The sequence below is a fragment of the Nicotiana tabacum genome, chromosome 14, assembly GCF_000715075.1.
Source record: "Nicotiana tabacum cultivar K326 chromosome 14, ASM71507v2, whole genome shotgun sequence".
In the NCBI taxonomy this organism is placed as follows: Eukaryota; Viridiplantae; Streptophyta; class Magnoliopsida; order Solanales; family Solanaceae; genus Nicotiana; species Nicotiana tabacum.
In genome coordinates, this window is record NC_134093.1 from 28,252,374 (window position 1) to 28,324,462 (window position 72,089).

The 72,089-nt window shown below is 38.4% G+C and overlaps 3 protein-coding genes across 4 annotated transcripts; all 3 read right to left on the reverse strand.

The window, feature by feature from the left end:
- Positions 1 to 16,275: 16,275 nt before the first annotated feature.
- On the reverse strand, positions 16,276 to 25,143 carry LOC107789792 (uncharacterized). 2 transcript variants are annotated; one of them, XM_016611669.2, is made up of 3 exons: positions 24,875 to 25,030; positions 23,421 to 24,775; positions 16,276 to 16,708 (listed from the first exon to the last, which is right to left on the reverse strand). In XM_016611669.2, exons 2-3 carry the CDS (start codon positions 24,753 to 24,755, stop codon positions 16,535 to 16,537), a joined length of 1,509 nt encoding a protein of 502 aa, XP_016467155.2. In that variant the 5' UTR covers positions 24,756 to 24,775; positions 24,875 to 25,030; the 3' UTR covers positions 16,276 to 16,534. The 2 variants fall into 2 exon arrangements, with proteins under 2 accessions (XP_016467155.2, XP_016467148.2); XM_016611662.2 differs by having other exon boundaries at positions 23,421 to 25,143.
- Positions 25,144 to 27,822: 2,679 nt separating this feature from the next.
- LOC107789781 (multiple organellar RNA editing factor 3, mitochondrial-like) lies at positions 27,823 to 38,039 on the reverse strand. Its single transcript, XM_075229446.1, has 4 exons — positions 37,521 to 38,039; positions 29,499 to 29,596; positions 28,385 to 28,450; positions 27,823 to 28,276 (listed from the first exon to the last, which is right to left on the reverse strand). Exons 1-4 carry the CDS (start codon positions 37,874 to 37,876, stop codon positions 28,020 to 28,022), a joined length of 777 nt encoding a protein of 258 aa, XP_075085547.1. The 5' UTR covers positions 37,877 to 38,039; the 3' UTR covers positions 27,823 to 28,019.
- A 17,622-nt stretch (positions 38,040 to 55,661) lies between these two features.
- LOC107807428 (exopolygalacturonase-like) lies at positions 55,662 to 59,643 on the reverse strand. Its single transcript, XM_016631793.2, has 5 exons — positions 59,306 to 59,643; positions 58,130 to 58,444; positions 56,871 to 57,160; positions 56,513 to 56,729; positions 55,662 to 56,420 (listed from the first exon to the last, which is right to left on the reverse strand). The coding sequence occupies exons 1-5, from the start codon at positions 59,492 to 59,494 to the stop codon at positions 56,187 to 56,189; spliced, it is 1,245 nt and encodes a 414-aa protein (XP_016487279.1). The 5' UTR covers positions 59,495 to 59,643; the 3' UTR covers positions 55,662 to 56,186.
- Between the last annotated feature and the right edge of the window lie 12,446 nt (positions 59,644 to 72,089).

Here is a 72,089-nt window from a genome sequence, read left to right on the forward strand (position 1 = left end):
AAACTTTCGGCATTTCAAGCCTAATTCCTCTACGGACTTTCAAATAATATTCCGGACATACTCCTAAGCCCAAAATCACGATACGGAGCTATTGGAATCATCAAAATTCAAATCCGAGGTTGTTTACATATAGATCCATACCCGATCCACTTTTCTAACTTAAATTTTCTATTATGAGACTAAGTATCTCATTTCACTCCGAGTTCCTTCCGGACCTGAACCAACTAACCTGATAAGTCATAAATCAATTGCAAGACATAAATTGAGCAGTAAATGAGGGAACGGGGTTATAATATTCAAAACGACCGGCCGTATCGTTACATTATAGCAACCTCAAGACAGTTTCCGGGGTATGCTTTCCTCCACCCTTTTAGCTTGTAATTATGATCATTTTACTTTATTAGTCAGCCATTCAAATATTTAACTATATCTGAAATCAATCCTTTTTCCGAGCAGTTCATCTTACAAATCTTGTATTAATTTGAAGAAACAAAAAAAGATTTTTTTTTAAAGGATCTTGATTATTATGAAATGTTAATAGTGATTTTAGAATCCTAATCTGAGTATAAAATTTTAGTTGTGAAGTCTATAAAACGCTTTGTTTTTATTTTTATAAGATGCAATATATGGTATATATTTTATGTCATGTACAATATTTCAGTTCCTTAATTACCAGGATTACACATAACTGGGCGGTGCAGTGGTAATCTAATAGTCACATGAGAGAATTAGCTAACAGTAGCATTTCAGTTTGGATAAATTACAAGACATACTTTAAGGGTATTTATTCATATTAATTGCGTATTTTTATGAAGGTGAAATGATTCAAATATTACTACTATAAATAATATATATAAAGCCCTGCATAAGTTATGTGATTCTTATTTATATAGAACATAAAAATGGCTGCCAAACACGATTGGTAATATTTATGTCCTCTTTGTGAAACAAAATTTTCCATAACAAGAAAACAAGGACTGCTACAATTTTAACAAGGTTGATTCAGTGATCCGCAAAATCATATGTTTCTCTCTCTCTCTCTTTCTTTGTGTGTGCGCGCGCATCCGCATTACAACATTTTATTTTTGAGTTTTATATTTTAACAAGAGATACACGTGTAACGTACGTGTCCAGGACTAATGTGTGTGTGTGTATATATATATATATATATATATATATATATATATATACACACACACACACACACACACACATATAGTTTAGACGGTTGTCTGGTCGGCTATTTAGGTTAATTTTTCAAAGTTAAATTAACTAAATTTGATGTATGCATGCAAAAGTAAATTTTTTCTTTTTCTAGGAATGTGAAATTAGTTACATTTGATGTTCCTCATGACATCTATCTCTTTTTATTTTTATATTTATACATTTCTTAAACAAATTAATATTATCGATCATTCAATGTATTATCATCCCCTTTTCAACCTATATAGTATTGATTCTCAGATATCTTATCAGCTAGACTAAAGCAAGAAAGAATCATCAACAAGTAACACAGGAGAATTTGTCGCCTAAAATTTCAAATATTAGACAATATCTTCACTGTTAATATCATGCTCCATCCAATTCCAAATATTAATCATTTTAATAAACTGAATTTGTTTCAATATACTTGAAGTTGTAGAAAAACTTATTAGGAGTATTTTTTTCTTCTCCTTCTTCAAATTTACCCTTAATGCTCCAATTAGTGGGGTGTTTTTAAAGCAATACATATTACGAGTTCAATTTCATGTGCTTTGCCTATACCCTCTCCTAGGGGTGTACAAAGAAAACCGATAAACGGCACCAAATCGATAATCCGAGTCAAATCGAGAAAAAAAAAACCCGATGTAGTTTGGTTTGATTTGGTTTGGTATTGGAAAATAAAACCCGACCATAATTGGTTTGGTTTGGTTTTAACTAAAAAAAGTCAAACCGAAACCAAACCAACCCGATAGTATATTTTAAAAATATTTTATACATATAAATATTTATTGTAATGTAATTTATAAATATTTCTTTACTTTTTCACAGTTTTATCTTTTAACGTATTATTTCAAGTTTAAACTTAACATTCCTGAATGGTAAATAAAATTTATAGCTCATAAATATAGTAACTCAAACAAAGTTCAAGTCCATACTAATGCTAACAAAAGAAATTCAATTCAATAATAGGAATGACGATAGTGTTGGATAATTATTTTAGTTTTACATTGGTTTATAATGAAAATGCATAACTTAGTTTATCTTTTTCTTTAATACTTAGTTATGTAATTAATATTAGTAGTTATTAGCTATACTTATTTTAGCATGACCTATATTGTATTTTTAGATTATTTTAATTTTCATTATGGCTTATTAATTAGCAATATTTTTTTTGTGTAATTTTATTATTTTATCTTTGTTATTGAATATTTTAGTATAATTCTATGACTTATCTCATATTATTGTGTTAGTTTCTTGGAAAGCACATTATATAGTTGTATTTTACTAGGACTTAAGAAATATTCATAGCACAAGTTACATATGCTATGAAGACTTTACCGGAAAAAATTCGAAAATCCGAAAAATCCGAGAAAAATCGAGATTGAAAAACCTGACTTTGTTGGTTTGGTTTGGTTTATAAATTCAAAAACCAGACACCATTGGTTTGGTTTGATAATTGAAAAATTCCAACCAACCCAACATATGTACGCCCTTACCCTCTCCCATGTTAATTATGTGAAAAATAAAAATCTCAAGCTTTTCACTCTCTTGCATTTAGAATTCAAGTAGATAGTTTTATGAAACATTTCAAGATCTCACCAAAATGGCAACTTAAAGTATTAGATTTAGCGAAAGTAGTAGGGTCAACCACCGATGATTGTGGTGGAATGGATAAAATTTTGTCACCATTAACCAGAGATCTCGGGTTCGAATATTGAGAAAGGAAAAAATCCTGGTAGGAAGCTGTGATGACCCAAAAGGTCATCTTATGTTTTAGAACTCGAATTTGCGCTTTTAAGCTTTAAATACCTCATTTTTACCTTTCTCGATTTGCGTGAGCAGTCCGGGCAGGTTTCCGGAAAGCTTTTATCTTAAAAACTAATAAAAATAAGAATTTTTGCCTTAAAAGTTAATTTTAGTAGATTTCAGTCAATATTTTTGCTAAAGGGGCCCGGATCCATGCTTTGACGGTCCCGGTAGGTCCGTATCGAATTATGGGACCTGGGCATATGCCCGGAATTGAATTCGGAGGTCCCTAGCTTGAGTTATGAATTTTTGATGAAAATTAAAAGTCTGAAAATTATTTATTTTTAAGAATTGATTGATATTTGGCATTTGTTAGTATCGGATCCGTATTTTGATTACGGAGTCCGGTACAGGTTCATTATGATATTTAAGACTTGTCTCTAAAATTTGGTGAGAAACGGAGTTGATTTGACGTGATTCAGACGTCTAGTTGAGAAGATATGAATTTTAAAGTATTCTTGAGAATTTCATTTGATATGGTGCTAAATTCATAGTTTTAGGTGTTATTTTGGCGATTTGATCTCGCGAGCAAGTTCGTATGATATTTTTAGACTTGTGTGCATGTTTGGTTTGGAGCCACGAGGGCTCGAGTGAGTTTCGGATAGGCCACAGGATGTTTTGAACTTAAAATTTTTTTCTGGTATAACTGAACCTGTTGCAGGCCTCTGATCTCGCAATTACGGGATCAGGCATCACAAATGCGAACATAACAGGGTCTGCAATTGCAAGGCTTTCATCGCAATTGCGATAAGAAGCCTGGGCCAGCAGTTCTCGCATTTGCGAGGTTACCTTCGCAATTGCGAAGGGAGTCTGAGAAGGGCAGGTTCGCAAATGCGAACATTTACTCGCATTTGCGAGGTTCAGTGGTCGCAAATGCGACACTTTTCTCGCATTTTCGAAGGCAGCGGGACTGTGAAGGGCATCGCAATTGCGAGTGTTCCTTCACATTTGCGAAGCTCAGGTCGCAATTGCGATACCTGCAGCTGAGTAAAAGGGACTTAGACATGATTTTTCATCCATTATTCATATTTTCAAAACCCTAAACCTTAAGAGGCGATTTTCCAAAGACCAAATCTTCCCCAAATCACAGGTAAGTGATTCCTAACTCTTTTCTTTCAATCTTTTACATCTTATAACAAGATTTCAACCTAGAATCTAGAATTGTTATGGTGAAATTAGGATTTTTGGGTAGAACTTAGGAATTTTGAAATTTGAGGATTTAGACCTCAATTTGAGGTCGGATTCTAAAACTAATTACATATTCGGGCTCGGGGATGAATAGGTAAAAGAATTTTGGTCCGAACTTCGGTTTTGACCAAGCGGGCCCGAGATCGATTTTTCGACTTCTTGGAGAAAAATTTGGGAAAATGTAATTTATATAATATAATTGATTTTAAGCAATATTTGATATTATTGAGTCATTTTTGAATATATTATAGTGGTTTGGAGGTGAATTTCAAAGGAAAAGCTGTGATTGAGAATTAAATGGCCTTTGGAGCGAGGTATGTATTGTGTCTAACCCTGACTTGAAGGAATTAGGAACCTTAAATTACTTGCTAAGTGAAATTCATGTGAGCGGCGTATATGTGAGAGTACTAATGCACCGCCAATTTATCTGTTTTCCATGTTTCTCAGTTTTTCTTATATTGTCTCATTCCTATGCCTAATTGCGATGTGTTATACTAGTATTGTTTAATTTATCGTTCTTATCATGTTTACGGATTTTCTGGTAATAATTGAGTTTTTATTTCAAAGTTGAGATTGATGTTATGGAACCAAATGTTGAAGTAAGGTTTGTACTTGTTATTCTATCTCTCTGTTGATATTCATGCATTGCATTATGGTAAGGGACAGTGTTAATGCACGGAGGGTGATGCCGTGCCATATTGTGAGTGTTAATGCACGAAAGATGATGCTGTTCCATGATATGAGAGTTAATGCACGAAGGGTGATGGCGTGTCATTTTTATTTATTTTATGGTGAGATTGAGAGTAAAAGCACGAAGGGTGATGCCGTGTATTTTCCTTATTGTATTCACTATTCCTGTTGATTCATGGTATATTGACTGCTCCGGTGATTATTTTGTTGTAGTTCTTTATCTTGTATTCCCCTCAGTATGTTCCCCTCCCGACATTTCCTGTTTAGTTCTTCATTTCTGTTATTTGTATATACACTGTAAAATTGTACATGTTGATTTGTAGGTGCCTTGCCTTAACCTCATCACTACTTCGTCGAGGTTAGGCTCGACACTTACCAGTACATGGGGTCAGTTGTACTGATGCTACACTCTGTATTTTCTGTGCAGATTTTGATACCGGCTCAGGTTGATCGAGATTTTTGCTATTGGTCCGCTGTCCGAAGACTCAAGGTAGATTTGTCGGCGTTCACAGACGTTGAAGTCCCCTTCTATCTTTTCTGTTCTACTATTTTTTTCATTTAGACAGTTATATTTCTTCAGACTATTACTTGTAGTAAATTCTAGAATGCTCGTGAATTGTGACTCCAGATCCGGGTGGTAGTAATTAATACAGTTTTATAATATTCCGTACTTATTATATTTCATCTTAGTTAATTATTATTATTTACTGAATGGAAATAAGGAATTGGTTTAATAATTTTCTAACGTTGGCTTGCCTAGCAAGTGAAATGTTAGGCGGCATCACGGTCCTGTCGGTGGGAAATTTTAGGTCGTGACTGTTGGTATCAAAGCACTAGGTTGCCTAGGTCTCACGATTCACGAGCAAGCTTAGTAGAGTCTGGAGGATCGGTATGGAGACGTCTGTTCTTATCTTCCAGAGGCTATGAAGTTTTGGAACAAGTTTCACTTATATTCTTCTCTGTCGTGCGATTTTGCTTTCCCAATACTGATTTAACTCTTCTACTCTTATTCTCTCGCAGATGGTGAGAACACGTACCGCTTCCTCAGCTGAGCAGCAACCAGAGCCTCCAGTGACAGCTCCAATGCGGGGCAGAGGTCGAGGCCGAGGCCATGCCAAAGGCCGAGGTAGGGGCAGGGCTCAGTCTAGGGCCCGAGCAGCAGCCCCATCAGTGGAGCCTCAGATAGAGCTTGACGAGGAGGTTCCAGCCCAGACTGTTCCTGCCGGACCAGCTCAGGTTCCTGACGGGTTCATTGCTACCCAGTACTTCAGGACGCTTTGGTCCGTTTGATGGGCCTTATGGAGAGTGTGGCCTAGACTAGCGCATTTCCCATGGCACCAACAGTCTCTCAGGCTGGGGAAGGAGCCCAGACTCCTACCACTCCCGCTCCGGAGTAGATAGTTCCCCAGTATCAGACTCCAGCAGCTCTGCCAGTCGGATTAGTTCAGCCGGTTATTGCGGCACAGGTCGTAGATGGGCCAGCTATGTCTTCTGAGGCTTTATGGAGATTGGACAGGTACCAAGCTCTTTTCTGTTCACTTCAGTGGTGCTCCTTCAGAGGATCCCCAGGAGTATCTTGACAGTTGTCACGAGGTTTTACGGAACATGGGTATAGTGGAGACCAATGGGGTCGATTTTGCTGCATTTCAAATGACTGGTTCCGCCAAGAAATGGTGGAGAGATTACTTGTTGACCAGACCAGCTGGGTCGCCTACTCTTAATTGGGACCAGTTCTCTCAGCTCTTCATAGAGAAGTTTCTACCTATCACATTGAGAGAGGAGTGTCGCCGTCAGTTTGAGTGTCTCCAGCAGGGCAGTATGACTGTTACTCAGTATGAGACCCATTTTGTGGATTTGGCCTATCATGCCATTCTTCTGCTTCCCACCGAGAGAGAGAGGGTGAGGAGGTTTATTGATGGACTTGCTCAGCCTATCAGATTGCAGATGGCTAAGGAGACTGGGAGTGAGATTTCTTTTCAGGCGACTGCTAATATCACCAGACGAGTCAAAATGGTTCTTACTCAGGGAGGTCAGGGGTCTAACAAGAGACCTCATCATTCCGGTGAGTTCAGTGGTGCCTCATCTAGAGGCAGGAGTACTTTTGGTAGAGGCCATCCTCCCAGGCCATTTCATTCAGCACTTCAGGCATCCCACGGTGCCTCAGGTGGTCGCGGCCCTTAGATGCATTATTCCGACCAGCTAGCCTACAGTGCACCACCATCTCCTATTAGTGCACCTCCACTCTAGAGTTATCAGGGTGGTTATTCAGGCCGACAGGGTCAGCTTCAGGTTCAGCAGTCACAGCAGCCGAAGTTATGTTATACTTGTGGTGATCCGAGACACATTGCTAGATTTTGCCTTCGAGCAACGGGCTCACAGCATCAGAGTTCGCATGCCATGGTCCCGACACCAGTTACTGCACCACCTGCTCAACCAGCCAGAGGCAGGGGTCATGCATCCAGAGGTAGAGGCCAGACTGTTAGAGGTAGAGGTCAGGCCGTTAGAGGTGGAGACCAGCCAGTTAGAGGCCGTCCTAGGGACGTAGTTCAGGGTGATGGGCCCCAACCACGGTGTTATGCTTTCCCAGCCAGGCCTGAGGCTGAGTCATCTGACGTTGTTATCACAAGTACTGTTTCAGTTTGCAGTAGAGATGCTTCAATTCTGTTTAATCCGGGATCTACTTACTCCTATGTGTCATCCTATTTTGCTTCCTATTTGGTTATTCCCCGTGATTATTTGATTGCTCCTGTGTATGTGTCCACACCACTGGGAGATGCTATTGTTGTAAATCGTATTTATCGTTCGTGTGTGGTCACCATTGGGAGTCTTGAGACTCATGTAGATCTTCTACTTCTCGACATGGTTGATTTTGATGTCATACTGGGTATGGATTGGCTGTCACCTTATCATGCTATATAAGATTGTCACGCCAAGACGGTGACCTTAGCCTTGCAGGGGTTGCCTCGATTAGAATGGAGAGGGAATTTTGGCCATTCTGCCAGCAGTGTTATCTCTTATGTGAAGGCTCGACATATGGTCGAGAAGGGGTGTCTATCTTATTTGGCTTATGTCCGTGATTCTAGTGCGGAGGTTCCTTCCATAGATTCGGTGTCGGTTGTTCGTGAGTTTCCAGAGGTATTTCCTGCAGATCTGCCGGGGATGCCACCCGACAGGGATATTGATTTCTGCATTGATTTGGCTCAGGGCACTCAACCTATTTCCATTCCGCCATATCGCATGGCCCCGCCAGAGTTGAAAGAGTTGAAGGAGCAGTTGCAAGATTTACTTGATAAGGGTTCATAAGACCTAGTGTCTAGCCATGGGGTGCACCTGTGTTGTTTGTGAAGAAGAAAGATGGATCGATGAGGATGTGTATAGATTATCGGCAGTTGAACAAAGTCACCATCAAGAACAAGTATCCATTGCCAAGGATTGATGACTTATTTGATCAGCTTCAGGGTGCCAAGGTGTTTTCAAAGATTGATTTGAGATCTGGCTACCATTAGTTGAGGATTAGGGCATCCGATATTCCTAAGACAACTTTTTGGACTCGGTATGGGCATTATGAATTTCTAGTGATATCATTTGCGCTGACAAATGCCCCAACAGCATTCATGGATTTGATGAACCGGGTGTTCAAACCCTACTTGGATTGCTTTGTGGTTGTGTTTATTGATGATATCTTGATCTACTCCCACAGTCGAGAGGAGCATGAGCAGCACCTTCGGATCGTTCTTCAGACTCTGAAAGACATCCAGTTATATGCTAAGTTCTCAAAATACGAGTTTTGTTTGAGTTCAGTTGCTTTCTTGGGTCATGTTGTATCAGCAAAGGGTATTCAAGTAGATCCTAAGAAGATTGAGGCAGTCCAGAACTGCCCTAGACCCACATCAGCTAAAAAGATCCGTAGTTTCCTGGGTTTGGCGGGCTATTACTGTCGATTTGTGGAGGGGTTTTCATCCATAGCAGCCCCGTTGACCAGATTGACCCGGAAGGGTGCCCCGTTCAGGTGGTCGGACGAGTGTGAAGCAAGCTTTCAGAAGCTCAAGACTGCTTTGACTACGGCACCGGTATTGGTGTTACCCACAGGTTCAGGATCTTATACAGTATATTGTGACGCATCCCGTATTGGTCTGGGTGCGGTATTGATGCAGAGTGGCAAGGTTATTACATATGCTTCGCGGGAGCTGAAGGTTCACGAGAAGAATTACCCTATTCATGATCTAGAGCTGGCAGCCATTGTTCACGCGCTAAAGATTTGGAGGCACTATCTTTACGGCGTGCCATGTGAGGTATTCAATAATCATCGGAGCTTGCAGTATTTGTTCAAGCAGAAGGAACTCAATTTGAGGCAGAGGAGGTAGCTGGAGCTATTGAAAGACTATGATATCACCATATTGTATCATCCTGGGAAGGCCAATGTGGTGGCCGTTGCTTTGAGTAGAAAGCCAGTCAGTATGGGTAGCCTTGCATATATCCCAATTGGTGAGAGACCACTTGCATTGGATGTTCAGGCCTTGGCCAACCAATTCGTGAGATTAGATGTTTCTAAGCCCAGCCGTGTTCTAGCTTGTACAGTTGCTCGGTCTTCTTTGTTTGAGCGCATCAGAGATTGGCAGGATGACGATCCTCATTTACTTGTCCTTAGAGACACAGTGCGGCACGATGATGGCAAGCAGTTTATTGTTGGAGATGACGGAGTTTTAAGGATGCAGGGTCGTATTTGTGTGCGTAATGTGGATGGACTTCGTGAGTTGATCCTTGAGGAGTCCCGCAGTTCCCGGTATTCTATTCATCCGGGCGCGGCCAAGATGTATCAGGACTTGAGGCAGCATTATTGGTGGAGGCGAATGAATACGGACATAGTTGCCTATGTAGCTCGGTGCCTAAATTGTCAGCAGTTAAAGTGTGAGCATCAGAGACCTGGCGGCTTACTTCAGAGGTTAGATATTCCTGAGTGGAAGTGGGAGCGTATCACTATGGATTTTGTTGTTGGACTCCCACGGACTCAAAGAAAGTTCGATGCAGTTTGGGTTATTGTGGACAGGATGACTAAGTCAGCGCACTTCATTCCTGTGACAGTTACCTATTCTTCGAAACAGTTAGCAGAGATTTATATTCGTGAGATCGTCCGTCTTCACGGTGTGCCCGTGTCTATCATTTATGATCGAGGTATGAAGTTTACCTCGAAATTCTGGAGGTCAGTACAACATGAGTTCGGTATGCAGGTTGAGTTGATCACAACATTCCATCCTCAGACGGAAGGACAATCAGAGCGCACCAGACATATATTGGAAGATATGCTTCGCGCTTGTGTTATAAACTTTGGAGGTTCTTGGGATCAGTTCTTGCCACTTGCGGAGTTTTCTTATAATAATAGCTACCAGTCGAGCATTCAGATGGCTCTATATGAGGCATTATACGAAAGGCGATGTCGTTCGCCAGTTGGCTAGTTTGAACCGGGATAGGCTCGGTTATTGGGCACCTATTTGGTACAAGATGCCTTGGGTAAGGTCAAGATTATTCATGATCGACTTCGCACAGCTTAGTCTAGGCAAAAGAGTTATGCCGACCGTAAAGTTCGTGATATTGCATTCATGGTTGGAGAAAGAATATTGCTTCGGGTATCGCCCATGAAGGTTGTTATAAGATTTGGGAATAAGGGAAAGTTGAGCCCTAGTTGGGGGAGGTAGCTTATAGACTTGCATTGCCTCCGGGGTTATCCTCAGTTCATCTGGTATTCCATGTGTCTATGCTTCAAAAATATCATGGTGACACGTCCCACGTGTTAGATTTCAGCTCTGTCCAGTTGGATAAGGATTTGATTTACGAGGAGGAGCCGGTGGCAATTCTAGCCTGGCAAGTACGCCAGTTGAGATCAAAGAGTTACCTTTCAGTTCGAGTACAGTGGAGAGGTCAGCCTATTAAGGCAGCTACTTGGGAGTCCGAGTCTGATATGCAGAGTAGATATCCCCACCTTTTCACCAGCCCAGGTACTTTTCTATGTCTGTTCGAGGACGAATGATTATTTTAGAGGTGGAGAATGTGATGACCCAAAAGGTCATCTTATATTTTAGAACTCAAATCTGCGCTCTTAAGCCTTGAAAAACTTATTTTTACCCTCCTCTATTTGCGTACGCAGCCCGGGTAGGTTTCCGGAAAGCTTTTATGTTAAAAACTAATGAAAATAAGAATTTTTACCTTAAAAGTTGATTTTAGTTGATTTCGATCAATATTTTTGGTAAATGGGCCCGGATCCATACTTTGATGGTCCCGGTAGGTCCGTATCAAATTATGGGAGCTCGGCGTATGCCCGGAATTGAATTCGGAGGTCCCTAGCTTGAGTTATGAATTTTTGATGAAAATTAAAAGTTTGGAAATTATTTGTTTTTAAGAATTGATTGATATTTGGCATTTGTTAGTATCGGGTCCGTATTTTGGTTCCGGAGCCTGGTACAGGTTCATTATGATATTTAAGACTTGTCTGTAAAATTTGGTGAGAAACGGAGTTGATTTGACGTGATTCAGACGTCTAGTTAAGAAGATATGAATTTTAAAGTATTCTTGAGAATTTCGTTTGATTTGGTGCTAAATTCGTAGTTCTAGGTGTTATTTTGGTGATTTGATCGCGCGAGCAAGTTCGTATGATATTTTTAGACTTGTGTGCATGTTTGGTTTGGAGCCCCGAGGGCTCGGGTGAGTTTCGGATAGGCCACTGGATATTTTGAACTTAAAATTTTTTTCTGGTATAACTGAACCTGTTGCAGGCCTCTGATCTCGCAATTGCGAGATCAGGCATCGCAAATGCGAACATAACAGGGTCCACAACTGTGAGGCTTTCATTACAATTGCGATCAGAAGCCTGGGCCAGCAATTCTCGCATTTGCGAGGTTACCTTCGCAATTGCGAAGGAAGTCTGGGAAGGGCAAGTTCGCAAATGCGAACATTTACTCGTATTGGCGAGGTTCAGTGGTCGCAAATGCGACACTTTCCTCGCATTTGTGAAGGCAGCAGGACTATGAAGGGCATCGCAATTGCGAGTGTTCCTTCGCATTTGCGAAGCTCAGGTCGCAATTGCGACACCTGCAACTGAGTAAAAGGGATTTAGACAGGATTTTTCATCCATTTTTCATATTTTCAAAACCCTAAACCTTAAGAAGCGATTTTCCAAAGACCAAATCTTCCCCAAATCATAGGTAAGTGATTCCTAACTCTTTTCTTTCAATCTTTTACATCTTATAACAAGATTTCAACCTAAAATCTAGAATTTTTATGGTGAAATTAGGATTTTTGGGTAGAACTTAGGAATTTTGAAATTTGAGGATTTAGACCTCAATTTGAGGTCGGATTCTAAAACTAATTACATATTCGTGCTCGGGGGTGAATGGGTAAAAGGATTTTTGTCCGAACCTCGGCTTTGACCAAGCGGGCCCGGGGTTAATTTTTCGACTTCTTGGAGAAACATTTGGGAAAATGTAATTTATGTAATATAATTGATTCTTAAGCAATATTTGATATTATTGAGTCATTTTTGAATAGATAAGAGTGGTTTGGAGGTGAATTTCAAAGGAAAAGCTATGATTGAGAATTAAGTGGCCTTCGGAGCGAGGTAAGTGTTGTGTCTAACCCTGACTTGAGGGAATTAGGAACCTTAGATTACTTGCTAAGTGAAATTCATGTGAGCGGCATATATGTGAGGTGACGAGTACTTATGCGCCGCCAATTTACTTGTTTTCTATGTTTCTCAGTTTTTCTTATATTGTCTCATTCCTATGCCTAATTGCGATGTGTTATACTAGTGTTGTTCAATTTATCGTTCTTATCATATTTACAGATTTTCTGGTGATAATTGAGTTTTTATTTCAAAGTTGAGATTGATGTTATGGAACCAAATGATGAAGTAAGGTTTGTACTTGTTATTCTATTTCCATGTTGATATTTATGCATTGCATTATGGTAAGGGAGAGTGTTAATGCACGAAGGGTGATGTCGTGCCATATTGTGAGTGTTAATGCACGAAGGATGATGCCGTGTCATATTGTGAGTGTTAATACACGAAGGATGATGTCGTGCCATGATTTGAGAGTTAATGTACGAAGGGTGATGCCGTGCATTTTCCTTACTGTATTCACTATTCCTGTTGATTCATGGTATATTGACTGCTCCGATGATTATTTTGTTGTAGTTCTTTATCTTGTATCCCCCTCAGTATGTTTCCCTCCCGGCATTTCCTGTTTAGTTCTTCATTTCTGTTATTTGTATATACACTGTTAAATTGTACAGGTTGATTTGTAGGTGTCTTGCCTTAGCCTCGTCACTATTTCGTCGAGGTTAGGCTCGACACTTACCAGTATATGGGGTCGGTTGTACTGATATTGCATTCTGCACTTTCTGTGCAGATTTTGATACCGGCTCAGGTTGATCGAGATTTTTGCTATTGGTCCGTTGTCCGGAGACTCAAGGTAGATCTGTCGGCGTTCACAAACCTTGAAGTCCCCGTCTATCTTTTCTGTTCTACTATTTCTTTCATTCAGACTATTGTATTTCTTGAGACCATTACTTGTAGTAAATTCTAGAATGCTCGTGAATTGTGATTCCAGATCCGGGTGGTAGTAATTAATACAGTTTTACAATATTTCGTACTTATTATATTTTATTTTAGTTAATTATTGTTATTTACTAAATAGAAATAAGGAATTGGTTTAATAATTTTTTAACGTTGGCTTGCCTAGCAAGTGAAATGTTATGCGCCATTACGATCCCGTCGGTAGAAAATTTCAGATCGTAACAGAAGCGCTTTCTCCTTTAATTGGCTTTACATAGTGCGACTTCAAATTAATCGGTGCTCCAAATTAGGTACGGGACAATATGTGGAAAAAACAAAAAAGGAAGTAGAAGTGAAGAGAGGAGAGAGACTGTGGCTACTAATATCACAAGTTGAAAATGTGATTGGAGAAAGAAGAAAGGGGATGATGAATCAGTTGAAGAAAAGAAACGTAACTGAAAAGAGTGAATGTGCCAAAAGAGGACAGAAAGCTGAGAATAATAAAAGGCGTCACTCAGAAGAAGTGACCAAACAAACAGCAAGAGCACAGAGCCACTCTCTGTTGGGAAGCAAAAATTTAGGGCTAAAAAGTAAGTAGCTTACTGCTTCTTGCTGAGAAACAGGCCAAAACTCAATTATCTTTCTCTCACAAAACGTGACTTTGCTTCCCTCATCTATGTTGTCTTCATTTGATGGAGGTTTCTCAATCTTGTTCTTTTCTATAACTAAAATGCCTATCATATTTCATTCCCCCAGTGTTCACTATTTAACTCCCCAAAAATGACTACCAAAGGATGTGGTGTAACGGATGGAGCTGCTTTTTCCTTAACTAGAAATTTCGAGTTCGAGCCCTGAGTATAAAAAAATTCCTTGGTATGGAGCGCTTCCCCCGAATGAGGCCCTATGCGGTACGAATTTGGATATAGTCGGACTCCAATACGGGTACCGAATACCGGATGAGAAACTCAAAAAAAAAAAGGAGACTACGCAAAAAATGGTAGCCGCTTGTGTATTTGCTGACCCTCAAAACAAAGTTGAAAGTTGTATTACACTTATATACTTCTTCCGTTTCAATTTATGTGAACCTATTTAACTAGACACGGAGTTTAAAAAAAGAGGAAAGACTTTTGAATTTGTGGTGCAAAATGAGGCACATATAGTTTGTGTAGCTATAAATCATTGCATAAAGGTAAATTGTTTTCAAATAAGGAAAGAGTTCATTCTTTTTTGTAAGTACTAAAAAAAAAAATAGGTTAACATAAATTGAAACGGAGGAGTATGAGTTTACGAAGAGATGTAAGGCTTAAACTAGCCTCTATTGACTATCCCATACAAAAGAATTCACTTGTGCAGAATTGTTGCTTCCTTTGTTTATTACGATACCCTATACTTTTTAAAATGATCTAAGAATACCCCTTATTATATTATTGTGTTATCTATACCCCTGTAGTCATACTTTGGGTTCAAATATACCCCTCATTTAAACAGAGGGACACGTGTCATCGTCCTGTTGGCCAATTCTAATTATCTCCTAATTAATTAAAAAGACTCATTACCCATACCCGAAAAGTAATTTTCTAAAACAATTATTTTTTTGTTAAAAATGGAAAAAACTCAAAAAAACATTTACTAAAAATTGAAAAAAAACGAAAAATATTTTTTTTCCATTTTGTACAAAAAACCTGCTTTAAAAAAAACTCAAAAATATGTTCTAAAACAATGTTTTTGTAAAAACTAAAAAAAATTAAAAAGTAATTTTCTAAAGCAATTAAAAACTGAAAAAAACTGAATGTTTTTTTCCTAAAAACTGAAAAAACCGAAAATATTTTTTTCCAATTTTTTTAAAAAAACTGAAAAATAATTTCTAAAGCAATTTATTTTTGTAAAAACTAAAACAAAACTGAAAAGCAATTTTCTAAAGCAATATTTTTGTAAAAACTGAAAAAATAAATATTATTTTTTCAGTTTTCAGTTAAAAAAATTTCAGTTTTTTCCAGTTTTTAATTGCTTTAGAAAATTATTTTTTATTTTTTTTTCCAGTTTTTACAAAAACATTGTTTTAGAAAATATATTTTATTTTTTTTAAAGCAGTTTTCTGTAAAAACTGGAAAAAAAACATTTTCGTTATTTTTTAGTTTTTAGTAAAAAATATTTCTGTTTTTTCTAGTTTTTACACACAAAAAAAATTGCTTTAGAAAATTACTTTTCGAGTATGGGTAATGAGTCTTTTAAATTAATTAGGAGATATTTGGAATTGGCTAACAGGGCGATGACACGTGTCTCTCCGTTTAAATGAGAGGTATATTTGAACCCAAAGTATGACTGAAGGGGTATAGATAATCCAATAGTATAACGAGGGGTATTCTTAGATCATTTTCAAAAGTACATGGTATATTTAGACCTTCACCGTTACGAGAATGTTCCACAAGTATTAAACTTTTTTACCACTATAAAATCGTTGGCTCTTTTGCTGAAGTTTGATTAGATTAAGATATTAATGACCTTTAATAATAGAAGAGAGTGGCATTAAATAACAGTAATATATAGTGAAGAATAAGAATAATTGAAGATAGGATCTTTTTCTTTCTGCTAATGACAACTCCAGCAAAGCATGATTTTAACCATTATAACAATAACCTGTCACCTGCTTGCGTTTCTAATATTTAAACCAAGTTACAACGACCAGACAAAGAAAATCAGTTTTCGTCATTACACAACTGTATTGACCTATTCCATTTTTGGCTTTGCTTACAGTTAAAATATTTTCCAACCATAATTAAGCCCAAATCTTAACACCTTCCAAACACATCAATCATTCAACTAAGCCTTAATCTCAAGACTAATTGACCAAACACATGAGAACACATCAAACAATAATATGCTGTATTTCAGATTCCAGTACAAAGCAATTTTCAAGATATTAAAATGACAGTTCACAGTGGCAAACAATATTATGATTAAAATACATAGGTAACAAACCAAGAACCAGAAAAAGATGAAAGAATTTATACGTAAAAGTTCCCAAGGATTGGTATGACGGGGAGTAGTTTTCAAATCATCTTGCTCGCAAAAGCTGAGGAGAAACCAATGTGGCAAAACCTCTTAGCTGGCCATCTTATTCAAGCGATGTATGGTACTTCTTGCCACCCTATTACCAGGATCAATATTCATAACAGTTCTAAGGTCTTCCGCCCCGAGCTTGTACTTCTCCATACTCTCATACAACAGAGCACGCTGCACAAGGACGGAAACATTCTTGCCATCTTGTTCTAGAACCTGCACCACAAAATGCAGCAAATAAGTCTTTATTCTCATGATAACACATTCAATGAAGTCACAAGAGTTTGGCTAGCCATAATCCGGCAAAACATAAGTCTTTGCATCTAATCAGCCAGAGCATCCTACATACAGGTTGCGAAAAAGGGTTCGGTGCATCAGTTAGGAGAAACATAAGTACTTTCATCTTTTTTATGATTTTATTTTCCCGAGACTTTCTCGGGTTACTTTTCCTGAATTCTCTTTTTGTAATATTATAAAATGCTTTGACTGTAAAATTATCAAACAATAATATTATACACACCTTATTAGCAAGCAGTAAGCTGCAGGGAAAATGTTCCATTTCCGTTAAGTTTAGAACAGTATAAGTAACATAAAACAACATCATTATGACTACCATTGCTCTAACACTATTTAGAGACAATTTTGAAATGCATACTGATTAGCAATAACTGAGAAAGAGCAAGTTGCTGATCAATGTAGCAACTCACAGGAAGCATAAAGTGCGTTAAACCTAAAATGTAGATTGTAATTAAACACAGTCACATTCCACTTAGCACGGATCGCTTTTGTGATAAAAAGGCAATATGTGGGGGGGTTTTGGGGGGAGGGGGCGTCGAATGTAGCCTCTCGCTGCCATTATAGGGAGTCCAACAGGACCAAACAGTCCTATATTTGATTGCCTAATATCACATCCTGGGGTTTAGGATTGGAAGAAACCATTTTACTCAGATCCCCCCCTTCCTTTTATGTTAAGATTTTTTTATGGCTGCTCGTTTTCTGAATTCATTCTGCTACATATATGTTGATCACATGTATGATAATCTCACTAATTTTTCTCAATCGTTAGGACTAGCCATCTAGGTACTTATAATCCGCTGTTAATCATTTCTTTTATCACCTAGAAATCCCAGGGTCACTGGGGAAAGGTTCGAATCTCTATGAATAATGGTCCCATCCCTCTATCCTTCTCCACTTAAATAACAGGCTTTTAATGCAGTATGGTTTGAATCCGCGCACCTAACCCACACATGCTGCGCTATTACCAGTAGAGCAAAGCCCTAGCGGCATCGGTGCTACTCAGTTTCAGTAAAAACAAATTGATGTTTCTATAAATGACATGGTCTAAATATGGAACATTATATATGCCAAGGTCATCGACCTGAATTATTAGTTCAAAACCATCTTTTCACTGGATCGCTACAACGGTACTACATCGCTACAACGGTACTACAGGAAAGGTTTTACAAAGACACCAGCCCTGTCAAGCCACAGTCCTGTCAAAAATACCCTAAACCACGGTCTTTCCCATGACTCTTTCAACCCCCACCCGGCTAACACGAGCTTACAAGGACCACCGGTTATGTTGCCATAACCAGGGTTTACTGTCTGGACTGTTAAACTGCCTGGACTCCACAGTTTCAACCTTAGAACCGTTGGTTGATACATAATAAAACTAGCAACAAAACATGTCAAAAGTAGCTTAGTGTGCCTAAGCTCAACATAACACTATTTAGCCTATCATTTAGGTTGAATGAATATTCATAAAATAATTAATATAAAAAATAAATACCCGAGACTGCCGAGGTTGTGGCCAATCGACCTTGTTGGTATTTTATTTCAAAAGAAATATATATACAAGATAGTTTTTACAGAGGAATTCTAAAGAGACTAAAAACTTAGGAATGAAAATATTGGCTGAAGCCTACCTCTAACTATGAACTCGAATCCTTGTATAATGGATCCTTAACAAAACTGACAAAATAAAATGGCCGACAATGTGGCCAACAAGATAAAAAGCTAAAAAGAATTCTACTTTTACAAAGCATATAAAAACAAACTACTTTATAAAAGTTATTCCCTCCATTATTAGTAAGGGGTGTCCTTCTGTGATATTATTGAGTTGTTGGGACCGGCTGCTACGACCTTTAATCTATATTATTGAGGTTGCTGGGGTCCTTTGTTACTTTATAATTGTTTTTCCTTTATCGTTTTTTGGTGTAGAAATTCTTCTACTCCTTCCTTGAATTTTTTCAGAAATTCTTCAATCCTATCTAAATTAACCTGTTCTTGTTGGCTTCCTTGGGCCTCTCCTGCCATACATGTTTTTTCATCTGTGGTATTACCTATTGATGCCATTGACACGTCATCTGACATTTCAACTTCAAAATTTCTTACCAAATCACTTTCTATTTCTTCAAAATAAGAAGCAATAATTTCCTTCTTAGAAATAACTCCTTTTTTCATTTGAAGCCTTCTAGTAACTTGCTGAAATGGACTTAATTCTTCCACTTCGACATTTGTCATTTCCTGTTTGCTATAAGCTTCAATCTTCTTCTCGATATCCTCAATGATTTCTTGACTATAAATTTTTCCTTGCTGGTCTTTTTGGAGTAATTTACTCCAGAATTTTGTATAAAAAATTTTGTTTACACATAGTTATCAATTATAAGCCCCTTAATAAGGTTTTAAAGTGGATTAGATATCCAATTCGCAATAAAAAGGATTTATTAGATAGATTGCATGATGCTATTATATTTTCAAATTTTGATTTGAAATCTGGTTATTGGCAGATACAAATTTCTGAAAATTGATAAATACATAACTGCTTTTAATGTTCCAATGGGACAATATGAATGGAATGTTGTGCCATTTGGTTTGGAAAATGCTCCTTCTGAATTTCAAAAAATCATGAATGATATTTTCACACCATTTACTAATTTTATAATAGTTTATATTGATGATATCTTGGTATTTTCAAAAAAATTGGATATGCATTTTAAACATTTAGAATTATTTAAAAAGATTGTCATACAAAATGGTTTAGTAATATCTAAACCTAAGATGCTTCTTTGTTAGACTAAGGTAAAATTTGTTGGTCATTTTATTGAAAAAGGAAAAATTATCCCTATTCAAAAAAGTATTGAGTTTGCATCTAAATTTCCTGATGTTATTACAGATAAGACTCAGCTTCAAAAAATTTTAGGAAGCTTAAATTATATTTCTCCTTTTATAAAGGATTTGGCTAAGGATACTTCAATTCTTTATGATAGATTAAAGAAGAATCCTAAAGCATAGACTAATGATCATAGTAATTCAGTGAAACGCATTAAGCAGAAGGTTAATAACCTTCCGTGTCTTACACTTGCTAATCCAAGTTGGGCAAAAGTAGTTGAAACTGATGCCTCAGATATTGGATTTGGTGGAATATTAAAACAATGTTCTCCAACTGACGAACAAGAATATCTTGTTCAATTCTATTTGGGAAAATAGAATAATTCCCAAAGAAATTATGCTACTGTAGCTAAGGAAATCCTTGCTATAGTAAAATGTGTATTGAAATTCCAGACCGATTTATATAATAAGAAGTTTTAATAAAAACCTATTGCCAAGCAACAAGATTTATCTTTAATAAAGATTGCAAGCATGATGTTTCTAAACAGATGTTTGCAAGATGGCAAGCTTTATTAGTACCATTTGATTTTGAAATAATTTATAAAAAAGGGTCTGACAATAGTCTCCCTGATTTTCTTACTAGAGAATTCTTGAGTTAATAATCTCTCTATTTTTGTAATAACAGGATATGAAACCAGCTAGGAAGGAAATCAGAACCTTCCTATGGCAGAGGAAATATCCTAGCCCAAATAGGAAATCAGCAGCTAATAACTGCCAATATAACAGGAACATCTGGTCTTAATACAGACCACCCGATGTACAAAGAATTTTTAGATTTGACATAGATAACAATCCTCCATCATATTCTTCAGCTTTGACAGATGATAGTCATGATAACATTAAGGTTTATAACCAGAAAGAAAGAAAAGAGTAAATAATTCTCTCGGAACAATCCGACCTAAAATGGAAGGATAACCCCAGGCAAATCATGACCAGGTATTTTGATACAACATCATATGCTACTACTGCATACAAATACATAATGAATTATAAGTTAATTCTCTCATCTACTGGTTCAGCTGAAATTCAGCATTTTTATCCAGCAAATACAAAGAATTTATAATTTCTTTAAAATCATTATAAAAAAGGTATTAGTCTCAGATGAATGGGGAATTAGTACGCTAAAGGAGAGGGAATATACTCATCCAGAACAGAAAGTCTCGGTAAAATTCAATTACTGGGATTATAGTGAAAGTTTTAATAAAACTATACTATATGAGAACCCTAATAGGAAACACTCTTAGTTCATAAAATTATGTTTCAGCTTGTTTGAACAACAGATCCCAAATTGGTTCTGCAAATGGTGGATATCATATTGTCCATCTTTGAAAATACTTCCACCACTTTTTAAAAGTTTATATACTCAATGGGTAGATATATCTCCCAAGATTATTACCTTGCAAAAGGATAATGTCTTTGTCGATGGTATAGCAACAATGTATTTCTTTATAGAATTCTCCATCCCGTGGATTATGAAATGGGATGTAGAGGTAAATCAAACCATGGAAAGATTCTCATGCTTAAACAGAATTTTTTATACAAAATTTTGGAGTAAATTACTCCAAAAAGACTAGCAAGGAAAAATTTATGGTCAAGAAATCATTAAAGATATCGACAAGAAGATTGAAGCTTATAGCAAACAGGAAATGACAAATGTCAAAGTGGAAGAATTAAGCCCATTTCAGCAGGTTACTAGAAGGCTTCAAATGAAAAAAAGGAGTTGTTTCTAAGAAGGAAATTATTGCTTCTTATTTTGAAGAAATAAAAAGGGATTTGGTAAGAAATTTTGAAGTTGAAATGTCAGATGACGTGTCAATGACATCAACAAGTAATACCACAGATGAAGAAACCTATATGGCAGGACAGGCCCAAGGAAGCCAATAAGAACAGGTTAATTTAGATGAGATTGACGAATTTCTGAAAAAATTCAAGGAAGGAGTAGAAGAATCTTCTACACCAAAAAACGATAAAGGAAAAACAATTATGAAGTAACAAAGGACCCCAGCAACCTCAATAATATAGATCAGAGGTCATAGCAGCCGGTCCCAACAACTAAATAATGTCACAGAAGGACCCCCTCACTAATAATGAAGGGAATAACTTTTATAAAGTAGTCTGTTTTTATATGCTTTGTAAAAGTAAAATTCTTTTTAGCTTTTTATCTTGTTGGCCACATTGTCGGCCATTTTATTTTGTCAGTTTTGTTAAGGATCCATTATATAAGGATGTGAATTCATAGTTAGAGGTAGGCTTCAGCCAATATTTTCATTCCTAAATTTTGTCTCTAGAATCCCTCTGTAAAAACTATCTTGTATATATATTTCTTTTGAAATAAAATATCAAAAATGTCGATTGGCCACAACATCGGCAGTCTTAGGTATTTATTTTTTATATTAATTATTTTATGAATATTCATTCAGCCTAAATGATAGGCTAAATAGTGTTGTGTTGAGCTTAGGCACACTAAACTACTTTTAACATGCTTTGTTACTAGTTTTATACTGTATCAACTAACGGTTCTAAGGCTGAGACTGTAGAGCCCAGGCAGTTTAACAGTCCAGGCAGTAAACCCTGGCTATGGCAACATAACCGGTGGTCCTTGTAAGACTCGTGTTAGCCGGGTGGGCGTTGAAAGAGTCATGGGAAGGACCGTGGTTTAGGGTATACTTGACAGGGCTGGTGTCTTTGTAAAACCTTTCCTGTAGTACCGTTGTAGCGATCCGGTGAAAAGATGGTATCAGAGCCTGGCTAGAAATAGAAATAGGTGCTAAGTTCAACACATTTTCTCTAATGAATATCATTAGGAAACAACCTACTGTAAAAAACAGTAGGAAAGAAGAATATGATATGCCCCAACAATTAGATTTACTTAATAAATGGACGATTCCTAGAATCCAACATAATTAATATATACCAATTAGGTACCTTTTGAGAAATTAGGTTTAAAACAAGTAGTTGAAACTACTGAAGAGACTATCACAGTAGATAGTGATCATGCTACATTTAGATTATTATCTGAAAATGATTTAGCATTTATTAAGTAAATCTAATTGTTGGGGTATATCATATTCTTCTTTCCTACTGTCTTTAACAATAGTTTGTTTTCTAATGATATTCATTAAAGAAAATGTATTGAACTTAGCACCTATTTCTACTCCTAGCCAGGCTCGGTAAGGAACTTTGTGTCGCGGCTGCTCCACTCTGCTGCGTTGCGGTCTCATGAACTGAACTTTGTTGCCTTCCCTGACATGAAGCACGTCTACATAATGGCTGTAACTTTATTAGTGTCATAAGATGTCATGTGCGACGCAGATACCCGACGAGCCAAGATTATATCACAAAAGATCAAAAGAGCGTGTGAAATGTACAAAATAGGAATGGAGCATTGTTTATGTCAGTTTGTCACCTTTTCTTTCATTGAAATTCAGTCAAGTTGTACACAGCTTTACAAAAGAAAATATGGGGCATGTACCTACTGATGAGTACTTTTAGTATATACCACTTTCCCCTACATGTTAAATTGAGTAAATGAGCCACTACTCTTCTGGAACTAGGATTACAGGGAACCTTATTTTTTATAGCTTCCAGTGCAAGCAGAAGTCTGTAAATACTTTTCTAAGTAGTATTATAAAAAATGAGGTGCAAAAACTTCCAAAAAATACCATCAACAGCGCATTAAAATAAATGACCATAAATTAACATCTAAAAGAACATAAAGGTCTTAGCTCCACTAAAAAAGCATAGTTAATGATCATACCTTCGTACAGTCAGCCACAGCCTTCTTGTATTCTCCTACTTCTTTGTAACATGAAGCCCTACTTGATAGAACCTCCATTGCACCAGACCCATCGCCAGCTTTCTCAAGAAGAATGACTGCCCATGACAACCATTTTATGGCATCAGCATATTGTCCCTGCTTGTGATTATCCATTCCCTTGTTCTTGGCCGCGGAAGCACTGACACCAGCAGGTGGTGGTGGAAGTCCTTCAAGTTCAGTTGTCCCACTGCTATCATCAGCACCCACAAACTCCGATTCAAACCCCCAATCATCACCCCCTGTAAACTGCTGGTTCCCACTCCCCCCTCCAGTGGCTCCCCCGGATGAAGCAGTAGTTGATGAGAACAATGAATCAAAATCACCAACACCCGAAGACTGAGTAGCAGATGGTTGACTCTGAGTATTAGTGAATCCAAAATCACCAACACCTGAAGACTGAGTAGCAGACGGTTGACTCTGAGTATTAGTGAATCCAAAATCATCGACTTTGGAATAAGCGCCACTTGAATTCGACCCTGTTGAAGCATTAACATTATTTGTTGGAAACGGGTCCGATTGAAATCCTGACCCACCTGTTTTCTTAGCATTCTGGAAATCCCCAAACACATCATCCCCTGAACTATTCTTATTAGTTTCTTTACTACCCGACTTCATATTAGAACCGCCGGGCTTAGACGAAAAATCAACCAACGAACCAAATGGGTCCTTACTAACACCCATCCCTCCACCAACTCCACTTCCGCCCATATTTTTCAAAGACGGACCTCCAAGATTAGGGCTTTTACTATTACCACCACTCAAATTCACACTGCCACTATAACTATTAGCATTATAACCACCAGCATTACCCCAGCTACTACCAGTTTTCGCGGAATTGCCACTCTTCGGCAAATTATCAGCCATACCACCCATCGAGAACGTGCTCTTATTAGCAGTTGGGGCAGCACTTTTCAGAGGGACATTGCTATTACTCTTATTTCCTCCTCCTAATGCTGAGCTCACCAAATCACCAAACAAATTAGGGTTTTTGTTAGCAATCCCAATAGTTGGGGTTACATTGCTAGTGCTTGAAGGAGCAGCAGAAGATGATCCCCAACTCTTCCCAAATATGTCACCGACCATTGAATTTGGGCCGGATAATGACCCGACTGGTTGGTGAGTCCATGTTGATTTGTTGGGCTGAGTCCATGAAGATCCAGAATTTGGTTTTGATGAATATGTATAGGATGATGATGATGATGATGACGAATACGACGACGTTTTATTCTTCTGATCGTTCAGACTAGATCGAGACCGACCCGAGTTCAAACCCATATCAAAATCGAAACTATTACCTGATTTCCCATAATTTGAATTCATATTTTTTTACTCTACAGATCGGGAACTATGATAATGAAAAAGAATGAGATCTGAATTTAACTTTTGAAACGTACCTGATAATGATAACGAAATTACAAATAAGATAAACAATGATAATTCAGCTGTATGCTAACGTGAAGCTCCGGCGATATGATAATCGGAGCTCAGATCGGAGAATGAACCGACACGGTGGAGATGGAAGAAGAGGAAATGCCCGATAATGTTGGGTAATTAAGGGAACACAGAATTTAATTATTTTATATTGCCCGGAGAGTTATTTTAGATTTTGTTTTAAAATTTTTTATTTTCATAATAAACAAGTCGAAGGATCAAGTTTTTGTAGGAGTAATACTTTTTCAAATTGTGACCTATTAACCATTTGACTGTCTCCTCAAAATTGGTTTCGTTTCAAATGAAGAGTTTAATATTAGAAATATGAGAAATTCAAAAGATATTTTTTGATATATTATTTTGTTTGATTGAGAAATTATATGATAATCTTATTTATTTATTTGAGTAATTTGATAATTAATTTTTTTTTGTTATACGTACATTATTTCGGGAAATGATCCTACTCAAAGTCATTAGCAGTTGTATTATTATTATTATTATTATTATTATTAATAATAATAATAATAATAATAATAATAATAATAATAATAATAATAATAATAATAAGTTTGTGCTTTCTTCGATCATTTTACCATCTATTTTTATTTTTCTCACAATCTACTTGCATCTTTCATCAATACAAATACAAATAACTCTTTGTTCACTGTTTCATTCGTTTCAATTTGTTTGTCTGTGTGATCTTAAATGAGCCATAACATTGTATGGCTATAAATCTTTTTAAACTTGTAATTTTAAATCTGTCAATTTATTTATTGATTATAAATACTTCTCATTAAGGAAATATAGGAATGTGATAATACTTTTGGAACGAATTAATAAAAAATAGTGTCAAACAAAGTGAAACGGATGGATTATAATTTAACCTGATAGAACTTGCTTGGACTATGAACCCCTTTTTTGTTTAGATAAATGATCATTAGATGATTGTTTATTAGTTTATTGGATTATTTTCTGCAATACAAATTTGTTATGAAATAATTAATAAATTGTTAATAAATTAGGTAAAATAATGGTGCTTCTTTTCCATTTTTATATTTTTTTTTCTGCTCCATCATCTTTGATCTTAGATCCAACAGGACGCCATAAGTCTCATAGTCGTCTCATTAATCAATCATTATTCATTAATTAGAACATTTTTGCTGTCATGAATTGTCAAAACTAGTTGGCAAAAAACAACAAAAATAAAAGAAAAAGCAAAAAACCACCCCCAAAGTATTTTAACCAACCAGAACTTTCAAGATATCTTACAACCAAATTATTAGTCACCAGAAAATAAGAGTAAACCAGTTACTAAAAAACAAGCGGCCTAATTTGTAGGATTGTATCCATAGTACTTAACTACATAAATTTTATTTTCTAATAATCTGTGAAATTGATGTCCGAATTGAGACGAAAATTAAATATTTTTACCCTCTTATTCTAAACACAATTACGGATTGTTCTTTTTCTGAGTCGGATTGCTTTTATAGAGAGCCTCAAAGAGTCAGTTTGAGAATATTTTTATTTAGGTATTATTGTCATTTATTGTAGCTTGTCAGTAGTTAACAATATATAACTTTTTTATAAATAGAAAAATTAATGTCTGAATTCACAATAAGTTTTAAATACCTTGATTTTTATGCCTGTGACACTACCTTGCACAGTCAAAACTCTTGACAAGGACAACATGGGAGAAAAAAAATATAATCTCATGTTTCTTGCTCAATAATAAAAGTAAGAAGATGAGATGCCCCTCGACAAGCCAAGAGGAGGAGGTGCGTGCGCACATTTCAGCTACTTGTACCTTTTTCTATAAAATATATTCTAATAATATAATTTCTCATAAGCTTAGCCAAACAAGATAATATAGCACTTGCGTGCCTCTAATAACACAATATGATGGTGGCGTTCGTCCTTCGATAATATAATCAGGTACCTATTACGTCTTATCGGTACATGTATTGAGTAACTTAATCCATTAATACTTAGGTAGATGAACAGTACCGGGCTTAGGGTAAGACAAGTAAAGCAAAGGCTTTAGGCTCCATAATTTTGCAGGTCTTATTTTTTGCTAGTAGTAGGTTAATGAATTATTATTTTTTTCAAAAAATTAAGTATTTTAAAGTAAAAAAGTATATTTTTTAATAAAATGAAAAGAAACTTTTAATTATTTGAATAATTCGAAGCATATGAAAATAATTTTGATTTTCTATTTAGGGGTCAAAATATTGCGAGAACCTCGTGAGTTCCTTAAAACATAATAGTCAATTGATATTGACGATTTAGACTTATTTTTCAAATTAAAACTGTTAAGAAAAATAGTATAGTTAGAAGATAATACTCTAAATGATAATTCGATACTTAATCATATAAGAGGACTTGATTCCTTTTCAAATACATATATTGCTTATAGAATAATATTAACAGTTTTTATACTAGTTGCATATACGAAAAGAATTTTAAAAAAAATTAGAATTGATAAAATCTTACTTAAGATCAACAATGTCTCAAGATAAATTATCTATACATATTATTAATTGAAAAATTTTATTAGAAGAAAATGATTATATACAAAATTATTACTTAACTTTACATTTCAAAAAGCTAGATAAATAAACTTCAAATAAAAAAATATACGAAGTTTTTGTTCAAAAACAATTTAAGGCCTATAATCAAGGCTTGGCTTTAAAACACTAATTTTGTTGAACCACTTGTGCAGATGAGAAATAATCACCTCACCTATTTACCTCCGCTGGAATTAAACTTGATAGTTCTCCTACTTCAATCACCACTAGGCTACATCTTAAAACCCAAATTACCACTGCACAGAAGTAAGGGATTTCCGGATTGATAACGTTTTGAATTACTACTTTACAACACTAAAATCTGCAAACACTTGTCCAAAGCCAAATTAGAGAAGAAGATTCATCTCCTACTATATTAATGCTCTTCATGTGAACAGGGAAAATATTCACATTACAATCATTTGGAAAATTTGCCCTTACGCTAAGTTCAGAACAACACAGTGCAGAACTCATGAAACGAACAATTTATGAGGCCTAGTCCCATTACTACAGATTTTAGCGTTTAACAATTGGCATAGAAGCTTCAACCACTGTTTCCCTGAGATCCTGCTGGACCTCCTCCAGTTCCATGAGAGAAATTCTGGCCTTCGATTGACACTGGTTGTGCAGGAGGTTGCTGATTGGGTGTCCAGGCTCCTCTTTGTATCGGTTCTCTTCTTTCTACTTGCATCGTCTCCCGGCGCCTGTCATAACGAGGTCGAGGCCTGGGTCTAGAACCTTGATTTTGATTAAATCTATATTGTGGCCTATGGATGACTTTTCCGTCTACGAACAGATCCCCTAAACATCAATGAGTGGAAACAGTAAACAAGTGATGAGTTAACAAGCATGCTACAAGTGACAGAAGAATCAGAATGGCACAAAAACCCAGGTTTCCAGCAAACAAACCTCCATAATCCTTGTTGGGGACATCCAGATATGAATCTGGCAAGACCCACAAAACACCAGGTAGACCTACATAATATAATAAGAAACCAATCAGGCTGAAATCAAATGGAGTAACACAATTCTGAGAATAACCATAAATCCGCTTACTAACAGGGAGACCAAACTTAAGTGCGTACATGCCAACATTAGGAAAGGCTAATAGCTACATGAAACAAGGGTTTCCTCTCTCAGTAAATGCTTTCATACAAAAGGTTTAAGCCAATCCTACAGTTTAATCAATAAACTAGCAGTGTTATCAACGTGATAAATGAAAGGAAGAACATAAAGGTATAATGGAGCTTCAAGCAAAGCGTAAAAAGTGCAGTGGTTTTAATGAAGTGAAGCACAAAAGAGAATAGTAAAATATACATGTAATACTAGAAGAATAATTACAAACACAAACAACAATTTTATGGACAAAATTGAAAAAATACATCTAAGAGCTCATGTGCAATGAGGTGCATGACATATATCAGTGGCCCATGCACTGAAACACTGCCTATATGAGACAAAGGGTTCATCCTGTGTTATACCTAATTTAGGCTTAAGCGCCTACTAGGCGAGCCTTTAACAACAATGTGAAGGACTTAGGTCGACCCCAAAATAGTTTCAGTTGACCATAAGAATCCTCTTTTTCCATTCCGCCTCATTCTAGTCCAAAGCCAATCTTAAATTTGATATTTCTTTTTTTTTTTTTTTAAGAAAGAAGGCACCAATAAGCACTTGTGATGTGACTCTAGACGACTACACCAAAGGCATGTTTTTTCCTACTCTAAGATTAGTGTGGAAGGGAGAGAAATGTGAATGCTCATCTTTCCTTCTTCGGTAATCATAGCACAAAATTTGCAAGGTTACTTTAGCACTTCAAGATTATCCCCATTAAGTTTGTATCCTGAAATAAACTCAGAAGTATCTGTCCCTACTTAACCTGATAATAGAAAAGTACCACTTCTCAACCTTCTATAATGACAAGGCTTTTAGGATGGAGAGCATAAAATTTCAGATAGCAAGTAACTCAAGGAAAGCATATGAAAGAGCAAGACACTTTAAATGACAAGCAAAGAAAACCATATACCTTTAACTTTGTAGGAAAGCTCTTCAGAAATCAAAGCACCAAACCCTGTGTATGTGGTTGTACAAACAGAGTAAATCTTCTTTTTTGCTTCTTCCTCACTGCATACCAAACAAGCAGCTATGAAATACCACTACATAGACCAAAGAACCTAGGCCTAACAATACACAAAAAAGTTTACCAGCCAAGGAAGTGAGATAACACTGTTCATTTTAAAATTCTAATACAGTATGTTCTACTACAAAAAATAAAGTTTTTGATGTAGAAAAGTCAAACCAACAAAATTAAACATATATGTGTATTCAAGCACATAACGGGTCATATATGCATTGATATAGTTACTCTGCAACATAGGCACACTTCATAACTGGGTAAACATTTTGCAGAAGATAATAGAACCAATATAGGGTAGGCTGTCTACATTATACACCCCTAGGGGTGCGGCCCTTCCCCGGACTAGGGGTGTTCAAAACTGAACCGAAACCAAAAACCGAACCGAAACCGAAGCTTAATGGCTTATTGGTATCGGGTTAACGGACGGGGAACGGATTGAATTTTTTTTATTAACGGCTTATCGGTTTGGGGGAGGATTATTCAATTTTCTTAACGGATAATCCGTTAACCCGTTAAGAATATATATATATATATATATATATATATATTAAATTTTTATCCATATATATATTAAATATAAAAAATCCTTCCACTTCTTCCAGTACTCTATCTCTAAGTTCTAACGCTTAATTCCTAAATAATCAGAACCCTTACGTACTACGCATCAAAAGATCCCAGGCTTGGCTTAGCTTAGCTTATTCTCCCACCCTACAACAAGATTGTTTAAGCTGCTGTCTATGGTTCACCTCTGCTTTTGTTTTTTTAAACTAATGCCTGATGTCTATGTTTAATAGAAGAACAACAGTGCTGTGCCACAACTTTTTTCACTCTACAACACATGACACACTACATCATTCTTATGTAGGCGTTAACAAACATGTATGTCTGGACTCAATGTGTAATTTCTTATTCTGAATTTGTATGCTAGGCGGTCATCAAATAATTAATGCACGCAATATAGATTGAATTAGGCCGATAAACCGCCCGATAAGAGCTAAACCGATACCAATCCGCCCGATATCTTATCGGGTGGCTAGCGTATTAATACATTTCAAAGCCAATAACCGTTAAGAGTAATTAACCGCCCAATCCGCCCGATAAGCAGCCCTACCCCGGACCCTGCACGAATGCGGGATGCTTTGTGCACCGGGTTGCCCTTATAATAGAACCAATGTATTAACAAAGTTATAAAATATTTGTTGAAAGAATAAATAAACAAAGCTATGAACTGTAAAGAATTCTTCAAAAAAGACTAGAACAGAACAAATCAACGAAAAAAGCAAATATATTGACAGATACGAAGAGCAAGCCACAGACATACATAAATACAACATAATGTTTCCCCGATTCTCCAATCCCCAGTGAACTGCATCATGTCGTTCTAGACCAATTTGGAATCTTAACTTCTGCAAAACAAATTGTTATCCTTCTCTTTACAATTTATTGCCAATTTTGTCTCTAAATCAAATTAAACTTGAATAAAATGTGATTCGGATAACTTTTTCTTCGAAGAGAAACTAACTACATGTAAGTCTTAATACAACGGTATTTCGATTTTCCAATCCCTTAATGAACTGCATCATGTCATTCCAGAAACAACACAGTAGCATACTGGAAACTTCAAATTTGCAAAGCAAATAGTTATTCTTCACTTGTATCACATTTTAACTACTTTTATCTCTAAATACAATTGAAGGTTAAAAAGATGTGATTCCTGTAAGGATCAATAGCCAGGATATTGCGGAATTTACCAAAATAATCATTTAATAATGATAACAAGGACAATAAGGAGACAACGAAGTCACATGGTTCAGTCAATTTGACCTACGTTCATGAACAACGGAGCAAATTCACTATATCAAATGTGTGTAAAATAGAGTAAAAACTTTAATTATCCCAGACTATCCAAGAGAAATAGAGAAAACCCCAACAATGATCACTCTAATAGCCTCTTTAGCCAAGCTTCTCAAGAGGCCAAAAGTGCTTTTTTTCTCAAAAGCACTTTTTTCCCTAACTTGAGGTGTTTGGCCAAGCTTTTTTTTTGGGAAAAAAGTGCTTTTGGGAAGAAGCAGAAGCAATTTCTGAGAAGCAGAAAAAAGTAGCTTCCTCCCAAAAGCAGAAGCAGAAACAGTTTTGACTTTTCTTTTTACCAAAAATACCCTTAACAAAATATAGTATATACCAAAATAACCGTTAAACCTAATACTTAGGATATTAATGTATAAATATTTCTTATTATTTTTAGGATAGCTTTCTAATATATAGTGACTTTAGGGGTGAATGCTTTTATATTTGTTGAATGATTTTTAATATATTTAACTTATATTAAAAGAATTAAGTATTTTTAAATTTTATTTTCATATTTTAGTTAAATAATTTTTATTATTGCCTGTAATAATAATTTTTTAAGATTATTTATTTACTTATAATATTAACTATTAAGTAAATCTATTCATGTCCTTATTCGTAATTTGATACTTAAAAGCACTTTCTGAAAAGCTTGGCCAAACACAAATTATTGCTCAAAAGTGCTTTTCAGAGTGATTAGCCAAACACAAACTGCTTCTCTCCAAAAGTACTTTTTTCAAAGCACTTTTGAAAAAAACACTTCTCAAAATAAACTGATTTCTCCACCTTGGCCAAACAGGCTATAAAAGAGATTCACTAGAAGTGCTCCGACATGGCAGTTTAGGTGCCACACCCGTGTCGATACGACACTAGTATGGGTGTGGTTATGGGATCCGTACCGGATCTGGTCAAACAATTTTGGGATACAATTTGATTCCCGGAAATCACAACCAAACTAGGGTCTTATATAGGAAATCAATCTTTTACTTATCTACAATTTGAGAATAAAAAAGAAATCCACACTTTACAAGCAATACGTAAGTATTCCACAAAATTTCTCATAATTTAGAATTTTTATTATTGCCTGTAATAATAATTTTTTAAGATTATTTATTTACTTATAATATTAACTATTAAGTAAATCTATTCATGTCCTTATTCGTAATTTGATACTTAAAAGCACTTTCTGAAAAGCTTGGCCAAACACAAATTATTGCTCAAAAGTGTTTTTCAGAGTGATTAGCCAAACACAAACTGCTTCTCTCCAAAAGTACTTTTTTCAAAGCACTTTTGAAAAAAACACTTCTCAAAATAAACTGATTTCTCCACCTTGGCCAAACAGGCTATAAAAGAGATTCACTAGAAGTGCTCCGACATGGCAGTTTAGGTGCCACACCCGTGTCGATACGACACTAGTATGGGTGTGGTTATGGGATCCGTACCGGATCTGGTCAAACAATTTTGGGATACAATTTGATTCCCGAAATCACAACCAAACTAGGGTCTTATATAGGAAATCAATCTTTTACTTATCTACAATTTGAGAATAAAAAAGAAATCCACACTTTACAAGCAATACGTAAGTATTCCACAAAATTTCTCATAATTTAGAATTTTTATTATTGCCTGTAATAATAATTTTTTAAGATTATTTATTTACTTATAATATTAACTATTAAGTAAATCTATTCATGTCCTTATTCGTAATTTGATACTTAAAAGCACTTTCTGAAAAGCTTGGCCAAACACAAATTATTGCTCAAAAGTGCTTTTCAGAGTGATTAGCCAAACACAAACTGCTTCTCTCCAAAAGTACTTTTTTCAAAGCACTTTTGAAAAAAACACTTCTCAAAATAAACTGATTTCTCCACCTTGGCCAAACAGGCTATAAAAGAGATTCACTAGAAGTGCTCCGACATGGCAGTTTAGGTGCCACACCCGTGTCGATACGACACTAGTATGGGTGTGGTTATGGGATCCGTACCGGATCTGGTCAAACAATTTTGGGATACAATTTGATTCCCGAAATCACAACCAAACTAGGGTCTTATATAGGAAATCAATCTTTTACTTATCTACAATTTGAGAATAAAAAAGAAATCCACACTTTACAAGCAATACGTAAGTATTCCACAAAATTTCTCATAATTTAGAATTTTTTTTATTTTTTTGAATTATTTTTAGCCGGATCCACCCGTATCTATATCCCCGAATCTCAGAATTTATGTTTCGAAGCATTCGATCTCTAGATCGGCACCCATGTTGGACACCTGCACTCGTGTCGGAGCAACTTAGCAGAATAACGCTAAGGGTCATATGATTATGACCTTTCAATAATGTCAATGGATGTGACTTTAGTAATGAGTTGGTGACAAGGGTCAGAAAATAATGTCAAGCGCAGCGATCTTTCGGAAATTGAATGGCCAATATCGACCAGTTCTGTCTGACAAATCTCCACATCAGCCTAGATTTGGCTGATATAGTGTATCTGCAGAAAATGATTTAGCAATCACCAATACCAATCAAGTCCGAAGAGCGCTTGAACGAGACAATTGGTCGGAGCTCTATAAGCATTTCAGTAGGATTGTCTCCAGTATTCACATTTTTTTATAATGGTAACATTGGTCTCTAGTATTGACATTCCGAACTTAGACCTACCCCTCAAGAATGATTTCCCGAATGAAATGATACTTCATATAAATATACTTTGCCCCCTCATAATACATCTGATCAGTAGTCAAGTGAATAACACTTTGATTATCACAGCAAATGATAATACCACCTTGAAGCAGTGTTATTAAAAGCGCACGCTTCTCACTTAAAGCGCAGAAGCGAGGCGAGGGATCTGCGCCTTTCTGCCCTATAGCGCGACATTGGTAAATAAGCGCACGCTTCACCCTAAAAAGCGAGAAGCGAGGTGATGAAAAAAGCGCATAAAATCTCGCTTAAGCGAGGTCCAGCGGCTGCCTAGAGTTTTCTTAAAAATAAATTGCAAATACACTTGCGCACACTTCTTCCAAACATCTGCTTCTCTGCTGCAAGCGACGATTGCAAACTTCGACTTTTTCTCTTCTGCTCTTCTGGTAAGTTTCTCTTCATCTCTTCTGCTCTTCTTCTCCTTCAGTTCTTTCTTCTCTTCTCTTCCTCTTCTGATTTTCTCTGCTTCATTGTTCGACTCCTCTCCTCTTTTCTCTTCTTCTCTTTCTCTTCTTCTTTTCTATTTTTTTCAGTTCTTATTTATCTGTTCTGCACTGTTTTATGCTTGTGCTCTGTTTTTCTTTTTAATTTTTGTTGTTCACTCACTTCATTGTTCGACTTCTCTCCTCTGTTCTTTTCTTCTTTTCTATTTTTTTCAGTTCTTATTTCTCTATTCACCCTTGTTTTCTAATTTATGCTTGTGCTCTGTTTTTTTTTTAATTTCTGTTGTTCACTGTTCACTGCTATGTGTTCTGTTGTTCACTGTTATGCCATGTTTTAACAATTCCTTTTGTGATTTGGTTTTGCATTTGCTTAATATGTTATGACTTTTGAGGATTATTGACTATCTAGTTTTAGTATCTGTTATTTACTTCTTAATTAAAGAATTGAAACATTTGCTTAATATGTTATTTTTATTGAGTTCTTGGTCATTTATCTATGCCTATTTAATTTTTTTTTATTTATGTGTTATATTGCGCTTCACATGAAAAAAGTGCGCGCTTCGCTTCACGCGCTTCACCGAAGTGAGGCCTCCTCGCTTTTTTCCGCTTCTCGCTCCCCAAAACACTGCCTTGAAGTAGCTTGAAGTAGACTACATTCAATAAACAAAACCATCAACCATAAGGTTTCTTTGATTGCCTTTGGTCACCAACATGTGTTTTGCTTCGGGACAAAGCTACAATATTATGACCTAACTTTCCAAATAACAGCACAACTTTCCAATGTAGCCTGTAAGCGCTCTTCTGTCAAGATCACTTGCATAATCTAAGTCTATAAAAGCAACCAAAGTGTCATACTCTTTCCAAAATCCAAACATGAGTGGGTTGCTCTAGTGGTGAGCACCCTCCACTTCCAACCAAGAGGTTGTGAGTTCGAGTCACCCCAATAGCAAGGTGGGGAGTTCTTGGAAGGAGGGAGTCAAGGGTCTATCGGAAACAGCCTCTCTACCCTAGGGTAGAGATAAGGTTTGCGTACTAATTACCCTCCTCAGACCCCACTAGTGGGATTACACTGGGTTGTTGTTGTTGTTGTTGTTGTTGTACGTGTAGTACCTTGCAAGTATTTGAAAATCTATTTCGCAACTTGTCAATATGCCTCATCAAGAAAGTTATACACTGCTTACTACACTTACTACTTGAGAAATGACTCGATGTGTACATACCATTGCAGACACTATATTATTGACTCACTAAAATAAGGAACCTGTCCCATCCTCTTTTCTTCCTCCAACTGCAATGCCTTGGAACCTGTCCCATCCTCTTTTCTTCCTCCAACTGCAATGCCTGAGCAAGTGTTAACTTAAAATGTGCAGGAATCGAAGTATTTATTAGTTTAGCAGCATCCGTGCCAAACTTCTCCAAGACTTTCTCTGATTCTTCGGGTTCAGGAACAAATTTTTTGAGCTATTTGTTAGATAGAGGTGGCCTAAATGGCCATTCAATTATTGAAATACCTTGACATTTGACATTATTGAAAGGCCATGGCCATTGACATTATAAAAAGGTCATGATCATTGACATTATTGAAGGTCGTGACCTTTTTGAAATAAAGAGCCAAATTGGCTTGTCGTTCTTCATAAAAGGCAAATCCTTTACCTATAAATAGAAAATCATTTTGCTTATTCTAAGCATCTCAATCGAAGCAAGTCTTCTGAATTCTCTCATCTTTGTTTATTTTGATCTTGTAGTAGATCGAACGTTTTGAATATTCCATAAAGATAGTGTGAGGAAAAATGTTGAATGAATCTCTTCTAGTTCCCTTTTAACTTAGCCAATAATATTTTGACAATCAAGGTTTCTTGACCTACCTACTTTTACAAGAATTAAGTTTAATAGTAATAACTTAGTGTAAACTTTTTCCCGCATCACAAACTCAAGTACATGTATTAGGTGCCTAATCAATCAACTATAGCTTAATCCCGATAAAATGTATGAATCGTCATTGTCCACTCCACTCCATTAAGTTGTATGGCCTGTCTAGGCGGACACGTGTTACATTCCAGATTTTACGGGGACATATTGTTCGCTTGGTCCCAACAGACTTTAAGAATTTGTCTCTTGGGCTAAGCTACTTCGAGCCCAAAAGTGATCCTACTAAGTGAACTTGTTCTATGTCATATAAAGTCTAGGATTTTTTCTCCTGTGTCACATGAACTCTTTCTCCGGAAGCCTAGAAGCCTGACAGTCTCTCACTTGTCTTCATAGACATCATATACACCCCCCTTCTTAGGAACTTATTAGCATCCTAACTGAGGATTGTTCCACTCTCCCATCGTACTAAGGGAATCATACTTTGATACCATATTAGTCAAAGTGCAAGGTCCACGGCACATAATGTCCGCTTTGGCCCAACACACTTCATAGCTTTATCCTTAGGCTATGTCAAATCGAACCCAAAAGCATGAGTACTAAGTTGTTCTTTGTCATATAGATCCTAGGGCCCCCCCACCCTCCCCACCAGTTCCGATATGAGATTCACCTTAAGTATTGTGTGCACCCATTGTTCAAAAATCTACCAACCTAAAAGCCTATCTTTACCCATCCTCATCAGCTCCCTCTCTAACGTCACAACACGTCATGAGGAATTCAATATTTGCATAATTTATCATCCTAACTATTAGGTGACTAATACATTGGTTAAACACCCATGACCCAGGAATTGTATGTCAACAAGGAACCAGAAAGAACTGGTTATTATTCGGAAACTTCCAATGAACTCATAATCCATGATTCAGGTATAGTATGTCTATGAGGAACTAGAAAAACAAGTTTTTCCAAAGTAACTTCCTATGTATTCGTAACAACACAAATGACCTAGGTATAATATGGCAACAAGGAACAAAAAAAGGGGTGTTTACCAACGTACCTTCCGACAACGGCAGCAAGGGTCTTGACATATGCATTAATCATTTCTTCCTCCGAGGGTTTAGGGTCAGGAAACTCTAACACAATCAGCCAATGCTCATAGTCACATCCATCCAAAAGTATCGTCTCCTTCGGCGGCCGGTTGCTCCAGTTCGGTGAAGGATCATTGAGGGGCGAGTAACCCGACCCGGATGACTTGGGACGAGTGGGAACGAATTGCTCTGATGATGGGAAGTACTGGGGATTGAAGAAAAGGGGAAGAGTAAAACGAAATCGAGATAATGATGATGAAGGGGGTGAAGAGAGTGCACGGTAAATGCTGGAAGCTAATATGCGCCTGGTGGCTAACAGCGCCATTGGATTTGGGGGTCTCTTAAAATGAGTAGAAACTCTCAAATTGAGTTGGAGAAGTTTATCGAGGATTTAAACTTTAAAGTCTCTGGCTTCACTACGACATCGGTTCAACCTAGAACTTTCTGCATTAAATTAGGTACTCAGACATTTTCTTCTTTTTTCTTTCTTTTCATTTTTTAAACGGAAAAGTGCCTAAAGTACGCTGAAGTATTATTGAATTTGGTACAATAAAGCCCTCCTTACACCTTTTTGAATAAAAAAGCACTTACTATTTATTTTTTAGATCAACTATGCCCTTATTTCTAATGGCCTTCTATTAAATAATAAAAAAAATAATTTTAATCCATGTGTTATATTTCCATTGGCCCAACTTAAAATCCAGCCCTAATCTCCCGCCATACCCGTAACCTGCCCCATTACTGACCCGCTCGCCCCACGAATTCATTAAACCCAAACTAAATAACACCCGACCACATTCAGACAAAAAATATTTAACCCTATTGTCTAAGAGCGAAAATGGTTGGCGATTAAAGAGGGTGAAATCTGATTCAAGTTTTGGGATTCTCTACAAGAAAATACTTTACACTTGAAGATTTTTACTCTTCTACTCTTTCAAGTAAGTTTAAACTATTATTTTGGTGAATAATTTAGAGTTTAGGGTTTTTTTGAAATTTGCATTTTGTGTTGCTTCTCATGTATTTTCATATTTCTTCCATGCTTTTGATGTCTTTTTTGTAGTCAATTTTGGGTTGCATGTGGTCCCTTTTCGTTTTTTCTTGTACGAAGTTAGGGTTTTATTGTTGGTTGTGGCTGGTTAAATTATTGGTATGTGGTCCTACTTTTTGTCGATTCCATTTATTTAATTTTAGTTTGTCGATTCCAGACTATACTTTATACGGTCTGTGGAACGTGTCATTGTTGCGTTGCTTTTTATGAGTTTTCATGTGTTTTTTAGCTTCTTTGTTTTCTTCCATGCATCTAATGTCATTTTTATAGTTAAATTTTGGTTGCATGTGGTCCATATTCGTTTGTCCTATGCAGAAGTTATGGTATACATTGTGGTTGGTGGCTAGTTTAATTATTGGGATGTGGGTCCTATTTTTTGTCCATTTCAGTTATTTAATTATGTATGCTTTTGTTTTTATCTGTACTTTATTGGTATGGGGTTCCTTTATTCTTATTGAAACTTTAATTTTTTATTTTAATATGTCTAATGGATCCCTTTTCCCTTTCTTTTAAGGCTTGCATTTATTTTTTTGAAGAATGAATCACAAGTGGACTTGGTATTTAACTATGGGGGCAAGTGGATTTTGAAACCTCAAATTTTATATATTAAAAAACTGAGTCATGTACTGCAAGCCTATGCTATGGATTTACTGTCTTATATAGACATATGTTCAGAATACATTAAAAATTGTGGGTTTAGTAAGGTGGAACAACTGATAGTCATTGGACCTTCTGATAGGTACTTCATAGTTGAAGGTGACTCAGGAATTAGGACAATACAGTCTTTACTATCAAATAACTTTTGTGTGCTTCAACTATTTGCTATTAATGAGGGTGAGATACATGTCACAGTTCCTAGCATCATTCACTATAATGAACCCTATAATGTCTCTGTAGATATTGGTACTAATTGTGAGCCTTCTGAAGATGATGAACCTTATGCGTATATGATTAACTCTAGTGATTATGATACTGATGAGTTAGATCTATTTAGAAAGGAAAGGACTAGGGAAGTCAAAGACAAATTGGACAAGTATAAGGAGTTGGAGATGGGTATGAGCTTTAAAGATTTAGCTGAAGCTAAAAGAGTGGTTGGCTACTATGCTATTGTTAATAATAAGGGACTTAGAGTTGAGAAGAGTGACACTGGTAGAATTAGATATAGTTGTGATGTTGGATGTCCTTTTGTGTGCTTGATATCAAGGGATAATAGATCTGGACGCACATTTTTGAAAGGGAAGTGCAGGGGAATTCTAATGGTTGCTATGACCCAAGATTCAGTGAAATATTTTTACCCACTTGCTTGGGCAGTGGTGGATAGAGAAACATCTAGAACATGGAAGTGGTTTATGGAGCTATTGAGATCTTCATTAGAGCTGGGAGATGGTGAAGGAGTGACATTTATGTCAGATATGCAGAAGGTACTTCTAATTTTTATTATTCATTTCCAATGTTAGGTTTACATTATGTATTAATAAATTTTCTTTAATATTGCAGGGTTTGCTGGATGTTGTGTCTATTGTGGTACCTAAATCACATCATAGATAGTGTGTTAGGCATCTTTAAGCTAATTGGAGCAAGAATTGGAGGGGTGTAGAGATAAAAAATTGCTATGGTGGTATGCTTGGAGCACTTATGAAGAAGAATTCAAAGATCATTTGAAGACAATGGGTGATATTAATAAAAATGCTGCTAAAGATCTCATATGGTACCCACCCCAAAACTGGTGTAGGGCTTACTTTGATACCACATGCAAGAACTACATGGTTGATAACAACTTTATAGAATCATTCAACAAATAGATTCTTGAGGCTAGACAAAAGCCTATTATCAAGATGTTGGAAGATATTAGAGTGAAGGTAAATTTCTGAGAGCCTTTTACTTCATTGTTTCTAAAGCAGAATCATTTCCTTTTTTTCCTAATGTGGTACCACTGTTTGACAATGATTTTTTCTTGTTTGAAAGGTCATGACTATGTTGAAAGATCGTGAAGAGGAATGTAGAACTTGAAGAGGAGAATTTAGTCTTTATGCCATGGAGTTGCTGAATGATTTCACACAGAATGTACAAGGGTGTGAAGTTATTTTTAATGGAGACAATATATATATGAAGTTGTTGAAGGTAAAGACAGGCATACAATCAATCTTCTACTTAAGAAGTGTACATGTAGGACATGGGACTTGTCAGGAATACCATGTTCTCATGCCATCAAAGCTTTAGATAATAACAAAGAAGATCCATTGAGTGAAGTGCATTAGTGGTATTCAAAGAAAGCCTACATGTTGGTGTACATGCATAAACTACAACCAGTAAGAGGTGATAAATTCTGAAAATTTGAGCCAACACATGCAATGGATCCACCAGAAGTACATAGAATGGTTGGTAGGCCAAAAGTAAAGAGAAAGAGAGAAAAAGATTAGGCAAGAAAGAGAGAAGGAGTTTGGTCAGCTTCAAAAAAGGGGCTTGTGATGACATGTGGGCACTGTGGCAATAGAGGTCACAACATCAGAAAATGTCCTTTGGTAAGTACAATATTCTTCTTAAATGTCTTAACAATCTTTTTATTGCTATACTCTCCCTGTCCTAACAGTCTTCTTACTGCTATTGTAGGTTGGGGAATGTTCTCAAGATGTGCCTCAGACAGCACCTCAGGACAGTCAAAATTCATAGTATGCATTTATGCCTACTCCTGGACTGAGGGTGTTTACTAGTCCAGTCCATGAAGTAACTCAAGCATCATCCTCTGTTTTACCAGAAAACAAGCAGACAAAAAAATCTGTTGCACCTAAAATCTGCTATCAACAGTTTGATGTATCCCAAGGAATACTTCAACAGTCTGTTACATCGCAAGGCATACTTCAACAGTTTGCTCCATGTTCAGATATTGTTGATGATGAAAGTGAATATGAAAATGGAGATGAAGACAATGAAGAGCCAATTCTGAGGCCTAAAGTGATATCTGAAGCTAAGACTAGGCTTCAACAAAAGAAGTTGTTGCAAAAACCAACTGGAATTAGAAAGATCAACTTCAAAGGAGATGAGACTGGTGTGAATATACCTACTAACTTGCCATATTCTCCAAAGAAAGTTACTTGGAAAGGAAATGCAGCAATGACCTCTAACCAGTTGGTGGAAAAAAATGAAAACAGAGTTGGTAAACTGAAGGCTAAGAAGGCCAAGTGTTAGGGAAAATTACAATGACTGACTGTTTTTTTTTGTAATGACTGATTCAAGTACTAGTATTTTACTTTTTTTTTTTGGTGAATCAGTTGGGAAAATTGCTGTATTGATTCACCCGAAAAAATCTTTTGTTATGCTTAATGTAGGGCGAAACACTATGTTGACAGTTTAGTTATATTTATGGTTTGATATTTAGTTATCTTTTGGTGGTATTTATGACAGAGCAGTTTTAGTTATGTTTATGATTCAAGAAGTAGTGCAGGCATTCATTTATGGTTTGGTGTTTATGGTTTGGTATTCAAGAGTATGAACAGATTTGTTTGGATGAAGTGGTGAACAATCACAGTGCTATTCATATCTTTGTCGTCTCTCATTTTGAGCAATAAAACGACTCGTTAGTCCAAACAGTTTTATGATAGAGGGATTATTGTGTTACCTTCAACACTAACAGTTAACAAACCACTTCATGTTACATAAAAACTACAGGACCATAAATTAACAAACAATTAACCAACACTACATGTTACATTAAAACTACATATTACATTAACCACTTCAACACTAACAGTTAAAACTCCAACTATTATGGAGTACATTACATAAAAATTGCATATTACATTAAACAATGTTAGCACTAATCTGCAAACTACTTAGAAACACTAATCTGCAAATTACCTATTAACCAGCGTTAATAACCAACGCAACAACAGCTACTTGACATAAAGTAAAGTAGAAAGACACAGAATCTTCAAATACTTCTCAATCCATCATCTTCACCGCGACAAAAAACACAAAAGCAACCCATGACCATAGCAGTACTCTTCTCAATTGATTAACTTTTAATTCTAAATTGGAACCTTTCTCATCCAAGGCAGATACTTTGTTCAAATTTGCAGCTTTGCTATGAACCATATCAGCCACAGTCTGCTTTAACTTATTCCTTTCTTGACAAAGGGCATCTAATAAATTTTTTTGATTATGGATAAACATTGACACATGAGGTGAAAATTATTCATCGCGCCATTCCCAATAACAACAACCGTTCTTCTAAGAACGACAACATTTTGTAGAATGTATGACCACCATTCATAGGTGTCATAGCAGTAAAATGGTTGGCAATTAATCCGCAATAACATATACGGGAATCACCTTGGTCAAGAGAAGAAGCAGAAGAAGATTCAGACATTTTAACCAACAGGAAGAATAGTTATGAATGTAAATTCAAAAAGAAGAAACAAACTTGGGAGGTAGGAGATGAGAGATGGAGAATTTGAAGAACCCTAATGAAAAGAGGAAGAAGAAGACGCTGCTGAGTCTTCAAAGATTTGTTTAGTTTGGGTTTAATGAATTTGTGGGGACGGGTGGGTCAATATTGGGGCGGGTTACGGGTGGGGCGGGAGATTAGGGCTGGATTTTAAGTTGGGCAAATGGAAATATAACACGTGGATTATTTTTTTTATATATTTATTTAATAGAAGGTTGTTAGAAATAAGGGCATAGTTGATCCAGAAAATAAACGGTAAGTGCTTTTTTATTCAAAAAGGTGGAAGGAGGACTTTATTATACCAAATTTTATACTTGAGGGGTACTTTAGGCCCTTTTTCGTTTTTTACATAATGGGCTATCTTTTTGGTAATCTAGTCACTCGCCAACCTTTTTACTGTGTGTAGATGAAAGTTTTTTTTTTTTTTTTTTTTGAGAATATGGAAACATCATATTAATACTACACTGGTTCCACGATGTAAACTTTCTATATTTTACTTTATGTGATATTGTTAATTATTTAAAAAATAATAAAGAATCAAATTTTAAAAAGACACTGTCGAATTTAAATTTGATAGGTTATAACTCTTACATTATTATTAAGACTAAACATATAACTTGCATGCTACATCCACCACTGAAAGATCCAAGTTGGATAAAAGCCTTTATGTCTCTTGCTATGATGTTTTTCACTTTACTTATAACTGCTCTACGGAGTTTCAAATTTACGTAAATTGTCCAAAATAGATTGACATATTGTATACGGTCGAGATCGATTTTGCCTACGACATGAAAGGATAAGTTCGGAACATGATGATGCAAGATTGAAGATCGGCTCCAAGTCACACCGGGCTAGAACCCGGGGTCAGAACACCTGCCTTCGAGAACATTGAGTCCGAGACCCCGGAGTCGACCCTAGCCCCGAACTAGCTCGGAGAAACATTGTTAGCATAACCAACGGAAGACCGAAATATTCGTAACCGGGTATATGTTGCGGTGAAAATCTCGGCGCATATCAGTAAGGAACCCGCAATCAACAAATCAAGGGATTTTACCTTTTATAGAATTGTACTAAAGTAGGACTCCTCTACTATATAAAGGGGGGTCTGATAATTCATTAAGGACATTGTAACACGCATTCCAAAGCAATACATTATTATATTTTCTCTTTAAGCTTTTGTTCTTCCATGTCCTAACACCGTTCAAAGTGTACCTGGCTCGAGGGTGATTAACCTTTCAAGGCTAAGACTGTTCCATTCGTGTGGTTTGTATTTATTTTACCATTATTTATTTTAATTGCAACCTAATTTTTCGTTTTGTGTCAAGTTATTCCACGTATCCTTAAAACCACTTATAAATTCAATTGTTATCTGATTTTCAGGGTAAACAGTTTGGCGCCCACCATGGGGCTAAGGATAATAGTGGTTATTTGATACAAATCTCCATAACACACACTATTTTTCACTTGTTCTTTGAAGTGTCTCTAATTGCAGGTTAAAACTCAAAATGTCGAACTCTCAATCAGCACCCCTACATGTTGACAATGAGTCTGGTCATCATGGTGAAAATAACAACGTAGTGCCCGGTGACGAGGTACCGCCCGTCGATCCCATCGGAATTCCACTAGCGGATCCAATTAACGCTACTTCACATATGGTTATCTACACAAACCTGCCTACCGACCCCGAGAATAGCGTCTGTGGTGGAGCCCGATCGGCAACTCAAAATACACAAAATATTGGAGGATACGGGATCAGTTTACGGGTGATCTTCGAAATGTTGCAGGCTCAATAGGCAGTGATAGCTCAGTTACAGAACCAAAGTCGTGCACCGAGCAGAGTTGATTCCGATCCACCCCGGGAAGTCACCCGCAGGGATGAACCGGTTGCAGAAAGGTCAAATGAAAACGAATCAGGGGCTAACCCCGAGATCATAAAGATGCTCAAAGAACTGACAAAACGGGTAGAATCAGGGGAGAAGAAAATCGAAGCTAATGACAAAAAAGTGGAAACCTACAATTCCAGGGTAGACCAAATTCCAGGAGCACCGCTGATATTGAAAGGCCTGGATTCCAAGAAGTTCGTGCAAAAACCTTTTCCTTCGAGCGCGGCTCTAAACCAGATCCCTAAGAAATTCCGCATGCACGAGATTGCTAAGTATAACAGAACGACCTATCCAAATGAGCATGTAACCTCTTACACATGTGCCATCAAGGGGAACGACTTGGAGGATGATGAGATCGAGTCTGTCCTGTTGAAGAAGTTCGGAGAGACCTTGTCAAAGGAGCTATGATATGGTATCACAACTTACCTCCTAATTCTATTGACTCATTTGCTATGCTTCCGGATTCTTTAATGAAAGCACACGCCGGGTCCATCAAGGTCGAGACCAGGAAATCAGACCTTTTCAAAGTGAAATAGAAGGATAACGAGATGCTCAAAGAGTTCGTGTCTAGGTATCAAATAGAACGAATGGACCTGCCACCGGTCGCCTATGATTGGGTCGTTCAGGCTTTCACCCAAAGGCTCAATGTTCAAAGCTCGGTGGCTTCACAGTAGTTGAAACAAAAATTGATAGAATATGTGGTCGTTACTTGGGCCGGCGTTCATAACCGGTATCAGTCGAAAATCAAAGTCAAAGATGATCAACTCGGGGTCCCTTTGGGGTCTGTTTATCCCGTCAAAACCATCGATAGAGACAAAAGAGACATCGATCGTGAACCGAGATCAAACATGGATCGGTATCAGCCATATAATGGAGACCGAAGAGGCAGTGGGTCCGGGCAGAAAACTATGAGAAATGAAATGAGAAGTCATCAAGGTCAGAGCAACCGGGGACTCATGAGCAAAAACAGCTTCGACTAGCCCATCAGACCTAAAGAAGCACTGAGGTTATCGAAATACAACTTTAACGTCGATGTTGCCGCCATTGTATCATTTATCGGACGCATCAAAGATACCAAATGGCCTCGATATCTACAATACGATCCAACCCAAAGGGATCCTAACCAGATATGTAAATATCACGGCACTCACGGCCACAGAACAGAGGATTGCCGACAATTGATAGAGGAAGTAGCCTGACTATTCAACAACGGGCATCTTCGAGAATTCCTGAGCGACCGAGCCAAGAATCATTTTAGAAATAGGGATTCTAACAAACATACCGAACAAGAAGAGCCTCAACACGTCATTAACATGATCATCGGTAGGGTCGACGTCCCTCAGGGGCCAATGTTGAAATACACCACAGTGTCCATCACGAGGGAAAAACGGACTCGAGATTACATACCGGAAGGAACCTTGTCTTTCAATGACGAGGACGCGGAAGGGATCGTGCAGCCCCACAATAATGCACTGGTAATATCTATACTAGTAAATAAATTTCAAGTTAAGCATGTGTTAATTGATCCAGGTAGCTCGACCAACATCATCCGATCGAGGGTCGTGGAGCAGCTCGGTTTACAAGATCAAATCGTGTCACGGTCTGAGTACTAAACGGATTCAACATGGCATGTGAAACCACTAAGGGGGAGATAACATTACTGGTGAACACCGCCGGGACCATTCAGGAAGCTAAGTTTTATGTGATCGAAGGATACATGAGGTACAACACTTTGTTCGGGAGATCCACAACATGAGGGCAGTACCGTCGACTTTGCACCAAGTGTTAAAATTCCCAGTACCAGGTGGGATTAAAACAATCTACGCAGAACAGCCAGCCTCAAAGGAGATGTTCGCGGTCGAAGAGGTGATTCCGATATCCACACTTGCAACGACAAATGGGCCGGGTTCAACCGCAAAGCAAGAAACTAAATAGCAATTATCGACATTAGCCCTGACTCAACCGGAGAAACGGGGGACTGATGAAGACAATGATTACGGGGCCCCCCAGATCTTTTATAGCCCCCGATGACTCCGACGCTACAAAATTAACGGTCGAGGAACTGGAACAAGTCGCATTGAGTGAACGCTTGCCCAATCGAAAGGTATACTTGGGCACGGTGTTAAGCCCCGAGCTCAGGAAAAAACTCATTCAATTTCTTATGCTTATGAAGATTGTTTCGCTTGGTCCCACCTTGATATAACAAGGATCCCGCCGGAGATAACCACTCACAAACTGAGCCTGAACCCGAGGTTCCATCCAGTCAAGCAGAAGAGGAGACCCCAGTCCGAGGTCAAACATGTTTTCATCAAGGACGAGATATCTAAACTCCTTAAAATAGGGTCCATTCTGGAGGTCAAATACCCAGATTGGTTAGCAAATGTAGTGATAGTCCCTAAAAAAGAGAATAAATTAAGAATGTGTATAATCTATAAGGATTTGAATAAGGTATGTCCCAATGGGTCCTTCCCTTTGGCCAACATCGATCGCATGATCGATGCCACGGCCGGCCACGAGATTCTAAGTTTTCTCGATGCCTACTCCGGGTACAACCAAATACGGATGAACCCGGATGATCAGGAAAAAACCTCCTTCATCACTAAGTACGTCACATACTGCTATAACGTGATGTCATTCGGCTTTAAAACGTCGGTGCCACTTACCAACACTTAGCAAATCGGATGTTCGAGGAACAAATAGAAAAATCAATGGAGGTTTACATTGATGATATGTTGTTAAGTCCCTGCGAGCAGAGGACCATTTAAAACATTTGCAGGAAACTTTCAGCATATTGAAGAAATACAATATGAAGCTGAACCCGGAGAAATGTGCGTTTGGAGTTGGATTAGATAAATTCCTCGGGTTCATGGTATCCAACCGAGGAATTGAGATCAACCCCGACAAGATCAAAGCCATAGAAGATATCACAATTGTGGACAACGTGAAGGTCGTGCAAAGATTAACCAGGCGCATAGCCACCCTGGGGCGATTCATCTCGAGGTCCTCCGACAAGAGCCACTAGTTCTTCAAACTATTGAAGAAAAATAATAACTTCTCATGGGCCCCGGAGTGCCAACGGGCCTTGGAGGAACTCAAGCGGTATCTATCGAGCCCACCGCTGCTTCACACGCCACGCCGAAGACAGACGAACAACTATACTTGTACTTGGCAATATTGGAGATAACGGTAAGTGGAGTCTTGGTCCGGGAAGAGCAAGGTACGCAATTTCCAATTTACTATGTTAGCAGAACCCAAGGTGAGGCCGAAACTAGGTACCCTCACCTAGAAAAGCTGGCGCTCACTTTGCTAAGTACCTCTAGAAAGCTAAAACCATACTTCCAGTGTCACCACATATGTGTCGTGACTACTTACCCATTAAGGAATGTTAGGCATAAGCCCGAGCTTTCGGGCCGGTTGTCCAAATGGGCCGTGAAAATCAGTGGGTACGATATTGAATATCGACCATGGACCGCCATTAAATCTCAAATTTTGGCACACTTTGTGGCCGAATTTATGCCAGCACTTATACTTGAGGTCGAAAGAGAGTTAGTAATCAACTCAGGGACCTCATCGGGGATCTGGATCCTCTTTACGGATGGCGCCTCGAACGCAATAGGGTCCGGACTTGGCATTGTATTGATACCACCAACAGGCAATGTAGTTAGACAATATATTAGAACTGTAAAATTGACTAACAACGAGGCCGAATATGAGGCCATGATTGCAGGTCTCGAACTAGCCAAAAGCTTGGGGGAAGAGGTGATCGAAGCTAAGTGCGACTCCCTCCTCGTGATGAACCAAGTTAATGGGACGTTCGAGGCCAGAGAAGAACGGATGCAAAGGTACCTGGATAAGTCGAAGGTAACATTACGTTGGTTCAAAGAATGAACTTTGCAACACGTACCTCGGGATCAAAATAGTGAGGCCGATGCCCTTGCTAACTTAGGATCATCGATCGAGGATGATGAGTTTAACTCAGGGGCAGTCATACAACTTATGAGGTCGGTAGTGGAAGAAGGCCATGCCGATATTAACTCAACGAGCCTAACTTGGGACTGGAGAAATAAATATAGAATATTTGAAATCGCAAAACTTCCCTCGGATACAAAAATATCAAGGGCCCTGCATACAAAGACAATCCGGTTTAATCTGTTCGAAGACGGAACCCTGTTCAGAAGAACATTCGATGGCCCACTCGTAATATGTCTGCGACCAGGGGATACTGAGTACATTTTGAGGGAAATCCACGAAGGCACCTGTGGAAATCATTCATATGCTGAATCATTGGTTCAAAAAATAATCAGAGTCGGCTACTACTGGATCGATATGGAAAAGTACACAAAGGAGTTCGTACGAAAGTGTGATGAATGTCAAAGACACGCTCCGATGATTCATCAGCCCGGGGAGCTGCTGCATTCAGTTTTGTCACCATGGTCGTTCATGAAATGGGGAATGGATATCGTTGGCCCCCTTCCATGAGGACCCGGTAAGGCTCAATTTATATTATTTATGACTGACTATTTTTCTAAGTGGGTTGAAGCCCAGGCATACAAAAAGGTCAGGGAGAAAGAAGTTATCGATTTTATTTGGGACCACATCATATGTCGGTTCGGAATACCGGCCGAGATCATATGTGACAACTGGAAACAATTCATCGGCAGTAAAGTAAGCAAGTTTCTCGAAGATCATAAGATCAAAGGAATCCTATCGACACACTACCACCCTAGTTGGAATGGACAAGCAAAATCGACCAACAAAACCATTCTCCAAAACCTCAAAAAGAGGTTAACCGACGCCAAAGGAAAGTGGAAGGAAATCTTGCCCGAAGTCTTATGGGCATACCGTACGACATCGAAGTCCAGTACCGGGGCCACTCCGTTCTCACTGGTTTACGGTGCCGAAGCTCGATACCGGTAAAAGTTGGAGAACCAAGTCTCAGGTTTCAATATGCAACTAAGGAATCAAACGACGAGGCTATGAATACGGGCCTAGATCTATTAGACGAAAGGCGCGAAGCAGCCCTTGTCCGGTTGGCCGCACAAAAACAACTGATCGAGAGATATTACAATCGAAGGACCAACCTTTGACATTTCAATATCGGGGACTTGGTATTAAGGAAAGTCACGCTAAATACCCAAAACCAGAATGAAGAGAAGTTAGGACCAAACTGGGAAGACCCCTATCAAATTATCGAGATCACCGGTAAAGGATCGTACAAACTCGGAACCATGAACGGTGAGCAACTACCGAACAACTGGAACATAGCTCACTTAAAGCGATACTACTGTTAAGGTACGACCTTATTTATTTCCTTTTATTTATTTGCATCCCGAACTAATAGTTGCAGGTAATCATCAAAGTACGATACAATCTTTAGGCCTGAAAGCACACATTGCACTCTTTTTCCCTTGAACCGGTTTTGTCCTAAATGAGTTTTTCGGCAAGGTTTTTAACGAGGCAATAGTAAATTGTGCTAACATAGAATTAAAGGCCGGGTCATCACCGGTATCGAAGATCATGACAACAGTATTCGAGGCCTATCTACAAATTCCCCCAACACTGGGGGCATTACCCTCGGATAACGATTTTAGCAATGAAAGAAGATTTATGATTGAATGGTCTCAACTCGATCGATAGGATTTATTGTAAGGGCCAAACGGTCAAATGAACTGTGCCCGCATAGACTGCTCGAGCCTTGGCACAATGTTTGTATCCATGTGTAACTATTACGCACAAGAATAAAAAAAAGTCTCTACCTTGCGGATAAATATCTTGTCCTTTAAGAATTTCTCTTTTTTATTTTCTCTTAAGGAATTTCCTACATTCGATCCCCTAAAGGTATCGAGCCTAAGGGCAGCCTTTATTCGGATTGGAACGATCGCTCCCAATCGGGGACTGCCGTCCAAAAACAAACTCGAACGGCTAGGGCTAAGGGAGCACGGTGGCACAAGACCTATTAGGAAACGCCCGAACCTTAAAAGCTACGACCATCCCCATTCGGGGACTGTTATCTTAGTCAAGCCCGGATAACTCGAGGTGACAAGCCCACTGGGCAACACTCAAACTAAAAAGGCTATGACCATATTAAAATGGCTCGGAGACGTCTATGACCCGTAATAAAAAACAAAGCCTTGAAAAATTTCTAAACCAGTTCTAAAGGCTACCCTCGACAAACTATAATCTAAAAAATTATAAGTACCTTGGGGAAAAGTTCTGATCATACTGAACCCCCACGATGCCTTGGACAAAATAATATCAAAGACAAGAACTGTTCGAACCTCCGAACATGACCTAACTAGTTCATGCTAAGGCATTTTGATCTTTGCAAATATAAATAATAAAGCAAAGTACAAAACAAAACTCAAAGATCGTCGAAGGGAAAAACAAGCCTTATATTATATATACAGTCTTTACAAAGGCCAAATGGCCTTGACAAAAAGTACAAATTACAAAAAATGTACAAGGCACTTAAACGGTCTGATCTTCACCGGAGCCCGTGTCATCGCCAGGGTCTTCGTAGTCTCCTCCACCCTCGGATACACTCGAACCCTCGGAGTCTTCCTCGGGGAAATCCAACCTCTTGGCCTCGGCTTCGAGCCCCTTATCATTCTCTATTTCGGCCGACAAGTCGAAACCCCGAGCATGAATCTCTTTGAGGGCCTCCCTTCGGGATTGTCGCTTCGCATACTCGATGATATTTTTCGTTCGGACCTGGGCCACCTCGGCATCGACCTTATATTGGTCCACCATTTTGTCAGCATCAGCTTTAACAATAGCAACCACCTCCTTGGCCGTTTTCACCTCCTTGGCAAGATTTCTTCGATCAGAGATGGCTACACTCAGCTGAGATTGGAGCTCCCCAACCCTTTTGGCCTGCATCTTGGCTTTTCATTTACCGCTCGAAGCTGGGCCTTAGACGAAGCCATATACGCCCAAGCAGTCTCCCTTTTCGAGGCTAGGCGGTCCATCCTGCCCCTCCATTCGTCGGTCTCGGCCTTGACATCGTCCATCTCAGCTCGCAGTTGATCGACCTAATCAAATTTTTTGTTGGACATGCGGATTTAGACCGTTAGTCACCAAGCCTAGCTCATCGTCACTAACCTCAAATATTTTTACCTGCTAGATCAAATCGGCATGCTCCTTCCGATCCTCCCCCAGCTCAGCTCGGAGGCTCTTAGCCTCCCCTCAACACTGCTCGCTGGGAAGCTTGTAAGAGTCTCTCTTCTCAGTGAGCCCTCGAACCTCAGCCTCAAGCTGGTTTAGCTATTCCCGATATCGGAGGAAGGTCTCATGATGAAGCACTGAGGCCTACAGACACAAAGAAAAATGTTATGATTATCTGCAAATTAGTCTAAGTATGAATTGAAATCATCAAGAGATATTTGAAGTTACCCGATTTAGTGCTTGTTGTGCTTCGTTGAACGGGCAGGGCGCATCTACCTCATTCATCTTAGCTTGATCCTCCTCAGTCACCAAGCGTTGAAGATAGTTGGCCACCCCTACGGGGGCGAAAATGATCCAAGCATCCTCCGGAACAGAGATGGCGATCGACCACTTTCGGTTGGGATCCACACTCGGAGCTGGAAATCGGTTGACCAACTTCGGGATTGAAGAAGGCACGCTTGTCCCTGAAGATGGACTTTTCTTCGTCACCTCCAAGTTACCCAACCCGGTAACATCCTCCGTGGCGGTAGAATCCACGCCATTGAAAAAGCCGCGGAAGGGGTCGTCCGCTCCGATGGCCCCCTCGTTGGGACGTTCCTTCACCGTTTGAGCCTCATTGAATATGGACTCAATGAATGAAGGCGATTCGGTGATGTCGACCACACCGTGTACTTACTTTAGGGTGTCTCCCACATCTCGAGAAGCTTCGGCCATAACCTCCTCGTCGGCCTCCCTAACTTGAGGCAGATCAGCCTCATCTCTCTCCGGTTCGGATGCCCCTTGCCCTTCGAGTCGTGACGATACTCGGGCAACTAGATTGAAGGCTTCTTCTTGTTCTTCTTTGGATTCATCCCTCTGTCAATAGAGAGAATCCTAATGTGGTGCTCGAGCGCTGATGCTTTCTTTGGATTTACGCACTAGCCTTCTCCTTGGCTTCTTCTTCTCCGAGCTCGGAGAACTTTTTCTTTTCTTCTCTTTATCCTGTCTCGAAGCAGGGGACTCGGTGGGGAAATCATCGCTACCTGATGGGTGCCTCATTTTGATGTCCTTGGATAAACCTCCAAAAGGAAATAAAACAAGTAAAGACTTTATGATACAAAAGGGAAATTGAATAGTACTCATGAAAGAGATCTCACTATGCGAACGAGCCTCCCATCGGCCCTTTGAAAGCTCGCGCCACGAACGTTCGGAATAAGGCCTTTGTAATACAATGCCCTCGACCCACTCTTTGAGTCGAGGAACTGCATTCGGAACCCGAGCAACAACTGCACCACAACAGAGCATCAATAAGAAGGAAGGAAAAAATGATAAATTAAATTTTAAAGCAAAATTATACTTACGTGACATGTTCCACTTCTCAGGGAAAGGCATGTGCTCGGCCGGAATCAAGTCCGAGGTCCTCACTCGGACGAAACAGCCTAGACAACCTCGATCCCTATCTTCATCGATACTCGAGAATGGGGCTTTATTGGCCCGACGGGCGAGCTTGATCTGTCCCCCCGGTAGAGTCGGGGACTCTATAAACGCATGAGGTGGTTGATAGTGAAAGTGTACCCTTCGATCTTACTTACGAAGAAACGGAGGAGGATTACGATCCTCCAAAAAGAAGGGTAAATCTAACCGAGAGTTACCTCATATCTTTTGCAAAAGTCGATAATAACCGGGGTCCAAGGGGCCCAGCGTGAAGGGATAAGTGTAAACACTTAAAAATCTCTCAACGTGGGTAGTGATGGCTTCGTCAGGTTCGGGAACCACCACATGTTTGTCGACCCAGTTACAATCCTTTTTGACTTCGGAGAGAATATCCTCGGTGACCGAGCAGATGTACCTCGAGGTATCCTTGCACCGGCCAAGTACGGAGGATGGTTTTTCGATTTTAAAATCAGCGTTGATCGGACACCCCCCCGGGATGAACATTTTCAGAGGAGGTTCCGATACTGGTTCTTCGATGGCAGTACGTGAAACGGTCTCTTCAGTAGCCGACCGCAAGGTAGAAGGCGTTTATTTTTGGGGAACGGTTTTTAAAGTCTTCGCCATTTCTTTGAAAATGAAGGAAAAAGGAGGGAAAAAAAGAAGTTAAAAGAGTGTACTTGATGGTTTGGGATGAAGATAGAACAAAAGTTCTTATAAAAAGATCTCAAATAACCGAAATATAAGTGCCTGAAAATATTAAGATTGCTAAGGTACGAGGACAGAAGCTTTGAATGTAACGTTTGAATGAGCAAATGAGGGGGTATTTATAGTTTTTCAATGACGGTTCGCATCCAGGAGTGGCCGACCAGTGACTGACAAACATTTAATGCCATTAAGACTTGACTGACGAGACGTTTTGACTGTTTTGTCATTTCTGTCGTATGGTGTCGAAGAAAGAATCGAAAGCTCATGTCATTTCTCGTCGTCTACTCTCTGAAAAATGAGGAACTATCTATATACAGTCGAGATCGAGTTCGCCTATGACATGAAAGGACAAGCTCAGAGCATGATGATGCAAGACTGAAGATCGGCCTCAAGTCACACCGGGCTAGAACCCGAGGTCCGAACACCTGCCTTCGAGAACATTGAGTCCGAGACCCCGAAGTCGACCCTAGCCCCGAACTAGCTCGGAGAAACATTGTTAGCATAATCAACGGAAGACTGAAATATTCGTAACTGGGTAGATGTTGCGGCGAAAATCTCGGCGCGTATCAGTAAGGAATCGACAATCAATAGATAAAGTCATAGAATTGTACCTAAAGTAGGACTCATCTACTATATAAAGGGGGGAGGGGATCCGATAATTCATGGAGGACATTGTAATACACATTCCAAAGCAATATATTATTATATTTTCTCTTTAAGTTTTTGTTCTTCTGTGTCCTGACACCGTTCAAAGTGTACTTGGCTCGAGAGTGATTAACCTTTCAAGGCTAAGGCTGTTCCATTCGTGTGATTTGCATTTATTTTACCATTATTTATTTCAATTGGAGGGTAAACACATATTGAAAACAAAACAATGTGCTAGTAGACAAATATATAAGTCCAGCCTAGGGAAACTAGGAGTTCAATTGGGAAATCTTTAATAGTTAGTTGCTAGCGTTGAATTATTAGTACAATAATATTGTTTACTTGCTTTTATTAGGTCTGAAAATGATATATTTCGAAGCCAAAGAATTAATGAATGAAGAAAAGCTCAAATAAGAGAGTAAATCCGTTGTAATTTACATTGTCCTACTACTAAGATTTATTTTAAAATCAGTGACTAACAAATTTTCACTTACTTCTCTGTATAAGCAGTGAATTTTACTGATCTATTCCTTATCAACGTGCAATCGAATTTTGTTCCTTTAACATAAAAATTCACTCTATAAACAAGCATTGAATCATTTGAGGACTTTATGCGAAGTTGATTTTCTCTTGTGAAAAAAAGCTAAGTTTTACTAGCATAAATAGTTATTCCAATGGAAAGTCTGATATTTATACCAGTATATGATATTTTGTAAATTCGACACCCTATATTTAATTTGGTTTTGACCCTATTAATTTTTTTTATTCATGTCAGAGTGACATATCACGCTAAGAAACAAATTAAGAATGAAAAACAGAAACTACTGCAAATCTTCGTTAACACAAATTCATAAGGGTCAACTATAGCCTACTCCTACCACTAAAATATGTTACAAACTAAAAAGAAAAAAAAGTTGGTATAAAAAAGAATTCTAATTTTGTTTTTATGAGGAGGGGCACATAGAAGATGTGAGGATATTTTCTTTTTTTAAAATTCTATTACATTTGGGGATAGGGAAGGGGAAGAGGGAGGAGAATAACGAGAATTAAACCTACACCTATAGTGTGAAAGATTTAATTCTATCAGTAGGGGAATATGGAAAATAACGGAGGGAATTAAACTCACATCTACTGTGTGAAAGACTTCTACTGATACCATTAAACTATAGATCTTGGTGGTGCGAGGACGTTATCTTTTTTAACTATATCACCATTTCTTTTTCCTTTTCTGTTTGCCCACATTTTCCCAGTTCTTCTTTCTTTTGGACTGTCGGATTGAGATTAGATATCTGCATTTTCTCCTTTGTTTCTTTTACTCCAAAAGAGAGAAATACTATGAAGAGAGTGCGTGGCAAGGAGGTGGGAATTGGATGCCAGTATAGCCAACATTTGCATTTTGGCATTGCGAAGTAATTGGCGTATTTGCTATATGCTTCAAATTTATGTTGGTAAGTCGAACATTTAGGCAAGGGAGTCGTGCACTGCACATCAGTTGCACTGCTACTTCACTTATTGTTGTTCCCCTTATATTCTGGTAAATTACATCACTTATTCTTACTTGTGATGGCTGCAAAATTTAAAATCAGAATCATCGATCAAAACTCAAATGTTGCTAATAATTAAAAAGAAAAACATATTATGAAATTAATTAAGACGAACCTCGGTGGATTTGTCACCATAACTCTGATCAATGATGATTGGATTTTTAACGTTTTCCATGACAATATCGCTGAACATCATCCCTATTGCTCTGTTAGGATTTGCCCCTGCAAAAGTTTTAATTCTGATACCATTTGTTGTGCCCCTCAACGTGCAATTCTTCACGATGAGTCCTCTAATTTCCAGTTCGCCAGACAACTTACCAATACTACCTATACTGTGTTTTTAATCAGCACAGACACATAAAAATATATGAGATTATACATAATAAGAGTATTAAATGTTCGAGTTATATGAAGGGTAAGTGGGATACGAGAAAAAGTACGCTAATTACTTAATTTTTGGAATATATGTGTACCTAATGCCATGGCCAGGGCCACAGGTGACTTTGTTAACGGTCACATTAGTTGCTCCTTGTCCAAATGAGACACAATCATCCCCTGTTCTAATTACACTTCTGGAGAGTTTTATAGTGTTAGATTTGCTTATGTGTATGCCATCAGTATTTGGGCTGTTTTCTGGAGCATCAATGGTAAGGGCATGAAACCTTACTAAATAGCTATTAGTAATATGTATATGAAATCCCATGCTATTTATCAAATTCAGCCTCATCACTTTTCCGTTCTCTACACCATTGAAAAATAATGTCTACAAAAGAAAAAAGAAACAGGCGCAAAAAGTTTTAATAGTCATGATAAAATATAAAGGAAACGGAAAATGAAATAGAAATAATAAAGAGATAATGATTGGAGTTGCAATCTAGCGTCTGTAGTTTCACCCTACAACACTTACGTGCAAAAATGGATGGACCGAACCCAATATCTATTATACAAAGTATAAAGATGTAGTAATATTCAATAAATTTCAACAAATATTATATTCTGAAATCGTAATAAAGAGCAGTTTGGTGCACTAAACTCCCATTATATGCGAAATCCAGGAAAAGGTCGAACCACAAGGGTCTATTATATGCAGCCTTATTCTGCATTTCTGTAAGAGCATGTCCTGAAATCGTAATGCGCTCCTTTTTGTACCTTTTTTCGCCTCTCTATTCACGGGTCCACCCATCCCAAAAGAGAAATAATTCTAAAAAGAAAGGATAGAGAGATATTCTTTCTGTTCCTATTTAGTTGTTATGGTTACTAAAAATAGTTGTTCTAAATTTTTTGTCATTTTAGAAAATCAAGAAACAACAACAACAACCCAGTATAATTCCATTAGTGAGCTCTGTGGAGGGTAGTGTGCACGCAGACCTTACCCCTACCCTGGGGTAGAGAGATTGTTTTCGATAGACCCTCGGCTCCCTCCCTCCAAGAACTCCTCCCTTGCTCTTGGGGTAGCTTACAACCTTTTGGTTGAAAATGTAGGGTGCTTACCACTAGAACAACCCATTCTCAAGAAAGAATTAATTAATTTTTTCAACCTTTTATCTTATTCTTATTCTAATAACCGTGGAGAGAGAGACTAATATAGTAAAAGCAAGAATAGTAATAAGTTGAGATAAAAGAATAAATAAGGATAATCTAGTCAAATTATTTTCTTGAGTAATAATTTTTCAAGGATCGTGCAAACATGACAAGTAAAAAGGAACATATGAATATGAAATGAGGAACTTACAGCAGGGAGGTGAACACAATTAGAATTGCTTTTACAGTCATTAAATTGCCAAAGAGCTTGGCCTTGAGCATCTAAAGTGCCTCCACCAGTAATGATAATGCCATTAATTGAATCAAAAGAGATCCAAGCAAAATTTGAATATTCAGAAACATCAGCCACAGCTTTTAAGGTTCCTGCAATTTGAACAATTATAGGATGTGTTCCTTTGCATGGTCCTGAAAATATGGTCTCTGCTAGATTATATACTCCAGGTGGGACAAAAAGTCTTGCTCTCCCATTGAAATCACATGCTGCTCGCCATGCCCTCATAAATGCCTGATTTATTTCACACAAACATTAATTAATTAGTTTCATTATTCGTAAACCACTGTTTCAATTCAAGAAAGATTTAATCTATATATGTTCCATAGACTTGGATATATGTTTGATTTTAACTAGTTTTTGTTTAAAAACCATGCCAGATAAAGATAAAACAAACAAGAAAAGTGCCAAATTTCCTGTGAAAAGATAGAAGCTGACTATTTGTAAAGTCAAGATCAGACGGGAGCGAACTCAAAATGGGCATTGAGTTTAGGAGTCGGAGGGAAGTATTCGTGCACTTGTTATATCTTTAACCGGAAAATATTTAATATAACGGAACATTAAATTATTTTTACAGAGCTAAAGCAACTTTTTGCCTCATCACATATGATATACTCCATCTTTTTCAAATTAGATGGTACATTTCGCTTATCGAGAGTCAATTTGACTAAACTTTGAAGTAAAATTAGATTAGTTCAACTTTATATTTAAAAATTAAACTTTATATGTTCAAAAACTATACGAAAAGTACAATAATTTGCAATTTTTTTAAATGTCAATATATATATATATTTAAAACATTGGTCAGTAATTATATACTACCAAAAAAAATTATATGATATTGTACATCAAAGAGTTCGTCACCCAATCCATATTAGAATGCAAGGCCCCTAGCCAATGTTAATTGCAACTTGCAAGATAGGGAAAATCATTGGAAGGCAATAGGATAAATGATATATTGAATTGTATAGTTTCATGCATTTCGTTCTAGATTTTCTTTTAAAATATATACAAGCGAAAATTTCTTTTAGATTTCTCTAGGTTGGTAATAAATTTTGCTTAAATATTGGAACAAAGCGAAAGGAGGTTCATTACCTGTGTGCTTATGAGTTCTGAGTTAGGTTTGGCACCAAAATTCAAGACGTTAAAAATGGTTTGATCAGCAATATTATTGCCACCTGCAGGTTGAGGAAGAAGGCCACCAACTACAGCTGCATTGCACGTAATAACCAAAGCTGAATACAACACAAGAATGAGGACTAAACCAATCGTAGTCATCGCCATTTTTGCAAGCCCCTCAATTAACCTTTTTTATTACCTTGGGCTAAAAGAGAGTTTTAGATATCAACAAATTTAAAGCATTTTATAGCTCCTACCCAGAATTTATTGGAGGGAATTGACCTCAAAGGGGTAAGAGCTCTCTCTTTGCATGAATTCTTCTTCCTTGCCATTTTATTAGCAAATAAGGAAAATTCCTCCGATAAATGCTCTTAATTGGTCTCACTTTGAGGACGTTGTTGCTTCTTTGCTTGGCTCCTTTAATTTAGTTGTGACATTAGTTTAGATATCGTCATTTCATATATTTTCTAAATTCATTAAATTGCCTACCCTGAATTTACGGCTGCTTGTTCTTTTTCCATTTGTGCCTAAAAATAGTGCAGTACTCCCTCCTTTCACATGTGACCAAGGAGGTCACGAGTTTGAGCTGTGGAAACAGCCTCTTGCAGAAATACAAAATATGACTGCGTACACTACACCCTTGTAGTCCGACCCTTCCCTGGGCCCCGTGCATGGCAGGAGCTTAGTGCATCAGACTGCCCTTTTCTTCCCCTCCTTTCCCTTTTACTTGCCTACAATGGACTTTACACGCCCCTTGAAAAATAATAAATGAAATGCATATGTGATGACCCAAAGTGTCATCTTTAAATTTAATAAGTAATTATGTGTTCTAAGACCTCGAAAAGCACTATTTATCATTCCTCGACTTGCATGTGCAGTCCCTATAATTTCCCGAAAAGTTTTTGTGTGAAAAATAGATTAAAATGTGAAATAGAGCTTTAAAACTCAATTGAGTTGACTTTGATCAATATTTTGAGCAAACGGACTCGGATCAGTATTTTGATAATTCCGATAGGTCCGTATCGTAATTTGGGACTTGGGCGTATGCCCGGAATCGAATTCCGAGATCCCTAGCCCGAGATATGAAATTTTGATGAAAAATTAAAAGTTTGAAAGCTTAATGATTTTTAAGAATTTACTGATGTTGGATTTATTGACACCGAATCCGTATTTTAGTTCTGGAGCCCGGTATAAGTCCACTATAATATTTATGACTTGTCTGCCGAATTTTATGAGAAACGGAGTTGATTTGACGTGATTCAGACGTCCGGTTGTGAAAATATAAGTTTTAAAGTTTTCTCAAAAAATTCATTCGATTTGGTGTTCAATTCGTAGTTCTAGGTGTTATTTTGGCGATTTGATCATGCGAGCAAGTTCGCATGATGTTTTAGGACTTGGGTGCATGTTTGGTTTGGAGTCCCGAGGGATCGGGTTGATTTCGGGTGGTTAACGGATCATTTTGGACTTGGAAAAAACTGCAGAAAATCTGCTTCTGGTTTCCTTCTTTGCTTTCGCAAAGAAGAAACTGGAGGAAGGCAGAATTATTCTTCGCATTCGCGAGAGGGGTCTCGCGTTCGCGAAGGGAAAGAGGTTGGCCAAGAAATTTGCCTTCGCGTTCGCGAAGGCCAAGCCAGGCAAGCTTCGCGTTAGCGAGGTGACCCTCGCGTTCGCAAAAATTAAAATTGGACAGCAAAAATTTATGCTTCGCGAACGTGAGGCACTGACCGCGTTCGCGAAGGGTAAAAATTCGAGAAACAGAACTTAAGTTCTGAAAAATGAGATTCGTCCCATTTTCAACCATTTTCCATTTTTGAGCCCGGGTAAGGCGATTCTTGGGCGATTTTTACGGAAAAACATTGGGGGTAAGTGTTCCTTATCCTATATTGATTATATTTCATGATTCCATACTCATTTATATCATGAATCCGTGAAATTCTGGGAGAAAAATTAGTTTTTTATAAAATCTTCCAAAAATAAAAATTTAAGATTTGAAGGTCCATTTAACATCGGAATTTGATAATTTTTGTATGGTTGGACTCGTCTCGGAATGGGTGTTTGGATTTCGTAAGTTTTTTCGAGATTCAAGACGTGGGCCCCATTATCAAATTTTAAAGTGAATTTCGAATTTTATCCGGAAAATTAGTAAATTCATATGAAATTAATTCCTATGATTCGTATTGAGTATATCGAATTGTTTGTGAATAGATTTGAAGCTTTTGGAGATAAATTTAAAAGAAAAAGTTGTGGTCGAGTAATTGATTGAAATTGCAAAGCGAGGTAAGTGTCGTGGTTAACCTTGACTTGAGAAAATAGAACCCTTGAATTATTTGTTATGTGAAATGCATGTAAACGACATATAGGTGAGGTGACGAGAGTTTATACGCCGTCAAATTAATTGTTTGCATAATTACTTGAAAAATCATAAATCATGAATTAATTATTATATTAATTATTTCACTCGTGTTGTTTGCTCAATATCATGCCTTGAACCCATGCTATAATTGCTACATGCTTATTTGATTTATGTGACTTAATTTCCACTCGACATTTAGCATGCTAATTATTAAAATACCTATTACATCCTTAATTTTCACAATTAATTACTACTTGTCATCATTTATTTCTAGTAAATAATAATTATTGTATGCTTGTTGTCTAATAATTTCATATTAATTGTTGCATTTATTGGAGTAATTTCTTTTATAAGAATTGGTAAATGAATATATTGGAGGAGCGGGTTGCACGCCGCAACAGAATTGATTGAAATGAATATATTGGAGGAACGGGTTGCACGCCGCAACATAATTAATTGAAATGAATATATTGAAGGAGCGGGTTGCACGCCGCAACAGACTTGTTTAAAAGTCCATATTGAGAGATCGGGTTGCTTGCCGCAACAGACTTATTTAAAGTCTATATATACTTGATTAAAATAAATATATGGGAGGATTGAAAATAAATATATTGTGGGAGCGGGTTGCATGCTGCAAAGGAAATTGATTGAAATAATAATTAGTTATGACTGCTGAGTTGGCTTCAACTATTAGAAATGAGTTACCTCATTTAATTCTATTATTGTGGTTATTGCTATTATTGCGTACATGTTAATGTAAGTGACCTGTCTTAGCCTCATCACTACTTCGTCGAGGTTAGGCTCGACACTTACCAGTACATGGGGTCGGTTGTACTGATACTACAATCTACACTTCTTGTGCAGATTTTGGAGTTGGTCCCAGCGGCGTACCATAGACTTGCTCGGATTTCAGCTACCAGAGGAGACTTGATGTATAACTGCACGGCGTCCGCAGTTCTGAAGTCCCCATCTACTTTACTTTAGCTGTGTGTTTGTTTTCAGACAACTTTATTTTATTCAGACCTTTATTTGTATTATTCTAGAAGCTCGTGCACTTGTGACACCAATTCTGGGATGGTATTTTGACACCGTTATTTTTATGGATTATTCATTACATTTCAGACTTTACTTCCGTATTTGTTTTTTTATTATTAATAAATTTAAAAATTATTTTAAAATGGATAATATTATTCTAACGTTGGCTTGCCTAGCAAGTGAAATGTTAGGCGCCATCACGGTCCGAAGGTGGTAATTTCGGGTCGTGACAGTTGGTATCAGAGCACTAGGTTACATAGGTCTCACGAGTCACGAGCAAGCTTAGTAGAGTCTGAAGGATCGGTACGGAGACGTCTGTACTTATCTCTCAGAGGCTATGAAATTTAGGAACAATATCGATTCTTTCTTATTTTGTCGTGCAATTTTATTCTATCATCGATGATTGAACCATTCTACTCTTATTCTCTCGCGGATGGTGAGAATACGTAATACATCTACCGATAGACAGGGACCAGAGCCCCCAGTGGAAACTATGGCCAGGGGTAGAGGTCGAGGCCGAGGTCGTGCCAGAGGCCGAGGCAGAGGCAGAGGCAGAGGTAGAGCTCCGTTTAGAGCTCGAGTAGCTGCACCTGTTGTAGAACCTCAGGTGGATCTTCAGGACGAGGTTCCAGTTCAGAATGTACCAGTCAGACTAGTTCAGGTTCCGGAAGGATTCATAGCCACTCCAGTACTTCAGGACGCTCTAGTCCATTTGGTGAGTCTTATGGAGGGCGTGGACCAGAATGGTACATTTCCAGTGGCACCAGCCGTCTCACAGGCTGGGGGAGGAGCACAAACTCCCACTACTCCCGCTCCGAAGCAGATGGCTCCCCAGAATCAGGCTCCAGCAGCTCCGCCAGTTGGGGTAGTTCAGCCAGTTATTGCGGCACAGACCGGTGATAGGCCCGCCATGTCTTTTGAGGCCTTATTGAGACTGGATAAGTTCACTAAGCTCTTTCCTGTTCACTTCAGTGGTACACCTTCTGAGGACCCACAGGATTATCTTGACCGCTGCCATGAGGTGCTGCGGAACATGGGTATAGTTGAGACCAATGGGGTTAATTTCGCTGTATTTCAGATGACGGGTTCCACCAAGAGGTGGTGGAGAGATTATATATTGACCAGACCAGTCGGATTGCCTGCACTTACCTGGGAGCAGTTCTCTCAGCTATTGTTGGAGAAGTTCCTTCCTATCACACTGAGAGAGGATTACCGCAAGCAATTTGAGCGTCTACAGCATGGCAATATGATTGTTACTCAGTATGAGTCCCGTTTTATGGATTTGGCCCATCATGCTCTCCTTTTACTACCTACTGAGAGAGAGAGAGAGTGAGGAGGTTTATTGAGGGACTCACTCACCCTATCAGGCTTCAGATGGCCAAGGAGATCGGAAACGAGATTTCTTTTCAGGCAGCTGCTAATGTCGCGAATAGGGTCGAGATGGTTCTTGCATAGGAGAGAGGACAGAGGTCTAATAAGAGGCCTCGTCAGTTTGGTGGTTTTAGTGGTGCCTCGCCTGGAGGCAGAGGTAATTTTGGTAGGGGTCATCCTCCCAGACCATTTCATTCAGCACTTCATGCATCTCCCGGTGTTTCAAGGAGTCACGGTCCTATTATGCCTTACTCTGGGCAGCCAGCACTTAGTGCACATTTAGATCCTATCAGTACACCACCACTCCAGAGTCACTATATCGGTTATCTGGCCCATTCGGGTCAGCTTCAGCTTCAGCAGCCACGGCATCAGGATGGGTGTTATGAGTTTGGGAACATTGGTCACATCAGGAGGTATTGCCCTAGGTTGGCGAGTAACAGATCTCGGCAGGATTCTCGTGCCATCATACCGGCACCGGTTGCTTCACCGCCTGCTCAGCCAGCTAGAGGTAGGGGTCAGGCAGCTAGAGGTGGAGGTTAGGCCATTAGAGGTAGAGGTCAGGCCATTAGAGGTGGAGATAAGACCGTTAGAGGTGGAGGCCTGCCAGCTAGAGGCCATCCCAGGGACGCAGTTCAGAGTGGTGGGGCTCAGCCCCGATTTTATGCTTTTCCAGCTAGGCCTGAGGCCGAGTCATCTGATGCTGTGATCACAGGTATTATTCCAGTTTTCCATAGAGATGCTTCAGTTCTAATTGATCCAGGATCTACTTATTCCTATGTGTCCTCCTATTTTGCTTCATATTTGGTTGTGCCTTGTGATTATATGAGTGCTTCTGTGTGTGTATCTACACCGGTAGGAGACTCTGTTGTAGTAGATCATGTCTATCGTTCGTGTGTGGTTACTATTAGTACTTGAGACTAGTGTGGATCTTCTACTTCTTGATATGGTAGATTTTGATGTCATCTTGGGTATGGATTGGCTGTCACCTTAGCATGCTATATTGGATTGTCATGCCAAGACAATGACCCTAGCCATGCCGGGGTTACCTTGGTTAGAGTGGAAAGGAAAGTTTGGCCATTCTGTCATCAGGGTTATTTCTTATATGAAAGCTCGGCGTATGGTCGAGAAAGGGTGTCTAGCCTATTTGACTTATATTTGCGATCCCAACGCGGATGTTACTTCTATGGACTCAGTACCAGTGGTTCGTGAATTTTCGGAAATATTTTTTGCGGATTTGCCGGGAATGACACCCGACAGAGATATTGACTTATGTATTGATTTGGCTCTGGGAACTCAGCCCATTTCTATCCCACCATACCGTATGGCCCTGCCGGAGTTGAAAGAATTGAAGGAGCAGTTACAAGACTTGCTTGATCAGGGATTCATTAGACCAGTGTCTCGCCCAGGGGTGCACAAGTACTATTTGTAAAGAAGAAAGATGGCTCTATGCGGATGTGTATAGATTATCGACAATTGAACAAGGCCACTATCAAAAACAAATATCCGCTGCCAAGAATTGATGACTTATTTGATCAGCTTCAGGGTGCCAAGGTATTTTTGAAAATCGATTTGAGGTCTAGTTACCATCAGTTGCAGATTAGGGCATCTGATGTCCCTAAGACAGCTTTTCGGACTCGATATGGGCATTACGAATTCCTAGTGATGTCATTTGGGTTGACAAATGCCCCAACAACATTTATGGATTTGATGAATCGGATGTTCAAGCCCTATTTGGATTCTTTTATGGTTGTATTCATTGATGATATCTTGATTTACTCCAGCAGTCGAGAGGAGCATGAGCAACATCTTTGGAGTGTGCTTCAGACTTTGAAGAATAATCAGTTATATGCCAAATTTTCAAAATGTGAATTTTGGTTAGACTCAGTTGCCTTTTTGGGGCATGTTGTATCGGCATAAGGCATAAAAGTGGATCCTAAGAAGATTGAGGTTGTTCAGAATTGGCCTAGACCTACTTCAGTTACAGAGATACAGAGTTTTCTAGGTTTGGCAGGTTATTATCGTCAATTCGTGGAAAAGTTTTCATCTATAGCAAGTCCATTGACCAGACTAACCCAGAAAGATGTTCCATTCGGATGGTCAGACGGGTGTGAGTTAAGCTTTCAGAAGCTCAAGAATGCTTTGACTACGACGCCAGTGTTGGTATTACCCACAGGTTCAGGATCGTATACGGTATATTGTGACGCATCTCACATTGGGCTTGGTGTAGTATTAATGCAAGATGGCAGGGTGATTGTATATGCGTCACGGTAGTTGAAAGTTCACGAGAAGAATTATCCTGTTCATAACTTAGAATTGGCAGCCATTGTTCATGCGCTGAGGATTTGGAGGCATTATCTCTACGGTGTCTCGTGTGAGGTATTTACTGATCATCGTAGCCTTCAGTATCTGTTCAAACAAAAAGATCTTAATTTGAGGCATATAAGATGGTTGGAATTGTTGAAAGACTATGATATCACCATTTTGTATCACCCCGGAAAGGCCAATGTGGTGGCCGATGCTTTGCGTACAAAGGCTGTGAGTATGGGTAGTCTTGCATATATTCCAGTTGGTGAGAGGCCGGTAGCTGCAGATGTTTAGACCTTGGATAATCAGTTCGTGAGGTTATATGTTTCAGAACCGAGTCGGGTTCTAGCTTGCACAGTCACTCAGTCTTCTTTATATGAGCGCATCAGAGAGCGGCGGTATGATGATCCTCATTTATTTATCCTTAAGGACACGGTGCGACACGGTGATGCCAAACAGGTTGCTGTAGGGAAAGATGGAGTTCTGTGAATGCAGGGTCATATTTGTGTGCCTAATGTTGACGGGCTTCGTGAATTAATTCTTGAAGAGGCACACAGTTCTAGGTATTCTATTCATCCAGGTATGTATCAAGATTTGCGGCAACATTATTGGTGGAGGATAATGAAAAAGGATATAGTTGCATATGTAGCTCGGTGCCTGAATTGTCAGCAAGTTAAGTACGAGCATCAGAGATCTGGTGGTTTGCTTCAAAAGTTAGAAATTCCTGAGTGGAAATGGGAGCGTATCACTATGGATTTTGTTGTTGGACTCCCACGGACTCAGAGAAAATTTGACGCAGTTTGGGTCATTGTGGACAGGTTGACCAAGTTAGCACATTTTATTCCAGTGGCAGTTACCTATTCTTCAGAGAGGTTAGCGGAAATTTACATTCGTGAGATTGTCCGCCTTCACGGTGTGCCCGTGTCTATTATTTCAGATCGAGGTACGTAGTTTACCTCACACTTCTGGAGGGCTGTACAGCATGAGTTAGACACGCGGGTTGAGTTGAGTATATCATTTCATCCACAGATAGACGGACAGTCAGAGCGCACCATTCAGATGTTGGAAGATATGCTTCGCGCTTGTGTTATAGACCTTGGAGGTTCTTGGTATCAATTCCTGCCATTTGCGGAGTTTGCTTATAATAATAGCTACCAGTCGAGCATTCAGATGGCTCCATATGAGGCATTATACGGAAGGCGATGCCGTTCGCCAGTTGGCTGGTTTGAACCGGGAGAGGCTCGGTTGTTGGGTACTGATTTGGTACAGAATGCCTTGGATAAGGTCAAGGTTATTCAGGATCGACTTCGCACAGCTCAGTCTAGGCAAAAGAGTTATGTCGACCGTAAAGTTCGTGATATTGCATTCATGGTTGGAGAAAGAATATATCTCCAGGTTTCACCTATGAAAGGTGTAATGAGGTTCGGAAAGAAGGGCAAGTTGAGTCCTAGGTATATCGGGCCCTTTGAAATTCGTGAAAGGGTGGGTGAAGTAGCCTACAGGCTTGCATTACCACCTAGTTTATCATCGGTTCATCCGGTGTTCCATGTGTCTATGCTCCGAAAATATCATGATGATCCGTCCCATGTGTTAAATTTCAGCTCAGTCCAATTGGACAAAGATTTGACTTACGAGGAGGAGCCGGTGGCTATTCTAGCTCGGCAGGTCCGGCAGTTGAGGTCTAAGAGTTATCCTTCAGTTTGGGTGCAATTGAGAGGTCAGCCGGTAGAGGCATCTACCTGGGAGTCCGAGTCGGACATGCGAAGTAAATATCCACACCTTTTCTCCAGCTCAGGTACTTTTTCTAACTCCGTTCGAGGACGAACGTTTATTTTAGAGGTGGAGAATGTGATGACCCAAAGTGTCTTCTTTAAATTTAATAAGTAATTATATGTTCTAAGACCTCGAAAAGCACTATTTATCATTCCTCGACTTGCATATGCAATCCGTATAATTTTTCGGAAAGTTTTTGTGTGACAAATGGATTAAAATATGAAATAGAGCTTTAAAACTCAACTGAGTTGACTTTGTTGAGCAAACGGACTCCGATCAGTGTTTTGACAATTCCGTTAGGTACGTATTGTGATTTGGGACTTGAAAGTATGCCCGGAATCAAATTTCGAGGTCCCTAGCCCGAGATATGGAATTTTGATAAAAAATTAAAAGTTTGAAAGCTTAATGATTTTTAAGAATTTACTGATGTTGGATTTATTGACACCGAGTCCGTATTTTAGTTTCGGAGCCCGGTATAAGTCCACTATAATATTTATGACTTGTCTGCCGAATTTTATGAGAAACGGAGTTGATTTGACGTGATTCAGACGTCCGGTTGTGAAAATATAAGTTTTAAAGTTTTCTCAAAAATTTCATTCGATTTGGTGTTCAATTCGTAGTTCTAGTTGTTATTTTGGCGATTTGATCGCGCGAGCAAGTTCGCATGATTTTTTAGGACTTGGGTGCATGTTTGGTTTGGATCCCCGAGGGATCGGGTTGATTACGGGTGGTTAACGGATCATTTTGGACTTGGAAAAAACTGCAGAAAATCTGCTTCTGGTTTCCTTCTTCGCGTTCGCGAGAGGGGTCTCGCGTTCACGAACAAGAAACTGGAGGACGGCAGAATTATTCTTCGCGTTCGCGAGAGGGGTCTCGCGTTCGCGAAGGGAAAGAGGCAGACCAGGAAATTTGTCTTCGCGTTCGCGAAGGGCATCTCGCGTTCGCGAAGGCCAAGTCAGGCAAGCGTCATGTTCGCGAGGTAGCCCTCGCGTTCACCAAGAGTAAAATTGGATAACAGAAATTTGTGCTTCGCGAACGCGAGGCACTGACCGCGTTCGCGAAGGGTAAAAATTCGAGAAACAGAACTTAAGTTCTGGAAAATGGTTTTCGTCCCATTTTCAATCATTTCCCATTTTAGAGCTCGGGTAAGGCGATTCTTGGGCGATGTTTACGGGAAAATATTGGGGTAAGTGTTCCTTATCCTATATTGATTATATTTCATGATTCCATACTCATTTATATCATGAATCCGTGAAATTTTGGGAGAAAAATCAGATTCAGATTTTTATAAAATCTTCTAAAAATGAAAATGTAAGATTTGAAGGTCCATTTGACATCGGAATTTGATAATTTTTGTATGGTTAGACTCGTCTTGCAATGGGTGTTCAGATATCGTAAGTTTTTCCGAGATTCGAGACGTGGGACCCATTATCAAGTTTTAAAGTAAATTTCGGATTTTATCCGAAAAATTAGTAAATTCATATGGAATTAATTCCTATGATTTGTATTGAGTATATCGAATTGTTTGTGAATAGATTTGAAGCTTTTGGAGACAAATTTAAAAGGAAAAGCTGTGGTCGAGTAATTGATTGAAATTGCAAAGCGAGGTAAGTGTCGTGGTTAACCTTGACTTGAGGGAATAGAACCCTTGAATTATTTGTTATGTGAAATGCATGTGAACGACGTATAGGCGAGGTGACGAGTGTCTATACGTCGCCAAATTAATTGTTTGCATAATTACTTGAAAAATCATAAATTATGAATTAATTATTATATTAATTATTTCTCTCGTGTTGTTTGCTCAATTTCATGCCTTGAACCCATGCTATAATTGCTACATGCTTATTTGATTTATGTGACTTAATTTTCACTTGACGTTTAGCATGCTAATTATTAAAATGCATATTACATCCTTAATTTCCACAATTAATTGCTACTTGTCATCACTTATTTCTAATAAATAATAATTATTGTATGCTTGTTGTCTTATAATTTCATATTAATTGTTGCATTTATTGGAGTAATTTCTTTTATAAGAATTGGTAAATGAATATATTGGAGGAGCGAGTTGCACGCCACAACAGAATTGATTGAAATGAATATATTGGAGGAACGGGTTTCAGGCCGCAACCGAATTGATTGAAATGAATATATTGGAGGAACGGGTTGCACGCCGCAACAGAATTGATTGAAATGAATATATTGGAGGATCGGGTTGCACGCCGCAACAGACTTGTTTAAAAGTCCATATTGGGGGATCGGGTTGCTCGCCGCAACAGACTTATTTAAAAGTCTATATATACTTGATTAAAATAAATATATGGGAGGATTGAAAATGAATATGTTGTGGGAGCGGGTTGCACGCTGCAACGGAAATTGATTGAAATAATAATTGGTTATGACTGATGAGTTGGCTTCAACTATTAGAAATGAGTTACGTGATTTAATTCTATTATTGTAGTTATTACTATTATTGCGTACATGTTAATGTAAGTGACCTGCCTTAGCCTTGCAGTACTTCGTCGAGGTTAGGCTCGACACTTACCAGTACATAGGATCGGTTGTACTGATACTACACTCTGCACTTCTTGTGCAGATTTCGGAGTTGGTCCCAGCGACGTACTATAGACTTGCTGGGATTTCAGCTACCAGAGGAGACTTGAGGTATAACTGCACGGCGTTCGCAGTTCTGAAGTCCCTGTCTACTTTACTTTAGTTGTGTATTTGTTTTCAGATAGCTTTATTTTATTCAGACCTTTATTTGTATTATTCTAGAAGCTCGTGCACTTGTGACACCAATTCTGGGATGGTATTTAGACACCGTTATTTTTATGGATTATTCACTACATTTCAGACTTTACTTCCGCATTTGTTTCTTTGTTATTAATAAATTTAAAAATTATTTTAAAATAGATAATATTGTTCTAATGTTGGCTTGCCTAGCAAGTGAAATTATAACGACCCGGTAGGTCGTTTTGAGAATTTAAGTCCCGTTTGACGGCGTAAGATCCTGAATAGCTTCGTATTATGTGTGTTGACTTGCGTGCGTGGTTGAATTCAGTTACCGGATGATTCAGAGTGATTTAGGACACTTAGTCCCTAAAACGAAAGCTTAAGTCTCAGAATTTTTGATCGTAGTTGGAACTATGTGAAGACGGCAACGAAATGGAGTTCCGTCAGTTTCGTTAGCTCCGTTGGGTGATTTTGGACTTAGGAGTGTGTCCGGACTGTGAATTTGAGGTCCCTAGATTGTTTAGGCTCGAAATGGCAAAAGCTAATTTTTTAGAGATTTGGACCGGTAGTGGAAATTTTGATATCGGGGTTGGATTCTGATTTCGGAAGTTGGAGTAGGTCCGTAATGTTGAATATGACTTGTGTGCAAAATTTGAGGTCATTCGGACGTGGTTTGATAGGTTTCGACATCTGTTGCAGGAATTTGAAGTTTTAAGTTCTTTAAGTTTGAATTGGAGGGTGATTCGTGATTTAACGTTAGTTGATGTGATTTGAGGGCTCGACTAAGTTCGTATGGTATTTTAGGATTGGTTGGTATGTTTGGTTCAGGTGTCAAGGGCCTCGGGTGAGTTTCAGGTGCTTAATGGATCAAAAGTTGGATTTGTGTTGCTGCTGAAGTCTTCAGGCATCTGGTATTTTCGCACCTGCGGTGGAGAGACCGCAGGTGCGGGATCTCACGTGCGGAGAGGCAAGCGCATAAGCGGAAAGGTGGAGGAGTGCCATGGGTCGTAGGTGCGAGGTAAATTCTGCATCTGCGATGCCCGCAAAAGCGATGGAGCAATAGCATGAGCGGTGAAGGACCGCAGAAGCGGACATGGGTCCACAGGTGCGCACGTGCAGGTGCGACCCTTGGATCGCAGAAGCGGATGCTGAGATTTGAGTGGAATCCGCACCTGCGATTGGAAGTCCGCA

What these genes read in the sequence shown, in the direction of transcription:
- LOC107789792 (XM_016611662.2), bottom strand. Translation starts at nt 24,800, where the DNA reads ATGAATTCAAATTATGGGAAATCAGGTAATAGTTTCGATTTTGATATG. An exon ending in CTGTGGCTGACTGTACGAAG is followed by an intron (nt 16,709 to 23,420) that starts GTATGATCATTA and finishes TTTGTGGTGCAG; the next exon opens with GTTCTAGAACAAGATGGCAA.
- LOC107789781 (XM_075229446.1), bottom strand. Translation starts at nt 37,876, where the DNA reads ATGGCGCTGTTAGCCACCAGGCGCATATTAGCTTCCAGCATTTACCGT. An exon ending in GCTTTCCTACAAAGTTAAAG is followed by an intron (nt 28,451 to 29,498) that starts GTATATGGTTTT and finishes TATATTATGTAG; the next exon opens with GTCTACCTGGTGTTTTGTGG. An exon ending in CCCCAACAAGGATTATGGAG is followed by an intron (nt 28,277 to 28,384) that starts GTTTGTTTGCTG and finishes ATTGATGTTTAG; the next exon opens with GGGATCTGTTCGTAGACGGA.
- LOC107807428 (XM_016631793.2), bottom strand. Translation starts at nt 59,494, where the DNA reads ATGGCGATGACTACGATTGGTTTAGTCCTCATTCTTGTGTTGTATTCA. An exon ending in GGCCCTGGCCATGGCATTAG is followed by an intron (nt 56,730 to 56,870) that starts GTACACATATAT and finishes TTAAAAACACAG; the next exon opens with TATAGGTAGTATTGGTAAGT. An exon ending in ATGGTGACAAATCCACCGAG is followed by an intron (nt 56,421 to 56,512) that starts GTTCGTCTTAAT and finishes TAAATTTTGCAG; the next exon opens with CCATCACAAGTAAGAATAAG.